At 39.1% G+C, this 72,089-nt stretch overlaps 1 protein-coding gene, 2 long non-coding RNA genes and 1 pseudogene across 6 annotated transcripts; 2 read left to right on the top strand and 2 right to left on the bottom strand.

The window, feature by feature from the left end:
- Positions 1-29,932: 29,932 nt before the first annotated feature.
- LOC309621794 (cyclin-Y-like protein 1) lies at positions 29,933-47,940 on the top strand. Of its 3 annotated transcripts, XM_082409128.1 has the most exons (4): positions 29,933-30,401; positions 39,500-39,574; positions 41,461-41,495; positions 42,859-43,802. In XM_082409128.1, the coding sequence occupies exons 1-4, from the start codon at positions 30,176-30,178 to the stop codon at positions 42,904-42,906; spliced, it is 384 nt and encodes a 127-aa protein (XP_082265254.1). In that variant the 5' UTR covers positions 29,933-30,175; the 3' UTR covers positions 42,907-43,802. The 3 variants fall into 3 exon arrangements, 1 of the variants encoding a protein (XP_082265254.1); XR_014240278.1 differs by lacking the exons at positions 29,933-30,401; positions 41,461-41,495; positions 42,859-43,802 and adding an exon at positions 31,046-31,363 and having other exon boundaries at positions 39,500-40,111; XR_014240277.1 differs by lacking the exons at positions 29,933-30,401; positions 39,500-39,574; positions 42,859-43,802 and adding an exon at positions 47,546-47,940 and having other exon boundaries at positions 40,911-41,495.
- Positions 44,283-44,950, bottom strand: LOC309621795 (10 kDa heat shock protein, mitochondrial pseudogene; annotated as a pseudogene). Its single transcript has one exon. The product of its transcript is annotated as a 10 kDa heat shock protein, mitochondrial pseudogene (transcript).
- Positions 47,941-57,210: 9,270 nt separating the features above from the next.
- LOC309621797 lies at positions 57,211-60,425 on the bottom strand. Its single transcript, XR_014240280.1, has 3 exons — positions 59,176-60,425; positions 58,240-58,292; positions 57,211-57,927 (listed from the first exon to the last, which is right to left on the bottom strand). It is a non-coding gene; the product is annotated as an uncharacterized lncRNA (long non-coding RNA).
- A 366-nt stretch (positions 60,426-60,791) lies between these two features.
- Positions 60,792-67,419, top strand: LOC309621796. Its single transcript, XR_014240279.1, has 2 exons — positions 60,792-62,007; positions 63,564-67,419. It is a non-coding gene; the product is annotated as an uncharacterized lncRNA (long non-coding RNA).
- The last annotated feature ends 4,670 nt before the right edge of the window (positions 67,420-72,089 follow it).

Here is a 72,089-nt window from a genome sequence, read left to right as displayed (position 1 = left end):
CATTCCTCCCTCCAAATATAACTGTCATTCCTGTAGAGCAAGTTTCAGAAATGTTTATATATTATCAAAATTAAGTTTCAAAATGAGCTACAGCATCTGAAAAAAGGGGATAATAATATTTCACAGAAACTAATTGGAAACTTGTTTTGAAATAAAGTAGTTATTATTTCCATCATGGAGAGATGAAAGTACAGAGATTTCCTTTTATCTCACCAGCCTAGTATCTTACATTATTTATTCAAACTAAAATTAAAACCTGGCCAAATCCTACTGAGGCGCTGCATATCAGTTAGAGATTATTCTTCTGGAAATGAACTTTTGTTCGCAAATTTCATTATGCAGTTACAAGTGACTATTATTAAAATGTAACGTATAAAACTAAATTGTGTTTTTTTCCTGGCCATGCACAAGGTTCAATTTCCTATGCAGTATTATTCTTTTCTTCTGGACTGAGTGGCATGCTGTCCCTCTGCCCACTGCCTCAGCATCCAGAGAATCTCACAACACCCACTCCACTCGCCTGGAGCTCCCATCAATGCCACTTTTTATTCCTCTATCCTTTGCATCCCAACGAACAGACACCAAAGGACATTCTCCACCTGGAGACCTTGCCAAGGCCCATTTTTATTTTTTCTGCAGACTCAAACCTCAGGCAAAGTGACTACCTACAAAAAGTACCTGGAGCATGATGTTGACCCACTTGCAGCTTTCTGAGTGCCTAACTCTGAAGCTCTTTCTCACCCAACCCCCAGGCCTTGCCACTTCCTACTCATTTGGCCTGGAATGCTCTTCCCTGATCACCTAATTCTGACTTGTCTTTTGGTCTCAGCTTAGAAGGAACTTTCTCCAGAAAGATTTTCCTGACCTACCTCCCAGCTACTGGATCAGGTACAGCCTCTGTGTTGCCATGGCACCCTGCACCACATGGCACTTGCAACTTCTTCATTGACCCTACCTCTCACCAGATTGTAAGCTCCAAGACAGCAAGACTTACGTCATGTTGCCTCACCATTTTTTTTACCAGTTTCCAGCACGGTGATGGGCATATAGCAATTGATCAATAAATAGTTCATGAATTTTGGATTTAGATTCAACTCTGGTATCTGGCCTCTAGGAAAACCAATCTCCCATTTGAATTCCAAAGAATGCTCACTATCTTTGGGCTTTCCTGGAATTAACTCTGTGGTTCACTGGAGTTCTCCTTGGTTCTCCACCTTAAGAACTCTAATTTTTCCTCTGCTCATTTCCTTCCACTCCTGGAAGGTCCTGTATAGCACTTCTAGGGTTTGCTCTTCTGGTCAATCTGTTTGAATCGTGCTCATCAACTAGTTTTCAAAACTGGTCCTACTTCTTGGGTTCTTCACATCCATCCCATTTCCTGTACATCCAGGCCATCTTTTGCCCTATTTCCACTCTCTAGTCTACTCTTTAACTCTCTCTAGCTCAATAAGGATGAAGCTTGGTATGAACTTGTTAAGAGAGATTAAAAATGCATCTAGGCACCGCATGGATCTTTGTACAGACAACAATTTTAAGAAACTTCCAATCTTAGTTTTTGTGCATCTACATGACCTCTGCCCTTCATGCTGCTCAAACTTTACCTTTTCCCTGGGACACTGACACTCCACTACCTTCTATTCTAAAAAAATAGCCTCCCACCCCAGTTCTGAAAGTCATTTTCCAATCAGCTCAAAATAGCTTTTCCCTCTGCCTAGGTGCCGCCAATAGCTCCTTTTTCATCACAGGTTTCTAGGTTTATTTGTTTGTCTGTTTGACCCTGATGAAAGGTAGAAATAAGGGCAGGCTTTCCCAGGGAAAAGTCAACCAGGTTATTTTTGCACAGGCTGCTTAAAGACAGTCTTGGTTCATATCTTGGTTACATTTGAAGAAAGGAGATACTGAATATTGCTTATCTTCAGCCTTATTGTTTGCATCATTGGAGGTAGGAGAGGATCAATAAATAATATCAAGTTCTCAAGTTAAGAATATATTGAGAAACAAGACAAGGAAGACAGACAAATAGAGATCAAAACATCAGCTTTATTATTATTACTGATAAAACTGATTTGAGAATTTGGCTTGATGTTTGGGCACAAATGGACTTGCTAACACTACTTCTTGACTAGGCAGATTTACCCACCAATCACAGGCATCACTACACTACTGTAGAACCCTACCCACCCAGGCAGGAGCTGCTTCTGTAAGTTTCTAATATGTGTCAGTACCCTGTAGAATGGAGACCTCCAAGAAAAAAGGCCTGAGTTAAGTAAGTTTAGTTCTTCCTCCTATCAGAAAATGCCAGGAATGTTATGATTGTTATGACAAAGGAAATCCGTCATGAAAACATAAAGGCAGGGGAATGGAGAGTCCCTTGCATACAGCAACCACTCAAATCTATCAAAGCTTCCACCAAAGTCCCTACTATTGTCCCAAGATCTGATAACTCCGGATTCCCTTGGTGATTGCAAGTTTACCTTTTCATATTGTTATGAAACAATATTTTAGGATTCCCATGAGGTGTTACGGAGCGGTTTGGCTTCATCTGGGACTAAGATAAGCTTTCCTTTAGCATTCAAACTAAGCCAGAAGGCTTGGAAATGGGTGTACTGGTTACTTGAATTCCCTGATGAGGAAGAAAGTCCTTTTTTTAAAATTTCAAATGACAGTCTTTAAAAAAATTCATCCATTTATTTTGCTGCTACCATAAGCACACTAAATGTAATTTAATCTTTCTTTGATGATTCATGATCTGTGAGAGCCTCACATCATCACTATTCCTATGAATTCTCACTGTTTGGTACTGGATACACAGAAACACAAGATACAAAAATTGGATTGAATGGGCAAACTGTGGCTGACCAGGAAGCTCTCGGATGAGGTCAGACTCTTTAAATATATTTGAAAGATCACAGGAATGCATTACAAATGATTATGGTGGTGTTGGTTGTGATAAGCACTTACTATGTACCAAACACTATTCTAAGCACTTTATGTGTATTAAATCATTGACTCTGAAGTCCTAGGAGGTAGGCATTATTACCTCCCTTTTACAGGTGAGGTAAATCAGGTTCGGAGAGGTTAACTAACCTGCCCATGGTCTCACTGCTACAGGAAGTAGAACAGCCAGGATCTGCCCTTGGACTGTGTGGTTCCAGAGCTTTCGCTCATAACTAAATGCTAAAACAAGAGAAAATGTGCATAGGAGTATTGAACTGAAAGAACATGATAGGAGAGTTAATCCCTCAATGCATTGTAGGGATATGCTTATGTGAAATATGCTTAAGCCTTTCATCCACAAACTCGGAAACACACACACATCCCTTATCAGCTACAATCAAAGTAAAAAGGATGAACCTAAAAAACACACTCACTGCTTGGGGCACATGATACAACATTAACAATCAACAAAGAGAAAGTCATATATCTCAACTTCTGTTGTATTTCCATCTTCTTTATCAAGGAGAATGATCTTTAAACTCAGGAGGGTTGAATAAATGTAGTTTAGAAGGAATTGAAATATGAGATAAGTAAGGTGATAGCAAGAGACCATCTTGCTGTTTTAAATGAGTTCAAGCCTCCAGGCCTAAACAAATTACATCCCAGAGTATGGAGAGACTTTGCAGATGTAATCTAAGCGTCACTGTCAGTAATCTTTAAGGGATCATAGAGACTAGAAAAGGTACCAGGGCAATGGAGCTAGAAATACAGTATACCAATTTTTGAACATGAGAAAAACGGTGTATTCCGTGATGTACAGATCCACAAGCTTGACTTCGAAACTTGGTAATACTCTAAAATGATTATATAGACAATTTGTGAGCCCTTAGAAAGGGAAGTGGCAATCACTAGGATTCAGGACGAATTCACTGGGGAAAAGTAATAAAGATCCTGCATTCCTCTTCTTCGTAGGTTTAAGGACTGGTGAAAGTGGGGATGCCATCTACACCATGAGAGATGTGAGAGCAACCTGGCTGAGGCTCCTATAACTCTTTGGGTTACCAGGGTTGACTCAGATGATCTGGCTGGCTGATGGGGTCCCCTTTGCTTTACATTCCATGAAGTCGTACATCTTCTCAGAGAGAAACACCAGAGAGAGAAAAACCTTCATATGAACAAGGGAATACAAATCCTGTGCCTTCCCAAAACCCCCAAACAAGCTCAGATCCATCTGTGGTTTATATCAATTAGGGCAAGCATATTTACAAAGTCTCTTAATACTCTTGACATCTGATGGGTAAGTAAGACATTGTTTTTAAGAAAATAAATGTCTGGTTGACCATTCATACCAAAAATGCTTGAATTTATAAATCAGTGTCCTTCTGACTAGAGCCTTTCCCTGCAGAGAGTTGCATAGCTCTCATCCTCCCTCCAACAGGACTCTCCCCAATGTCTCCTCCTTAGAGAGGTCTTCTCTAATCATCTAAGATAGCATTTGCCCCCTATCATACTCTGAGTACCTTGTTTTATTTGTCTACATAGTTCTTGCAATTAGCTAATGTCACATTATACATTCTAGCTCTTACTACCATCTGACATTGTATTATATACACTATGAGATGTATGTGTGTGTCTGTATGTATGTATGTATATATTTATATATGTATGTATGTCTGTCTCCTCCTTTTGCAGAGCCAACAAATTCTATGTGAATGATGTCCCTACGTTATATGGTAGCCCTGCCCTTTTGAACATCAGCTCCATGAGGGCTGGGATTTTGCTGTCTTTTTTTTTTTTACCACTATACCCCTAATCACTAGAACAGTACTGAAGTATAGCTGTGCTCAATAAATATTTATTTCTCAATAATATTTGCCTAATTAATGGATGTCAACCTAGAGAATGGTCTCTAGAGGCTCTATGGCTCTGTTCTTAGCCCTATCCAACATATTAAATTTGACTCAAATAAGGAGAAAGAAAATAAGAGAATTGATTCTGAGCCCATGTCACAAAAACATTTCTTCTTCTTCTTCTTCTTATTATTACCAAAACCATCACCTACTCAGCAACAGGTACTTATATTATTGTGAATGCTCACAACAAACCTAAAAGGTAGAAATTGTTATCACCTTCATTTTGATATGAGGAAACTGGGCTTGGGGAGTTTCAATAACATGGCAACATTAGACAGCAGGTACAGGAAGCTGGGATTAAAAACCAAGATTGTCCCACTGCAAAGTGCATGCCTTTTTTACAATACTATGATAACACTTACAAAAACATGGAAAAACCTACTTAAATGTGCAGCTGACAGGAAAGCCAGTACATTAGATGAAGGATCAAGATTTTACAAGAAAAAAAAAAAAAAAAAAAGATTTTACAAGAGTTTGACAGATTTAAATGGCAGGTCAGAATTCCAAAAACATATATATTAGGTATAAAGGTAAAGACCCATATGCCAATTTTAAGAGTCAAATGCAGGTACATGGTGCGGGAAGGAAGAGATGGGGGAAATACTCATTTATTTGAAACAGGCCAAGAGGCATCAATCGACCACAAGCTTAATATAAAACATCATTAAGATGTGGCTGTCAAATGAACTAAAATGATATTAAACTGTATTATTCAAGACTTTTTAAAGGGAGGGGGGATGCAGTTCTGCAGAAACTAGACTAGGAAAACCACAGCCAAAGTAGAGTGCTACGGCCACTAGAATGGTGAAAATATTGTTATGAACATAAGGCTTGGTGAAGCTTGGCCTGGGAGAGAAAAGACTCACAGGGATAAAATAACCATCTGCCTATCTGAAAAGGATCATCACGACAAACAAAAGGACATTCTCTGTTGATCCAGATGAAACAGGTTTGACTAAAGATACAAAGCTTACTAATAATTAGATGCCTTCTCCCCAGTCTATCAGGGAAGATATTCAAGCAGAGGCTACACGACAACTGGCCCAGATACTTTAGTATCTCCCCAACGAGGTATGAAATTTAGTTGATTTTGTGTATTTTTGTTCAATCTCCTCCTTCTACATACAGTGACATTATTTTCTGAACCCCAAACCAAGACCTGTGGTTCTAAACAGGCTGTTGTGTTGCTTCTGGGTTCGAAAGACAGTCCAGCAGATATAGTGCTATTAGCTACCAGAATACTGAGTTTCTGGGAGATGTCAATGATTGAAATAATGGGGAAAATGTTTGAAATTAGGACTTTCCTGGAAAAGGGAATTTGTAAAATCACTCTAGGGCAGGCATTTTTCTCTCCTTGAGTACTCATCTTTTACCCAAATAGGCAGAAGCTCTTGGTTAGCGTTCACTCGTTTCTTTCCTAGTACAGCAAGTTTTCTTGAACTATGGCCCCTTCTTCCAAAAGCTGAGAATGAAAATATAACTACTTCAATTCATTCATATTTAGAAAATCAAGCAGCCCTCAGAAAAGCTTCTTGGAGCATAGTAAAACTCCAAGGCCCTCCTACAGAAGCTATGCCAACACTTCCCTCATGATATCACTTCCACCTTTGTGGGGATACTCTAGTCTGTGCAGCTAATCAAGCTCCCAAACTATCCTGGTTCCTCCAGCCTCCAGACCAGAGTGCCTCCCAACCAACTCCCCACCTTGGGATTCTTGCTTCAGAGGTGGGTGGGGCCAAAGAACCCCCACCCCCAGCCTTGGCCAAATCTGGGCTCTCTCTCCTTCTGGAATTACAGTTCAAGATATCACTCATCGGGCTGGTATCAGCTGTTCCCTACTAGACACAATGTTCTTTTCAATAGACTACTTTGTTTCACACTGACAGTCATTTTTCACCCTGCATGGCAGAATTTCAAAGCCAAGAATCCTGTATTACACAGTAAACAATCAAAATTAGACTCAAAATTGCCTTTTTTTTTTTAACCTCTTTATTGGAGTATAATTGCTTCACCATGTTGTGTTGGTTTCTGCTTTATAACAAAGTGAATCAACTATACGTATACATATATCCCCATATCTCCTCCCTCTTGCGTCTCCCTCCCACCCTCCCTATCCCACCCCTCTAGGTGGTCACAAAGCACCGAGCTGATCTCCCTGTGCTATGTGGCTGCTTCCCACTAGCTATCTGTTTTACATTTGGTAGTGTATGTATGTCCATGCCACTCTCTCATTTCGTCCCAGCTTACTCTTCCCCCTCCCCGTGTCCTCAAGTCCATTCTCTACATCTGTGTCTTTAGTCCTGTCCTGTCCCTAGGTTCTTCAGAACCATTTCCTTTTTTAAGATTCTATATATATGGATTTTTTAAATACGATTCCATACAGTATTTGTTTTTCTCTTTCTGACTTACTTCACTCTGTATGACAGACTCTAGGTCCATCCACCTCACTACAAATAACTCAACTCCGTTTCTTTTCATGGCTGAGTAATATTCCATTGTATATATGTGCCACATCTTTATTCATTCATCTGTCGATGGACACTTAGGTTGCTTCCATGTCCTGGCTATTGTAAATAGAGCTGCAAGGAACACTGTGGTACATGACTCTTTTTGAATTACGGTTTTCTCAGGGTATATACCCAGTAGTGGGATTGCTGGGTCGTATGGTAGTTCTATTTTTAGTTTTATAAGGAAACTCCATACTGTTCTCCATAGTGGCTGTATCAATTTACATTCCCACCAACAGTGAAAATTGCCTTTTTTGATTTTGATATATTAATCAACTCTTCATGAAAGCTTCTAAACATTTTCAGTTACATCAAAAACAGGCTGGCAACATTTTCCAACTTCAAAAAAAAAGAGGCTTAGTTAAAGGTTTGTTTTCTATTCCACGGATACTCTATATTACATATTTGCAACTGTTTCTGTTTGGGGACAGATTGATTGATAGCATCAGTTCTAAAATCCCAGAATGTCCGCAGGGGGAAAAAACGTATTTCCATCTGTGATCTTTATTAACCAAGGCAGATACATCTATTTTGGTGTGTTTGTTTCTTCCTTCAGCTGTAGCCTTGGGTACCTGCATCTCTCTGAGACTATAGGCTTCATTGTCACCATTAAATGCCAATTGTTGGTCAGTTGTGCACTCTAGCAGATAGAAGGCAAATAATGAGTCAAATGAGCCCAGGGGAAAGAGCAGTCTTGATACCCCAAAGACCCAGCCTCCCTCCTGTACTTTACGTCTTACTTGACTAGGCAAGAAAACTGGCATTTGAACTAACAACGGAAAGATCCTGAAAAACAAAACAGGAAGTAAGGTATAGTCAACAGGGATGTAAAAAAGAAAATCTATATCGGACAATTATATACTGAATAGATTAGATGATGACAGTAGCTAATGTGCTTAAATTATATAAGTCTATTACTTAAGAAGAGGAAATCACAGGCAGAATGCTACTAAGACAACTGAAATGTTTACACATCCTTCCCTGAATGTATTCCTTAAAAAAAGAGCTTAAGGCTGCTCCTGCTGCTAATTGCTAAAGTTTTTTTGTAACCTTTAAAGGACTATCTTATCTACTAGTTAAAACTGACAAGTTATAAGGATTTACTGAATCCCTGCAGTTTGCAGTGTGTCATGTGCAAGATACAAAAGAATTAGAATACAGATTTGTTTACAAAAAGGCTTACAGGCATTATAGGATAGAAACTGGACAAAAACACTTGCAAAACATGTAAGAATACTCTGAAATGTGGAAATGGATGTGATCTATTATATAATTAGATGGGGCTTTATGTGACCCTACAATGGAATTTCACCTCCCTTATTGAAATGAAACACAGAATTTGAAAGCTTTTAGCATTTGAAAAAGTTTCTCCCAGAGGACAGAGGGGCTAACAAGTGATCACTGCTCTGCCCTGTGATTTTTCACAGACACACACACACACACACACACACACAGTTTTCTTGGCACTCCTTAATACAAATGAGACACACTAAAATTTTCAAAAAGACTTTACTATTTCACTTTGTGTAAGAAACATAAAAAGCAGTCAAGCTTATGGAGTCCAGCATAATAGCTACATCAACCCCTTGGTCCCAACAAATATTCACATTCTTATTCCCCAAAGGAGCTAGTGATTCAACACTAATCTGAGACTGTGGGCCTCATGGATGCCATTAAAGACAGAATTTTTAGGGCCTGTCCTAATATTCTCCCAGATTACGGAAACCTCTCATCTCCAGCATAAACTGTACTTTAATTCTTTATATCAAGATGGGGTGGAAATTTCAGGATGCCAGAAGATTGAGACTCACATGTTTTTTATTTCCTATCAAATGAAATGCCAAACAATATCTCAATATTACTCATACTACTTCCAGAAGTCTGCCTGAAAGTGAAAGAATTTTAATCATCCAAAGCTGGTATTGCTCAATTAGGGAGTGAAGCGGAAAATGAAAAGACATTTCACCCCTACAGGTGAGTTTCTGTAGGGACTGAATTGGAGGAAGTTTTCCCAGAAAGTAGACAGAATCCTGAAAAAGGTTTTGACTTGTCTATGGACAGAAATCAAAAACCCACAGTGACATCCTTCACACCTTTGTTTTGCCTTATATGGAACAGGAAAGAACAGTTTCTTCCCAGTCTCTCTCTACAGACATACCTACTAAAAGTGCTGGCAAGCAGGTGTTCTCAATTAACAGGCTTTAAGCAGGTATTTCTTAAGCTTTATGCAGCTATTTCTTTTCTTCCTCCTCATTCTAAATATACAGCAGCCTATCTACCAGAAAGGGGAATAGGGGTGTTGGTCTTTGATTAAGAACAGTGATCATAATCTATTAGTCTACTGAACACCAAGAAAAGAAGAAATCACTATACTGCAATGCCAAGGGCCCGGGTCCCACGTGAGTACTTTCCTAAGGGTCTCTCTGAACAGGCCCCATCTGTGCAGCTCACTCACAGTTTACTTTGCCTAGATGACTGATAAAATACCTAAGGGTACCCTGTCACCCTTAACTGAGACCCCCATCCTCTAAATTCGTGGTCTGGTAGCTAATGACAAATCTCTTCATGGAACCTCCTTAAAAGAAAGGTTACTCCCCCTTTACTATGAAAGGGGGATACTACTCGGTCAGTAACTATACACAGTAAGAGAGTGTAAAGAGATAGTAGCCAAAACGGAGTGTCTTATTCAGGAGTGAAATTAATTAAGGAAGATTTCCTAAAGGTGGTAAGGCCTCCGTATAGACTTGATCATTATCCAACAGTATTTATTTTATAAGGCTCCTATAAATTGTAACCCTGGTGATTTACACGAATGAATTAACACCTATGTCTAGTAATCATCCAGCAGAAAAATTAAATATATCTGAAATATATGTCAAGTTAATTTTTTGTTTCATTTATCACAACACGTATCCCAATTCACATATGTTCAGTCTTCTTAATCTACAGCTGCTAGTGCATGATCCTGTCCTCATGACTTTTAAAAAAAAGGAGGAAAGTTAATTTTAAGACACCTAATTTTAAGACCTAAGACACATTTTAAGTCGCATTTCCGTTAGGAAAACACTATGTCAATTCAAAGGCGATGGCTGTGCTAACGTAACAAAAGATCTATAGCATTCCTTATACTGTCGGAAGTAATCACCCATTCAGGTTGGCCCCAGAATGATGGTATCCAACGAACTTAAGAGAGGAAATGAAATTGCAGCAAAATGGGACCCTATAAGATTCATAATTTTATAATTCAATATTTACATAATTGTACCTAAAACATTAACTCAAGGTACGAAGAAATATAACTGGTTAATATAAGTTTAAATACTTACAATTATCAAGATAGTGGTCATTGGCAAGTGAAACCACAAGAGAAGAGGCCCATGCTATGCCTGGTCCTGCTGAGCAATTTTCAGACGTCAGCTCATTCTGGCAACTACGATTAAAGAAGACACAGAAACCAGAATTATAATTACATGACATTACACTGTATCAATTAGCATGTTTCCATTGAAAATAGTAAAAGGCTGAGTAAAATTGGCTTAAACAATGACTTTTACTATATTCACAAAACAGGACGTCCAGAGGTAGAATAGCTCCAGTGAGTTCACTGAGTAATTCAACAACATCAAGAAGGAGCCGGGGGGCAGAGCTTCAAGATGGCAGAAGAGTAAGACGCGGAGATCACCTTCCTCCCCACAGATACATCAGAAATACATCTACACGTGGAACAACTCCTACAGAACACCTACTGAACGCTGGCAGAAGACCTCAGACCTCCCAAAAGGCAAGAAACTCCCCATGTACCTGGGTATGGCAAAAGAAAAAAGAAAAAACAGAGACAAAAGAATAGGGATGGGACCTGCACCAGTGTGAGGGAGCTGTGAAGGAGGAAAGGTTTCCACACACTAGGAAGCCCCTTCGCGGGCAGAGACTGCGGGTGGCGGAGGGGGTAAGCTTCAGAGCCATGGAGGAGAGCGCAGCAACAGGGGTGCGGAGGGCAAAGCGGAGAGATCCCCACACAGAGGATCGGTGCCGACCAGCACTCACCAGCCCGAGAGGCTTGTTGTCTCACCCGCCGGGACGGGTGCGGGCTGGGAGCTGAGGCTCGGGCTTCAGTCGGATCCCAGGGAGAGGACGGGGGTTGGCTGCGTGAACACAGCCTGGAGGGGCTAGAGCGCCACAGCTAGCGGGGAGGGAGTCCGGGAAAAGGTCTGGAGCTGACGAAGAGGCAGGAGACATTTTCTTGCCTCTTTGTTTCCTGGTGCGCGAGGAGAGGGGATTAAGAGCGCCGCTTAAAGGAGCTCCAGAGACGGGTGCGTGGCGCGGCTATCAGCGCACACCCCAGAGACGGGCATGAGACGCTAAGGCTGCTGCTGCAGCCACCAAGAAGCCTGTGTGGTGCAAGCACAGGTCACTATCCACACTGCCCCTCCCGGGACCCTGTGCAGCCCGCCACTGCCAGGGTTCCGTGATGCAGGGACAACTTCCCCGGGAGAACACACGGCGTGCCTCAGTCTGGTGCAACGTCACGCCGGCCTCTGCGGCCACAGGCTCGCCTCGCATTCCCTGCCCCTCCCTCCCCCCGGCCTGAGTGAGTCAGAGCCCCCTCATCAGCTGCTCCTTTAACCCCGTCCTGTCTGAGCAAAGAACAGATGCCCTTAGGCGACCTACACGCAGAGGCAGGTCCAAATCCAAAGCTGAACCCCGGGAGCTGTGCAAACAAAGAAGAGAAAGGGAAATCTCTCCCAGCAGCCTCAGGAACAGCGGGTTAAATCGCCACAATCAACATGATGTACCTGCATCTGTGGAATACCTGAAGAGACAACGAATCATCCCAAATTGAGGAGATGGACTTTGGGGGAAACGATATTTTTTTTTTCCTTTTTCTCTTTTTGTGAGTGTGTATGTGTATGCTTCTGTGTGTCATTTTCTCTGTATAGCTTTGCTTTTACCATTTGTCCTAGGGTTCTCTCTGTTGGTTTGTTTTTTCTTTTTTTTTTTTAGTATGGTTTTTAGCACTTGTTATCATGGGTGGATTTGTTTTTTGGTTTGGTGGCTCTCTTCTTTCTCTCCTTTTTTTTTTTTTTACTTTAAAAAATTTTTTTAATAATTATTTTTTACTTTAATTATTTTATTTTATTTTACTTTATTTTATTTTATCTTCTTCTTTCTTTCTTTCTTTTCTCCCTTTTATTCTGAGCCATGTGGATGACAGGCTCTTGGTGCTCCAGCCAGGCGTCAGGGCTGTGCCTCTGAGGTGGGAGAGCCAAGTTCAGGACACTGGTTCACAAGAGACCTCCCAGCTCCATGTAATATCAAACGGCAAAAATCTCCCAGAGATCTCCATCTCAACGCCAAGACCCAGCTCCATTCAACAACAGCAAGATACAGTGCTGGACACCCTATGACAAACAACTAGCAAGACAGGAACACAACCCCATCCATTAGCAGAGAGGCTGCCCAAAATCATACTAAGGACACAAACACTGCAAAACACACCACCAGACGTGGAACTGCCCCCCAGAAAGACAACATCCTGCCTCATCCACCAGAACACAGGCACTAGTCCCCTCCACCAGGAAGCCTACACAAACCACTGAACCCACCTTAGCCACTGGGGACAGACACCAAAAACAACAGGAACTACGAACATGCACCTGCGAAAAGGAGACCCCAAACACAGTAAGTTAAGCAAAATGAGAAGACAGAGAAACACACAGCAGATGAAGGAGCAAGGCAAAAACCCACCAGACCTAACAAATGAAGAGGAAATAGGCAGTCTACCTGAAAAAGAATTCAGAATAATGATAGTAAAGATGATCCAAAATCTTGGAAGTAGAATGGAGAAACTACAAGAAAGGTTTAACAAGGACCTAGAAGAACTAAAGAGCAAACAAAAAGTGATGAACAACACAATAAATGAAACTAAAAATTCTCTAGAAGGGATCAATAGCAGAATAACTGAGGCAGAAGAACAGATAAGTGACCTGGAAGATAAAATAGTGGAAATAACTACTGCAGAGCAGAATAAAGAAAAAAGAATGAAAAGAATTGAGGGCAGTCTCAGAGACCTCTGGGACAACATTAAATGCACCAACATTCGAATTATAGGGGAACAGAAGAAGAAGAGAAAAAGAAAGGGACTGAGAAAATATTTGAACAGATTATAGTTGAAAATTTCCCTAATATGGGAAAGGAAATAGTTAATCAAGTCTAGGAAGCACAGAGAGTGCCATACAGGATAAATCCAAGGAGAAACAAGCCAACACACATATTAATCAAACTATCAAAAATTAAATACAAAGAAAAAATATTAAAAGCAGCAAGGGAAAAACAACAAATAACACACAAGGGAATCCCCATAAGGTTAACAGCTGATCATTCAACAGAAACTCTGCAAGCCAGAAGGGAGTGGCAGAATATATTCAAAGTGATGAAACGGAAAAAGCTACAACCAAGATTACTCTACCCAGCAAGGATCTCATTCAGATTCGACAGAGAAATTAAAACCCTTACAGACAAACTAAGAGAATTCAGCACGACCAAACCAGCTTTACAACAAAGGCTAAAGGAACGTCTCTAGGCAGGAAACACATGAGAAGAAAAAGATCTAAAATAAACAACCCAAAACAATTAAGAAAATGGTAATAGAAACATACATATCGATAATTACCTTAAATGTAAATGGATTAAATGCTCCAACCAAAAGACATAGACTGCCTGAATGGATACAAAAACAAGACCCGTACATATGCTGTCTACAAGAGACCCACTTCAGACCTAGGGACACATACAGACTGAAAGTGAGGGGATGGAAAAAGATATTCCATGTGAATGGAAATCAAAAGAAAGCTGGAGTAGCAATTCTCATATCAGACAAAATAGACTTTAAAATAAAGACTATGACAAGAGACAAAGAAGGACACTACATAATGATCAAGGGATCGATCCAAGAAGAAGATATAACAATTGTAAATATTTATGCACCCAACATAGGAGCACCTCAATACATAAGGCAAAGGCTAACAGCCATAAAAGTGGAAATCAACAGTAACACAATCGTAGTAGGGGACTTTAACACCCCACTTTCACCAGTGGACAAATCATCCAAAATGAAAATAAATAAGGAAACTCAAGATTTAAATGATACATTAAACAAGATGGACTTAATTGATATATATAGGACATTCCATCCAAAAACAACAGAATACACATCCTTCTCAAGTGCTCATGGAACATTCTCCAGGATAGATCACACCTTGGGTCACAAATCAAGCCTTCGTAAATTTAAGAAAATTGAAATCATATCAAGTATCTTTTCCAACCACAACACTATAAGACTAGATATCAATTACAGGAAAAAATCTGTAAAAAATACAAACACATGGAGGCTAAACAATACACTACTTAATAACCAAGAGATCACTGAAGAAATCAAAGAGGAAATCAAAAAATACCTAGAAACAAACGATAATGAAAACACGACGACCCAAAACCTATGGGATGCAGCAAAAGCAGTTCTAAGAGGGAAGTTTATAGCAATAAAATCCTACCTTAAGAAACAAGAAACATCTCAAAAAAACAACCTAACCTTACACCTAAAGCAATTAGAGAAAGAAGAACAAAAAACCCCCAAAGTTAGCAGAAGGAAAAAAATCATAAAGATCAGATCAGAAATAAATGAAAAAGAAATGAAGGAAAGGATAGCAAAGATCAATAAAACTAAAAGCTGGTTCTTTGAGAAGATAAGCAAAATTGATAAACCATTAGCCAGACTCATCAAGAAAAAAAGGGAGAAGACTCAAATCAACAGAATTAGAAATGAAAACGGAGAAGTAACAACTGACACTGCAGAAATACAAAGGATCATGAGAGATTACTACAAGCAACTCTATGCCAATAAAACGGACAACCTGGAAGAAATGGAAATTCTTAGAAATGCACAACTCTCTGAGACTGAACCAGGAAGAAATAGAAAATATGAACAGTCCAATCACAAGCACTGAAATTGAAACTGTGATTAAAAATCTTCCAACAAACAAAAGCCCAGGACCAGATGGATTCACAGGGGATTTCTATCAAACATTTAGAGAAGAGCTAACACCTATCCTTCTCAAACTCTTCCAAAATATAGCAGAGGGAGGAGCACTCCCAAACTCATTCTACGAGGCCACCATCACCCTGATACCCGGATACCAAAACCAGACAAAGATGTCACAAAGAAAGAAAACTACAGGCCAATATCGCTGATGAACATAGATGCAAAAATCCTCAACAAAATACTAGCAAACAGAATCCAACAGCACATTAAAAGGATCATCCACCATGATCAAGTGGGGTTTATCCCAGGAATGCAAGGATTCTTCAATATACGCAAGTCAATCAATGTGATACACCATATTAACAAATTGAAGGAGAAAAACCATATGATCATCTCAGTAGATGCAGAGAAAGCTCTTGACAAAATTCAACAACCATTTATGATAAAAACCCTCCAGAAAGCAGGCATAGAGGGAACTTTCCTCAACATAATAAAGGCCATATATGAAAAACCTACAGCCAACATCTTCCTCAATGGTGAAAAACTGAAACCATTTCCACTAAGATCAGGAACAAGACAAGGTTGCCCACTCTCACCACTATTATTCAACATAGTTTTGGAAGTTTTAGCCACAGCAATCAGAGAAGAAAAAGAAATAAAAGGAATCCAAATTGGAAAAGAAGAAGTAAAGCTGTCACTGTTTGCAGATGACATGATACTATACATAGAGAATCCTAAAGATGCCACCAGAAAACTACTAGAGCTAATCAATGAATTTGGTAAAGTTGCAGGATACAAAATGAATGCACAGAAATCTCTTGCATTCCTATACACTAATGATGAAAAATCTGAAAGAGAAATTAAGGAAACAATCCCATTTACCACTGCAACAAAAATAATAAAATACCTAGGAATAAACCTACCTAGGGAGACAAAAGACCCATATGCAGAAAACTATAAGACACTGATGAAAGAAATGAAAGATGATACCAACAGATGGAGAGATATACCATGTTCTTGGATTGGAAGAATCAATATTGTGAAAATGACTTTACTACCCAAAGCAATCTACAGATTCAATGCAATTCCTATCAAATTACCAATGGCATTTTTTACAGAACTAGAACAAAAAAATCTTAAAATTTGTATGGAGACACAAAAGACCCCGAATAGCCAAAGCAGTCTTGAGGGAAAAAAACGGAGCTGGAGGACTCAGACTCCCTGACTTCAGACTATACTACAAAGCTACAGTCATCAAGACGATATGGTACTGGTACAAAAAGAGAAATATAGATCAATGGAAAAGGATAGAAAGCCCAGAGATAAACCCACGCACCTATGGTCAACTAATCTATGACAAAGGAGGCAAGGATATACAATGGAGAAAAGACAGTCTCTTCAATAAGTGGTGCTGGGAAAACTGGACAGCTACATGTAAAAGAATGAAACTAGAATAATCCCTAACACCATACACAAAAATAAACTCAAAATGGGTTAGAAACCTAAGTGTAAGACCGGACACGATAAAACTCTTAGAGGAAAACATAGGAAGAACACTCTGACATAAATGACAGCAAGATCTTTTTTGATCCACCTCCTAGAGTAATGGAAATAAAAACAAAAATAAACAAATGGGACCTAATGAAACTTCAAAGCTTTTGCAAAGCAAAGGAAACTACAAACAAGACGAAAAGACAACCCTCAGAATGGGAGAAAACATTTGCAAACGAATCAACGGACAAAGGATTAATCTCCAAAATATATAAACAGCTCATGCAGCTCAATATTAAAAAAACAACCCAATCAAAAAATGGGCAGAAACTTAAGTCGACATTTCTCCAAAGAAGACATACAGATGGCCAAGAAGCACATGAAAAGCTGCTCAACATCACTAATTATTAGAGAAATGCAAATCAAAACTACAATGAGGTATCACCTCACACCAGTTCAAATGGGCATCATCAGAAAATCTACAAACAACAAATGCTGGAGAGGGTGTGGAGCAAAGGGAACGCTCTTGCACTGTTGGTGGGAATGTAAATTGATACAGCCACTATGGAGAACAGTATGGAGGTTCCTTAAAAAATTAAAAATAGAATTACCATATGACCCAGCAATCCCACTACTGTGCGTATACCCAGAGAAAACCATAAGTCAAAAAGACACATGCACCCCAATGTTCATTGCAGCACTATTTACAATAGCCAGGTTATGGAAGCAACCTAAATGCCCATCGACAGATGAATGGATAAAGAAGATGTGGTACATATATACAATGGAATATTACTCAGCTAGAAAAAGGAACAAAATTGGGTCATTTGTAGAGACGTGGATGAATCTAGAGACTGTCATACAGAGTGAAGTAAGTCAGAAAGAGAAAAACAAATATCGTATATTAACGCATATATGTGGAACCTAGAAAAGTGGTACAGATGAACCGGTTTTCAGGGCAGAAATTGAGACACAGATATAGAAAACAAACGTATGGACACCAAGGCGTGAAAGCAGCGGGGGTGTTGGGGGGGTGATGATGAATTGGGAGATTGGGATTGACGTATATATACTAATATGTATAAAATGGATAAATAATAAGAACCTGCTGTATAAAAAAAAATAATAAAATTCAAAAAAAAAGAATAATAAAGTGCTATCCGAATATACTCAGACATACATCATTTAATTTTTTCATTTCATTCCAAATTCCTCATTTATTACATGGCCATCTCTTACACAGAAAAAAAAATAGTCATGATACTTGTTAAATATGTGTTCTTTTCTAAAATATTTTATCAATTCTAATGAGAAATAACACTAATGAAACATTTTTAATGCTATATCAAATATATTTAAGGGATGTCAGGAGAGACAATGTGGCACAACTATAAAGCAATCAACTGAGAGGTAAGAAACATGAATTCTAATTCTAACAGCATTTATTCAGTACTCAATGTATACCACGCACTGTGCTAAATGTTTAACTCATATTCATTTATTTAATCCTTATAATATCCCTGCAAACTATGTACTATGACTATCCTATTTTCAGATGTGGAAACTGAAGCACAGAGAGGTGATATGACTTGCACAAGGTCACACAGCTAATAAGTGGCAGGGGCAGACTGTGGGACTTCAGAGCCAAAACACCTAACCATGGTTCAATATGATCTCTCTAGTCCTGGAATTGCCACTAGCTGCTTAACTTTGTTGGAGCCACAGTTTCCTAATGAGTTAAAGAGTTGATTAGAGATCTTTAAGAAAATTTCCAGCCCTAACACTTAAAATATCATGAAAACCATGACCTTACAGAATCTTCCTCTGCCAAATGCTTTATATTAAAGTTACATTTATCACACAACCAAACACCCATATCTGGACACTTACTTTCTAGCAACAACTGCAAGATAATCCAGAGGAAGAATTAACTTCAAAACCAATCATGGTATGTAAGTCACAGGAAAAATACATCTCCTTGGAGGAATAAGGTTGCAGTTTATCAGTCCTAAACTCACGAATTTCCCCAGACACTGATGTGAGACCTACCTAGAGGGCAGGTTACAGAACTGGGTTTCCTACAATATGGTTTCTGAACTAACTAAAGAGCTTCCAAAGCATGTACATTTCCTGACATTAGGCGGCGGAAAATTCTTCCCCCTTCAGAGCAAAAAGTCCCCCAGGACCTCCTAAAGGAGTTATAATTGATTTTAAAACATCTCACCAAACATAATTATAAGTACTTGTGTGCTCGCTTCGGCAGCACATACACTAAAATTGGAATGATACGGAGAAGATTAGCATGGTCCCTGTGCAAGGATGACATGCAAATTCGTGAAGCATTCCATATTTTTATGTATATGTATAGCGGATTCACGTTGCTATAAAGCAGAAACTAACATGCCATTATAAAGCAACTATACTCCAATAAAGATGTTAAAAAAAAAGTACTTGTAAGATTCCTCAAAATACCTCTTTGGAGTATCCATACAGAGACACAGAGTAGAGCTATACATTTGGAGAAGAATTCATATTAAATTTATTTCACCAAACACTGTGAACTACCCACTAGTGACCTACCATTCAGCTTACCTGAAGAGCAAAAATTTAAATTTAAACGATTGAAGTCTCAAATCTTATCTTAATAATACAAGCAGGATTGGACAGTATCTTCCTGCAGTGTGTGAAGTAGTTCATACTCGCTGTACTTTTTCACTGTGTGTAAAGAGGGACATCAAGTGGTTTAAGTTCTGGAAGATGGGCATTTTCTCAAAAATCTTTTAAGCTCTTATGGCCCCCTGGCAGGATAGATAGAAAAAAGGAGTGCAAAGGATAGAAAATTTCAAAACACTCATCTTTTTAAAAAATTACTTGAATAATTTCAGCCAATTTTTGTAAGGATCAATTTTCCTTAGTTAGAGACAGTTTTCTTTGGGATATTCAGTCATATCTCAATTATCCCTAGTAGGTAAGGGATATAATAATGTTTAGAATACATAAATAATTTATGTATCATAGTATGTGTGTATGTAGGTATTTTGTGATATAAGCTATTTTGCTTTCCTATTGCATTTTTTATGTTACATAATAAAGTTAATTTGTTATTCCTGAACAACAACAAGAAGACCTGAAAAAGCCCAAAGCATTGCAAATGCTAAGGTCAAGTTGTGAAAAATAAATTTGCTACAGTATGCAAGGACTAAACCATACAACTTTTTTTAAAAGATAGTTATAGCTTGTCTACATCTATGATTTGAAATGTATCCCAAATAAAAGTCCTGGGCACGTCTATTCCCATACATTTGTAATCCCTTTGTCCTGTTTATGGAACAGATAAGTGAAGAAGAGCTTTATAACAACTTTCAGCAAGAAAGAAAAGTTAGGCTGCTGGATAACTGCACAGAAAGCCACTACTGACAAGAACCACCTGCCTATTATTTAAATATTTCTCATACCAGAAAAGCATGAAGTTCTTTTGAGGTTGTTTCTCCCCTTAGTCCTTCAGGCCAGATTCTACAGATAAGGGGGGAAATGAGAGGCATTACTACTTGGTCTTGCCTGAGCTATTGAGTTTATAGTAAAATAAAATATAGTAAAATAAAAAGCTAATATGGACACTAAGCAACAATTTTATAGTAATTTTATTTCTCCTGCCAGTCAGTAAAATGATGTTTCTTGAATTACTAGCATCTCTAAACTTAACTTAAATGTTCCAAACTCTAGCATGTGGTCTTGATAAAAATAATAATGTGGAACCCTTGGAAGCATTATGAAGGAAAAAATATAATAATAGTTTCTTTGAGAACAAATTATCATGCCTGGTGAGCAGGGAATGTTAAAAACATGGTGTTTAATTTTTCAACACTATCCACGAAGAAATTGCAATATATGGGCTCAATGAAAACAGTCATGCAAATTCTAAAGTTTTAATAGTTGATGACGACTTGTGTGAAGGCATGTCTTTAAAAATATATCACAGAGCACATTATTTGTATTATCAGTATGTTGGAAAAACCTTAGAGGTAATGGTTATCACATTTTCCGATGACAAGATTCTAGAAGGGATGCAAACACAATAATTCAAATGATATCCAGAGATAGAAATGATGAGCTGAATCTATCCATACTGCATATAAAATAAATAAATATTTTTGATAAGGAGAATTTGAACTAACTGTGGGCCAAGTTTGAAATCTAATACAGCTAACACAGTAAAAATTAAACAAAACAAAATTTAATAATATAAAAGTAGTACAGGTACAGATAGAGAGGTTAACTTACTTTGACATTGAAAGGAATTAGAAAGTCCATTTCTTGTTATATTTTAATTTTGTTTATTCCACAACTACAAGAATCTATGAATTGGAGTACTTCATAAAGGAACATCAACTGAGAAACAACTAATAAAACCTATCTTGCTTTTCCTGAATATTTCATTAAATGTAATTTTTGTAGGTAATTTTATTTTATATTTCAGATGCAATAGAGAACTGATTGTGACAAGCCATCTCTCATTGTCATTCACAGCTCAAAATAAAAGTCTACACGACATTAAGATGAGAAAATTAAATGTTCCAGAGAAATAGTTGAGGATTTAATTTTAACATTATATAAAAATTTGTTTGTTTCTTACCACTCTATAAAAGAAAAATTCAGTTACAATTTATGGAAGATTTGTATCCTTCTTGAAATGATTGCACAACTATACCTTTTAAGCAGCAAGATCAAAGGGGAAGAGAGGAGTATGTGTTTTCTAGAATGGAAAATCCCAGCCTTCATATTTTTGTCAAAAATTGCAACACCTTTGACTTGAAAACTAAAGAATGATAGAAACCAGGATTTATCCATTTTTTTTGAAGACTATTCTACTATAATACCTCTGAATTATAGTTATAGTAAGAACTAATCTACTAGCCAAATGACATGCAAAACTGTACCTAAACCTTAAAAAAAAATACATGTTTCACTGAAATCAGAAATGTACATTTTAGCTGTTTCCATCACTGCTAGTTTTTGTGAAAAACATTTATGTACTGTCATTGTATTTTTCTTTCTTTTCATATTTCAATATCTAAACAGTTACTCTTTATTCTGTCAGACTCCTGCTACCATAAATTTTATGATCCCATACTAACCAAACAAAAAGAGAGTTATGAAGATAGTTTGTTTTGTATATTAATATATGGTAAAACTTTATAAATTATTTATATCTATTAATTTTAAATTATATTTTCTATGTAAAATATAATTTGAAATAATTTTATTTTACTGATTCTTTAGTGGAAAAACAGAAGTTTTAGAGTCTTTGCCCCTTACTTCATTTTTGAGCCTTCTAACTCAGTTATTTTGCACTTGATAAAATTGGAGTTCAGAGAGCTTTATATAATTTTTTTTCCCCCAGAATGTAGCATGGCAGCACTAAAAATGTGCTCACCTACAATTTAGGTAACTATGTAAAAATATTTCCTGAAGGTCCCATCAGAAGTATCAACCCCTATTCCCTGAGTCTGAGCATCCATATATGTGTTTTAGCAATATAAAGATCATATTAGTCAGGGTCCTCATGAGGAACAGAACAAATGTGATATACATTTAAATGGAGAAAGATTTATCTTATGGAATTGGCTTACATGATTGCATGGGCTGGCAGCTTCAAAATCCTCAGAACAAGCTGCTAGGCTGTAGACCCAAGGATAAGTTGATGGTGCAGTCTTGAGTCTGAAAAACAGCCTGGAGGCAGATTTCCTTCTTCCTCCAGGGACCTTAGTCTTTTCTCTTAAGGCCTTCAACTGATCTGATGAGACCCACCCACATTATGGAAGGAAATCTGCTATACTCAAAGTCTACCAATTTAAATGTTAATCATTTTTTTTTAATCAATTTTATACACATCAGTGTATACATATCAATCCCAATCGCCCAATTCAGCACACCACCATCCCCACCCCACCGCAGTTTTCCCCCCTTGGTGTCCATATGTCCATTCTCTACACCTGTGTCTCAAACTCTGCCCTGCAAAATGGCTCATCTGTACCATTTTTTAGGTCCCACATACATGCATTAATATACGATATTTGTTTTTCTCTTTCTGACTTACTTCACTCTGTATGACAGTCTCTAGATCCATCCACGTCTCAACAAATGACTCAATTTCCTTCCTTTTTATGGCTGAGTAATATTCCATTGTATATATGTACCACATCTTCTTTATCCATTCGTCTGTTGATGGGCATTTAGGTTGCTTCCATGACCTGGCTATTGTAAATAGTGCTGCAATGAACATTCGGGTGCATGTGTCTTTTTGAATTACGGTTTTCTCTGGGTATATGCCCAGTAGTGGGATTGCTGGGTCATATGGTAATTCTATTTTTAGTTTTTTAAGGAACCTCCATATTGTTCTCCATAGTGGCTGTATCAATTTACATTCCCACCAACAGTGCAAGAGGGTTCCCTTTTCTCCACACCCTCTCCAGCATTTGTTGTTTGTAGATTTTCTGATGATGCCCATTTGAACTGGTGTGAGGTGATACCTCATTGTAGTTTTGATTTGCATTTCTCTAATAATTAGTGATGTTGAGCATCTTTTCATGTGCTTCGTGGCTGTCTGTATGTCTTCTTTGGGGAAATGTCTATTTAGGTCTTCTGCCCATTTTTGGATTGGGGTGTTTGTTTCTTTAATATTGAGCTGAATGAGCTGTTTATATATTTTGGAGATTAATCCTTTGTCCGTTGATTCGTTTGCAAATGTTTTCTCCCATTCTGAGGGTTGTCTTTTCGTCTTGTTTATGGTTTCCTTTGCTGTGCAAAAGCTTTGAAGTTTCATTAGGTCCCACTTGTTTATTTTTATTTTTATTTCCGTTACTCTAGGAGGTGGATCAAAAAAGATCTTGCTGTGATTTATGTCAAAGAGAGTTCTTCCTATGTTTTCCTCTAAGAGTTTTATAGTGTCCAGTCTTATATTTAGGTCTCTAATCCATTTTGAGTTTATTTTTGTGTATGGTGTTAGGGAGTATTCTAATTTCATTCTTTTACATGTAGCTATCCAGTTTTCCCAGCACCACTTATTGAAGAGACTGTCTTTTCCCCATTGTATATCTTTGCCTCCTTTGTCATAGATTAGTTGACCATAGGTGCGTGGGTTAATCTCTGGGCTTTCTATCTTGTTCCATTGATCTATGTTTCTGTTTTTGTGCCAGTAGCATATTGTCTTGATTACTGTAGCTTTGTAGTATAGTCTGAAGTCAGGGAATCTGATTCCTCCAGCTCCATTTTTTTCCCTCAAGACTGCTTTGGCTATTCGGGGTCTTTTGTGTCTCCATACAAATTTTAAGATGATTTGTTCTAGCTCCGTAAAAAATGCCATTGGTAATTTGATAGGGATTGCATTGAATCTGTAGATTGCTTTGGGTAGTATACTCATTTTCACAATGTTGATTCTTCCAATCCAAGAACATGGTATATCTCTCCATCTGTTGGTATCATCTTTAATTTCTTTCATCAGTGTCTTATAGTTTTCTGCATACAGGTCTTTTGTCTCCCTAGGTAGGTTTATTCCTAGGTATTTTATTCTTTTTGTTGCAATGGTAAATGGGAGTGTTTCCTTAATTTCTCTTTCAGATTTTTCATCATTAGTGTATAGGAATGCAAGAGATTTCTGTGCATTCATTTTGTATCCTGCAACTTTACCAAATTCATTAATTAGCTCTAGTAGTTTTCTGGTGGCAGTTTTAGGATTCTCTATGTATAGTATCATGTCATCCGCAAACAGTGACAGTTTTACTTCTTCTTTTCCAATTTGTATTCCTTTGATTTCTTTTTCTTCTCTGATTGCCGTGGCTAGGACTTCCAGAACTATGCTGAATAATAGTGGTGAGAGTGGACATCCTTGTCTCGTTCCTGATCTTAGAGGAAATGCTTTCAGTTTTTCACCATTGAGGATGATGTTTGCTGTGGGTTTGTCATATATGGCCTTTATTATGTTGAGGTAGGTTCCCTCTATGCCCGCTTTCTGGAGAGTTTTTATCATAAATGGGTGTTGAATTTTGTCAAAAGCTTTTTCTGCATCTATTGAGATGATCATATGGTTTTTATTCTTCAATTTGTTAATATGGTGTATCACATTGATTGATTTGCATATATTGAAGAATCCTTGCATCCCTGGGATAAATCCCACTTGATCGTGGCGTATGATCCTTTTAATGTGTTGTTGGATTCTGTTTGCTAGTATTTTGTTGAGGATTGTTGCATCTATATTCATCGGTGATATTGGTCTGTAATTTTCTTTTTTTGTAGTGTCTTTGTCTGGTTTTGGTATCAGGGTGATGGTGGCCTCATAGAATGAGTTTGGGAGTGTTCCTTCCTCTGCAATTTTTTGGAAGAGTTTGAGAAGGATGGGTGTTAGCTCTTCTCTAAATGTTTGATAGAATTCACCTGTGAAGCCATCTGGTCCTGGACTTTTGTTTGTTGGAAGATTTTTAATCACAGTTTCAATTTCATTACTTGTGATTGGTCTGTTCATATTTTCTGTTTCTTCCTGGTTCAGTCTTGGAAGGTTATACCTTTCTAAGAATTTGTCCATTTCTTCCAGGTTGTCCATTTTATTGGCATAAAGTTGCTTGTAGTAGTCTCTTAGGATGCTTTGTATTTCTGCGGCGTCTGTTGTAACTTCTCCTTTTTCATTTCTGATTTTATTGATTTGAGTCCTCTCCCTCTTTTTCTTGATGAGTCTGGCTAATGGCTTATCAATTTTGTTTATCTTCTCAAAGAACCAACTTCTAGTTTTATTGATCTTTGCTATCGTTTTCTTTGTTTCTATTTCATTTATTTCTGCTCTGATCTTTATGATTTCTTTCCTTCTGCTAACTTTGGGTTTTGTTTGTTCTTCTTTCTCTAGTTTCTTTAGGTGTAAGGTTAGATTGTTTACTTGAGATTTTTCTTGTTTCTTTAGGTAGGCTTGTATAGCTATAAACTTCCCTCTTAGAACTGCTTTTGCTGCATCCCATAGGTTTTGGGTCATCGTGTTTTTATTGTCATTTGTCTCTAGGTATGTTTTTTATTTCCTCTTTGATTTCTTCAGTGATCTCTTGGTTATTTAGTAACGTATTGTTTAGCCTCCTTGTGTTTGTGTTTATTACGTTTTTTCCCCTGTAATTCATTTCTAATCTCATAGCGTTGTGATCAGAAAAGATGCTTGATATGATTTCAATTTTCTTAAATTTACTGAGGCTTGATTTGTGACCCAAGATGTGATCTATCCTGGAGAATGTTCCGTGCGCACTTGAGAAGAACGTGTACTCTGCTGTTTTTGGATGGAATGTCCTATATGTATCAATTAAATCTATCTGGTCTATTGTGTCACTTAAAGCTTCTGTTTCCTCATTTATTTTCATTTTGGATGATCTGTCCATTGGTGTAAGTGAGGTGTTAAAGTCCCCCACTATGATTGTGTTACTGTCGATTTCCTCTTTTATAGCTGTTAGCAGTTGCCTTATGTATTGAGGTGCTCCTATGTTGGGTGCATATATATTTATAATTGTTATATCTTCTTCTTGGATTGATCCCTGGATCATTATGTAGTGTCCTTCCTTGTCTCTTGTAACATTCTTTATTTTAAAGTCTATTTTATCTGATATGAGTATAGCTACTCCAGCTTTCTTTTGATTTCCATTTGCATGGAATATCTTTTTCCATCCCCTCACTTTCAGTCTGTATGTGTCCCTAGGTCTAAAGTGGGTCTCTTGTAGACAGCATATATATGGGTCTTGTTTTTGTATCCATTCAGCCAGTCTATGTCTTTTGGTTGGGGCATTTAATCCATTCACGTTTAAGGTAATTATCGATATGGATGTTCCTATGACCATTTTCTTAATTGTTTTGGGTTCGTTTTTGTAGGTCCTTTTCTTCTCTTGTGTTTCCCACTTAGAGAAGTTCCTTTAGCATTTGTTGTAGAGCTGGTTTGGTGGTGCTGAATTCTCTTAGCTTTTGCTTGTCTCTAAAGCTTTTGATTTCTCCATCAAATCTAAATGAGATCCTTGCCGGGTAGAGTAATCTTGGTTGTAGGTTCTTCCCTTTCATCACTTTAAGTATATCATGCCACTCCCTTCTGGCTTGCAGAGTTTCTGCTGAGAAATCAGCTGTTAACCTTATGGGAGTTCCCTTGTATGTTATGTGTCGTTTTTCCCTTGCTGCTTTCAATAATTTTTCTTTGTCTTTAATTTTTGCCACTTTGATTACTATGTGTCTCGGCGTGTTTCTCCTTGGGTTTATCCTGTATGGGACTCTCTGCGCTTCCTGGACTTGGGTGGCTATTTCCTTTCCCATGTTAGGGAAGTTTTCGACTATAATCTCTTCAAATATTTTCTCTGGTCCTTTCTCTCTCTCTTCTCCTTCTGGGACCCCTATAATGCGAATGTTGTTGCGTTTAATGTTGTCCCAGAGGTCTCTTAGGCTGCCTTCATTTCTTTTCATTCTTTCTTCTTTAGTCTGTTCCGCAGCAGTGAATTCCACCATTCTGTCTTCCAGGTCACTTATCCATTCTTCTGCCTCAGTTATTCTGCTATTGATTCCTTCTAGTGTAGTTTTCATTTCAGTTATTGTGTTGGTCATCTCTGTTTGTTTGTTCTTTAATTCTTCTAGGTCTTTGTTAATCATTTCTTGCATCTTCTCAATCTTTGCCTCCATTCTTATTCCGAGGTCCTGGATCATCTTCACTCTCATTATTCTGAATTCTTTCTCTGGAAGGTTGCCTATCTCCACTTCATTTAGTTGTTTTTCTGGGGTTTTTTCTTGTTCCTTCATCTGGTACATAGCCCTCTGCCTTTTCATCTTCTCTATCTTTCTGTAACTGTGGTTTTTGGTCCACAGGCTGCAGGATTGTAGTTTTTCTTGCTTCTGCTGTCTGCCCTCTGGTGGTTGAGGCTATCTAAGAGGCTTGATGGGAGGCTCTGGTGGTGGGTAGAGCTCTCATTTACCAGTTTTATTTTACATAGGATGCCTCATTTACTAAAACCATAGATTCCAAGTTGCTCCATGAAAAATGTGATATTCTTAGCTGTCAACATTAGGGAATTTCCCCAATCCCATTTTTAAATTGATTTAATGTGTTATTTTTGAAAACATAAGTTGGGATATCACAAAATGGACTTAGCCTGCAGAGGCTTACTTTCAACCAGAGAGCTCCATTTCCATGTTCCGCTTAACAGAACCCAAAATGGTCTTCCTTCCCAAACCTCTTCCTTTTCCTGCACTATCTAAGAAAAAGTAACCACACTCTACATAGTTCCCTAAGCCAGAACCCTAGCAGCCATTTTTGCTTCTCTTTTCCCCTTCCCGCTCCATATCTAGTCACTGAGCACTTCTATTCTACCTCCCAAATGACCTCAGATCCTTTCCCTCCACTCCAATCTCTGCCACTGCCTTTAGTTTGAACCCTCACTCCTCGCTTAGATGAATCGAAAGTCTCTTAATGGGTTTTGTTGCTTCCATCAGTCCTACTTATTCTCAAGCGTGACCTCACTACAAACCACCTGATAGTGACTCCTTAACTTCACAACATTCAATGGCTCTCATGTTTCTGGGAAGAAAACCAAGCTCTTTACCCCAGCATCTACTTGGGGTTAATAGATCTAGGTTTGAATTTCAGGTTTAAGGACTTTGCAGCAGTGTGACCTCAGACTATTGGGCTCTCTAAGCCTTTGTTTTCTCACCGTGCCTGAGGTCACTGAGGGCAGGACTATTTTTCACACACGGGTGCCTGGCATGTAGGAGGGACTAATCAATGTTGAATGAAGGGAAAGTATTTTAAAATCCACATCAAAAAATTGTTCCTCCTTAAAAAAGGAAAATCCTGATACACTATGCCACTTCCAACCAAATTTGACTTCTACCTTTATTTTCTGATGATCACAATAAGGTGCCTTTGGGGATCCACACAATCAGGGATCAAATCCTGGCCACACCCCTGAGCAATCATGTGACCTTGGGAACGTTACTTAGCTTCTGTAAAATCTGTAAAATGAAGGTTTCTGAGGATTTTGTTCCCGAGGGTTAAATGAGTACCTCACTTGGAACGGGGGCGGGCGCATAGTGTTTGCCAAATGTTAACTATCGTTATCATCTTCATCAAATCAAGACCGTGGTACTTCACTTTGTGACTCTCAAGTTTGTATGAGAAAATCGTACTTTATGCGTTGTTGTTGGCTAAAGTAGGGAAACCTGGAAACTCCTGCCGTGGAAGAGAGAAACAGGCGAGAAAAGCGAGTTGCTGAATCCCAGCGCCTCAGAGGTGGGAGGGAGGAGTTCGGTAATTTACTGATGAGGAATTTACTGATGAGGAAGTGGAGGGGTGACGTGTCCTCGAGTCTCATTCAAGACACAGCCACAGCTCTTTATTGAGAGGAGGACCAGGGCCCCGGGGGTTGCTATGGTTAAACTGTAGGCGGAAACTAACACTCTTTGGAAGGCAAGACAGGAGGAGCATTCAGTTATAAAAAACGGTCAAAACTTGGGGTGAAACTAAGATCGTTGAGCAATACATCAAATGAGTCAACTGTCGACCCGGTGAAACCGAGTTGCTAACTGAACTGGCATTTTATGAACAGGGGCTTTCTACAGAGCCCACTGACTCAGGACGGCTTCCATTCACAAACTCCCGCGGCGCTTCCCGCAGGACCGGAAAGCTCGGAGCGCGAGAGATGAATGGAAACCAGAGTCTGGGGCGCGCCGCTCGGGGGGCGGGGCAGCCGCGGGCGGGGGCGGGGCATTGTGAGTTCCATGCCTGCGCTCTGAGGAGGGCGCGTGGAGGGAACTCTGGTCGTGATTGGTCCGTCGTAACCAGGTTACCGAAGCACACGTTCCGGTAGGCAAGGGCCGGCCGGGCTAGCTACTTTCAGTCAGGAGGCGGCGGCGGAAGGAGGAGGAGGTCCGGCTGCGCTCTCTCCCTGCAGTGGCTGCGCGTCTCAGCGCTTGTCTGGTTGTTCCCACCCCTTTTAACTAAGCCGGTCTGGTCACCGCCCTCACAGACTAGTTGGTTCCAGGGAGGCGGCGGCGGAGGCGGCGGGGGTGCGGCCGGGGCCGGGCCCCTGCCCGGGGCCCGGCGGCTGGGCGGACAGGAGAGCGGCGGGCGAAGTCGCGTCTGCATGTGCGGCACAGCCCCGGCATAGCCCGGGGCTGCCAGTGCCCGCCGCGCCATTGTTGGGGGAGGGGGCGGCTTCTGAGCTCGGCGGAGTCGGGGGACGAGCGGAGGCGGCGGCGGCGGCGGCGGCGGCGGCGGCGAGGAGTGAAGGCGCCCCATGGGGAACTCGCTGTCTTGTTGCCTGTCCCGCAATGCCTGCCCCAAGTTGGGCCGGCGCAGGGGGTCAGCGGAGCCGGACTGCGAGTCTGAGGTCTACAAGGCGGCGGCCGGGAACGCGGTGGCAGTAGCTCCGGCGGCGGCTACCGTGGAACCCGCCGAGTTGGATTTCGCAGGTGGCGAAGGCCACCACCTGCAGCACAGCAGCGACCGGGAGATGCCCGAAGGTAAGAAGCGGCGGGCGCGCCTCGCCCCTCGCGGGGTCGGCGCCGTCTGCTCTCGGGCTTACCTCTGGCCTCCGCCGCCCCCAGGGTCCCCCGGGAGGGAGACGCCGCCTAGGGCTCCTTCTTGCCCGGAGTTGGCTCTCCCAGGGCGGGGCACCGGGGACGAAGGCTGGCTCTGCTTGGCGTCCCCACCCCTTATTCTTTACCAGTCGCGTCCGGCCAGTCTCCTTCCCTCTTCCCTACCCGAATGCCCAATTCTTTCCCCCGTTCCCATTTCCCAGCCCGGCCTGAGACCCTCCAATCCGCGGCCCTTCCTGTTCGTGGTTCTATTTAACATCTCGTGGGACTTAGCAGAGACTTTCTGGTGTATTCTCTCTTTTCTTAATGAAAACTTAAATACTCTAACTTCGGCGTATCCATCCCGTCTCCCTATCCAGATGGTACCTAAGCGAAGGAACTAGGTAAGGGCCTGATGATAGACTTCTATTCGTTAAGGTAGTTGATACTCGAGACAATTAAGACAAACATTAGAGGATTTGTCATTTAAATTCAAAATAGAGATGGACAGAGTCAGTGTGGTGTTCTTAACTAAAATTCTTTGGATTTTAATGTTTCCAGTCGCCCTGATAAAAGCTACTTTGTCCCTTCTAACTATAATTTGAACACGATAGGAAAGAAAATGGTGGGAGAGGGGCTTAAAATAACTGTGAACGGTGTGAAACGTTACTGCCACGGCTGCAGAGAATAGTTGTTGGGTTTTTTTTCTTTACCAAAGGAGACCCCATGGAGTTCTGATTACTTTTACATTCCCACTTTGACACAAGTATGTCTTCAGCTGCACGGCCTTAACCGACTTCTTTTGCACGTTGCCTGTTCTAAGGGAGGGGTGAGGTGGTTCCTGAGACTGCTGGACAGAAGTTTCAAAGGAGAAAAAACAAATTCAGATTGTAATTTGTAATATAAAGGTTTGGGAGTTAACATACCACATCCATCCTGCAGAAAAATGTCTCCATGGCTCCCTCCTCCGCCCCCCCCCCCCTCAGTAGAATACTATTTAACTTTAAGAATGTTCAGGTAAAAGTTCTGAAGACTAAGTGGCTGGGGGTGGGTGTTGTCGGGGAGGAGAGGAGAGAGAGAAGAGAGGAAATGTTTGATTTTTGCCTCTAGAATTTTGGAAAGGGATGGCTCTAGGTTAAAAAAAAAAAAATTTCTGGGTAGCATAGTGGCACTTTAATAAAGACTGTTCTTTGAAGTATAAAACATTGTATCATAAAGATGTTAAAGCCCCACTGGCCCATTTGTTTCATTGAAATGCCAGAGATTATTTCATTATTTCATAGACGAAATGTCTTACAGCTCTTCTATTTAAATTTTAGTTGGGTTTATTTAATTTCTTTAAAAGTTAGAATAATTAAGCCTGTGGATTCACCCTTATGATGGACGTGGCTTTGTAAGTGGAAAGTACTCCCTTTTCAGAATAGTTAGATATTGTGAAAGAATGAACAAATTATGTGAATTAATTGTAGCTTTAAACACAAAGCATGTAAGTACTTGTGAAAACTGCTCTGCTTGTTGCTATAAGGTAAGCCTCTAAATGATTTTTCAAAACAGTTAGTAGTTGGCTAGTGTAGGATGAGAGACGAAAATTGGACCTTTATAGAATTCTTTTAAGATTTACAATGCATTTTCTTGTGTATTTCACTTGGCCCTTCCATCTACAAATAAGGCCCGTATATGTTCTCCCTCTGTTGCCGATGAAGAAGCCAAGACTTAGAGATCTGAAATGACTGTGTAACACAGCTACTGAACAAAAGAGACAGACTTGGGAGGTGGTAGATATGCCAAATTCAGTTCTTGGGATGCTTAAGAAACTGTTTAGAGTGCACCTTATATTTGATAATTTATCCATAAGTTAGGCCTATCTCAGCATACTCCAGTTTTGATTATTGCCATTCCAGTTGATTGTACACAACTCAGAAGCAACATTTACCTCTCCATTCTCTGTCTGTACATACATTGCAATGGATATGAATAAAAGTAGAAGTCATGAAATAGCCTAAATTTATCAGTCAGGTAGACACGTTGATATAATTTAAAGAGTTTGTTCTGGTGAAATCCAATTGAAGCCGAGAATGCCCTGCACAGAGGGACACTGGGGGCAGCTGGTAAGCGGGCAGGTGAGGTACTAAGCATGTAGCACACGACTATGTATGCTAAGGAAGGAGTGCTCAATCAGGAACTGGAAAAATAGAGTTCATGAGTACAGGACTTACCTTTTTATGTTTAACAGGATTGTTAAAATTTCATTTCAATTTGTCTTTTTTGGGGGGGCATTCAATAAAGTGATAAGAGAAACCTCAATTTCAGCATTTGCCTATTAATGAAGTTTCCATAGAAACAAGGTCAGAACACCAAATATAAAGCACAGGCACATTGGAAGTTTGCTCTTTATGTCTTTATTTCAGACAATTTTGTATCAGTTTCCCTGGAAACTGAGAAATACCTACTCAGATATAAAACATTTGGGCTTTTCTACAGTGAAGAATTATTTGGTTACTTAGAGAAAATCGTACATAAATGATGCTCTGTCTTGTTCTTCAGAAACATTGGAGAAGAACATGATTTCTTCAAGCCATCTCAAAAAAGTAACTCCTAAGAACGTAGTATAGATTTCAGATAGACTCAAAAGAATTTTTTACTACTTTGTCTTTAACAGTATATCTAATATAACTGATGGTAGTGTCATAATAGAAAATAAGATGCTACGGTCCTATTATCTGATTTTATTTTTATTCATCAACTTTTCATACAGCCTTTATGTTCTGACCTTAGGAGCTTTGCTAATTTTCTGGTGAAAGGTGCTCTCTCAAGTGACCCCTACCTCCCATCCCCCTGAAGAGTGGGTAGGGAAGGAATTGGCAATATGATGTGGAAAAACCTCTGAGCAACAGATCTTTCCTTTTTTTGGTGACAGTATTAATAAACATTTGATGTAAAAGATTTAGAAAACACAGAAAAGTCCTGCACTCACACTCAGAATATCCAGAATTTTTATGAATATTTTGGTGTTGATTCTTCCTGAACCTTTTGTATGCATATAAACATAACATTGTGTTTATTTTACAAAGATGGGACTGTTCTTTATGTGCCACTTTGTCACTTTTTGTTGTAAAGAAAAGTAACGGCATGCAGCTCCGGGAACCGTGCTGGCACCTAGAGAGTGCTCCAGGGTGACGTATTCCATGCAACTGCGCATGGCTCTACAGCCTGCCTTTTACCAGCTGTTTACTGTGCCATCGAATGGTTGGAGCATAATTCATTTACCCAGCCTTTATGGTTGAGCATCTTTTATAATCCCATTATAATGCTTTATTCAGGGGACACAGGTAAAAACTGATGCATTGTATTGATACTTCCCTATAGCATTCTGATTGTACACTCTGTCTTACGACTTCATTAAATTCATAGGGTGAGTCATTTTGTAGTAAAGGTATTTTAACATTAAATGTTCTTTTCCCAAATTAAAGTTACCATTGATTTTTCACTGAACATTAGATTTCCTCTTTTAGGTTTTCGTGGTTCTTGGTAACCTGTCTTGTGTCTTTGATTCTGAGTAACTAAACTACTACTCTAAGAGATCTGAAATTAACTCTGGTCTTAGGTGACAGACACATCAAAAGACAGCATTAGAAGAAATCTTAGATGATGTGGGAAAATTGGGAGAAACTTAACTGGTTTTGGGTACACTGAAACATGATTATTAGGCACCATTCCAGAGGCAGGACAAACAGTGGTTAGACAAGACAAAACCCGTAGCCTAACTCAGGTCCTTACTTTCTAGAGGTGCCTGGGGGCTGACGACACAAGAATAACATCAGGTAGTGAGAACACTAAGAAAGAAAATGAAGGTAATGGGCTGGGGAGGAGGACAGTTTTACAAGGGGTGGTTAAAGACAGCTTCTCTCCTTTAGCGACCCATGAGCAGTCCTAAGAGAGCCATGTGAGGCTGTGGGAGAAGAGGCTTCTGTGCAGTTCCTAAGAAGGGAATGTGCTTGATGCGTGCCAAGGACAGAAAGATGGGTGGCTGCAGCTGAGTGAATGAATGCCAGGAGGAATATGGGGGATTAAGACCTTGTATGCCTAGTGGGCCTTGACCAAAAAATATGAATTTTAGTCTAATTGTAATGGGAAACCATTGAAGGATTATATGCAGGGGAATGATGTTAATTCTTAGAAAAAGGGAAGGGGGGTAGAGAGGGTGGAGGGAGATCAGACCAGCTACTGTGTGAGAATAGACTGTAAGGGTGGAAGGAAGCAGAGAGGGAGACCAGTTAGGAGGCTGGTGCGGTAGCTCAGGTGAGAGCCAACAGTGGCTTGAACAAAAAAGCGATATTAATAAGGGTCTAAAATAGGCTGTAGTATATAGATTGCTCTTGCATTTCATTTGATTCTCACCATGTTCTGAGTTAGGTAGTGTAGGAATTCTTCTCTTAGGTATAAATTGAGCTGTCCAAGGTTTTAAAAATGAGTATTGATAGAGAGTAGGACTGTAAATTCCAAATGCATGGCATATAGGAACAGAATTTATTGTTGACATTATGTGAGCTTCTTTGGAATACTACCTTTTTTCTCACCCTTTTTTGTTGTTGTTGGTTTAGTGTATTAAAGTAATAAAACTTAAGAGTTAAAACAGTAACACTGCGTAATGTGAAATGAAATGAAGGCAACTTGCAACCCACAAAGGTTCTTAAAAGTCCAAGAAACTGAGTAAAGTACTCTTTAGAAATATATAAAGCCAGGTGTACTTACCTATGTGTCACCTCTCAGTCATGATCACTGTAACACTGATTGAGGATTAAAATAAGGCAAAACTGAGAACCAGGGTAGAGGCAGGTACAGAAGCAGTTGGAAACCAGAGCTGGGAAGTTGGGAAGCCAGGATGGTCAGAAGCTAGGGAAGCAGGGTCAAGGCGTGGGTGAGCCGTAGCCTGGCAGGTGCAGGAGCCTGCTGTGTCCCCGCTGGTGAGGCAGCCCAGCTCGGGGCCGGCTGGCGGGAACTCCCTGACTGCGGTGGCAAGTGTGGACTCAGAGAGATGAAGCCATCAGTTTCCGTGGTAATTGTAAGGACTGTAATGTTTGTCTTATGAGCCATAAAACTAATACACTGTGCAGTATAGGGGTGCTAGGGCAGTTCAGTAAATGCAGTGGTTACCGTTAAGTGAACTGGTGCTCAGCAGTTGGCCCAGAAACTGCTGACATCTCCTGTTTATTTGGAATATATTGAAATCAATATGTTGATATTAATCGCTTTCTGAAATATGCTGCTTCTGTCAGATGCTTTCTTGGTCACTTCCCTCTCCCTCTAATATTTTAACAAGGAAAAATCATTTATCGACAGTTTGATAGCATAGTTTTAACACTTTTAGCCTTCAGTAATGCATTTCATTTGTTCTAAGTTGCCTATGTTTTCACACTTTTAACAACTGCAGTCGAGATGGATCTTAACAACTGGTAGAATCTTAGATTGGAGGAAAAACAGTATTCAGTGTCGGTGGTGTTTTACAGGTTTCCTCTGAGGAATGTTTACATTAAGACCGAGTTGAATTTTTTTTTAATCATACTTTTTCTACATCGACCTATCGTGCTGTCAAATAAGTTGCAATTTAAATTGATAATACAAAAATGATGGGTCTTAAAATACAGTTTTAATCATAACCCCTAATCATGAGCTCAAGAATATTTCTCCTGGGTAAAACATTCTTAGAGGTTTCTAAAGAAATAACTTTCGGAAGAATCCATGTAATTTCCTGAATGCACAGTAATTTCCTGAAGTCTCTAAATTACTGTGTGTGCATGTGGTGGGGAGAGGGATGAGAGGGATGGTGGGTGGTAAAGCTTTGCTTAATAGTTGGCAGTCTTACCTTTGTGATAGTGAAGAGTGTGGTAGGTTTTATCATAGTCTCCTTAGGCTCTTGGGAAGATAGTTAATGGGAAGTGCAGAAATATTGTGTGTATGTATGAGTTTACTGTCTAATGGCTCACATGTCCATTCTATAAGATAGTGATGTGGTATTTTTCATTAGCAAAAAGTGCAAGTTATATAGAAAATTGTTAGTTATATAGACTATAAACAAAAGATTAATATTTTCTGAAAACCTCATGCAAACTGACAGCAGTAGGGCCCTGGTGTTTACAGTACATTCAAATGATAGGCCAACTCACCAAAGTGGAAATAACACTGATAACTGTGGGAAAATGGTCAAACTGTGTAATCAAAAGAAATACAAATTAGATCTACAGTGAGGTTCCTCATTCATATCAGTAGGAATTTTTTTTTTTTTTTCAAGTATCCAAAGCAAGGGTAGGAACTCAAAATGTCATGATTGGTAGCATTATACCCTAATGTGCCCCCCACCTTCTTTAGGAAGCAATTTAGCATTGTACATGGAGCCGTGAAAGTGATCTAACCTTTTGGCTTAGTCATTCCACTTCCGAAGATCTTTGCTAAGGAGATAAGACCATTATTTTAAAAACCTATGTACATGAAGATTTTCCTCATAATATTTTAAGAATAGAACTTTGTAAGCACCAATCCCCAGCAATAGGGGATTGGCTAAGTCCAGGATAGGAATAACACTTGATGGGCCAGTGTGTATTCATTAGACAATAAATATGCAACAGTGGGGTGGAGAGCGCTTGTTAGTAACAAGAAGACATAAATTGTACACTAATTAGAGCTTTTTTTAACGTATAAGAAAAGCAACTAAAAGTAACGGTTGTGAATCATTGTGTGTTAATGATTGTGAATGGTTGTGTGTAATTTTTAAACAGAGCATCGTTTTGTCTCATGCAGATTTTTGTTCATGATATTTGTTAAAGGAATGAGCAAGTGACTTTTACCTTTCCCCACCTTTAGTGTGATCATCAGTACTGCCGATTAACCAGGTCTCCTTCAGTTGCAAGTTAAAAGAACATCACAGCGTTAAGCACTACTTGACCCAGGAGTTAAATGATCTCCTCAGTTCTGCTCTCCTCTGTTGATGTCTCCTGAAAAGCCTTTCCCCTCATGATAGCAAGGGGAGTGTCCAGCAGCTCAAGACTAGCTAAGGATCCTAGAGTACAGTTCTGCCTTTCTCTTTTCTTGGGAAGTCCCAGGACAGCTGTGATTGATTGGCCGGTCCTGGGTCCTGTGCCTACCTTTGAACCCCCTAGGATAGAGTAGGGAGAGTGCCAGCTTTTTTCTGGTCACTTGGGCTAAGTTTACTTTTTTTTTTTTGCATGTTGTCATTTCTTTTATCCCGGCCTTCTTGATTTTTGTATTTAGATCTGTAGTAGCACATCTTGGTTTGGCGGGTGTGTGTGTGTGTGTGTGTGTGTGTTAAAGCTTGCTTCTCTTTGATTCTGGCACTTAATTTTCCTGGACTTCCATTGAAAATTGTTAAGTTTTACCATGCCATAGACACTGATAAATAATACAGCTACTTTGCAAACATTTCTGCTTATTTTTTAGATTCAAATGTAGTCTATTTACTTTCTTTTTGGTATAGGTAAGTAGTCATGAATTCTTTCGGAAGCTATAGGTTAGAGGCAGCTGTGAAAGTCTCTGCCTGCCATTTTGTGTACAGCTGAAATAATTTATTTTCCCATTGTCTTAGTTTTTCAAATATGTAGGAGAAAAAAACTTTAAAATAATTATATGGGTCTTTTACATAAAAATGTTGAATAGAATATTTTCTCCAAAAGCAGCTTGATAAACTTCAAATTCAGTGAAGGAATTTTCATGAAGAACAAAGCAGTTGGTTTAGCTCTGTAAATTACTAGTGCTGGCAATGACATTAAAATGGATGGCTCAGATTCCTGTTAAAACGGGAAGTCCAAAATTACTGTTCGTGCAAAATTCTTTCTGGGTGGGAAAAGGGGATTCTAGGTAGCTACATTTGTGGAATGCTGGGTTAGACAGAATTCACTACTAGACTAATTCGTTTTTAATATATCAATGTGTGTATTCTTTGGATTCTCTAAGAGGCAGGGATATATTTGTATTTCACTTTGACCATCAAAGCCATCTTTCAAAAACAGATCAGTTATTATGTGGTTTGGGAAATAATTGCCTTAACCATTACTCTTTATCTGAATCTTGGTCCAGTTTCTTAAAAGATTGGTTAAATGGTTTGAGATGGACTTTGCTGAGGAAGTGTCATAGGGCTTTTATGTTTGTTTGTTTGTTTTAAACAACAACCTTACTATCCTGTGTGGTAGCTTGTGCTTGTTTTGTATTTCTGCCTAAATAGAAGACGCTATCCCACCTTGGTGCAAGGTGGGCTACAGGCAGACCCACCTTTTCGTGTAGGTATGGCCAAAATTTTTTTCTAGTAGCCCTATGATCTGCTCCAGAAAGTACTCTTATTGAAGCCCCCAATTAATCATGCAGCGTGGAATGAAGAAGAAGTGAGTTTAGCTTTGGAAATAGAGGGCAAAGTTAAAAATCACTATCATGGAAGTGTTCCTCTAGATTAGAACATTGAACTTTTATGTAGTCCTCTTAAATCTGCCATGATGAATAGCCCCCAGATAAACCACAGCCAATTAAATGAGTTCATTTGTTGAATGGAGTTAGAATTAGCCATTTGATTGTCTGAAGAACATTTGCCAAAAGCAACTCACTTCGTTTTGGCATATTTGATATATTGAGCTGGTATCTGACAGTAGTTGGCCACAGCATAACTTGCTTCTTGAGACTGTTCCTGGAATGTGCTAGTAATATCAGCTTTAAAAGAGGGTGACTGAATTTTTAATTGATAAATAGGAGGGGAGTCACATATATGATTCATCTAAAAATGGCATAGATTATTTAGGTGCAAGTTAAAGAAGTCTAAGACATAGCCATGGTTTTATTCCACATGTATGGAGAGTTTCTACAATTTTGCTGTTTCCCAATAGAATTTTTATATTGTGCCTTTACTAAAATTGCCTTTTTGTCATTACTAAAAGCTCTTCTCAAGACTATTAAAAGTGGTTTCAATCAATGTGTAGCTATCTTTAAAATCATGTATTTTTCTACTCAACTAAATCACCACACCTTTTTCTCTTCTTCCTATACAGACTTAGCTTTGGAACCAAACCCTTCTGACCACCCAAGGGCAAGCACAGTTTTTCTGAGCAAACCTCAAACAGATGGTAAGGCAATGCTTTTTTTTCCCTGAGAAAAAGAGTGAAAACTGTTTTTGTTTTGTGTATTATAGGAGGTATTTAGAAAAACTCTTACAGTGGTTTAAATGTTTCACTTTTTTTATGTATTCACTTGTCTTATTTTAATATGTTGATGATACAGTTTCCTTTAGTTGTCAGTGTTTTAGGGAGGAGAACACTTAGACTATCTGTTTATACATTTTGCCACCTCTTTATCAACATAGTCAACTGGCCACATGATTTAGATGTGGTCTATTTCTCCATGCTACTTTGTCCTTTTCCCCTTGCTCCGAAGAGCACATATGTTAAAGACAAATGATAGGGTTTAGGTCACAGTTAGGTTTTCATTTGATCAAATCAGAAAAATCAGTTGTTATATATGGGAATTGAGCCTTGTGATTTTGGCCCTGTTTTACACAGTGTTCAACCAGACGAGCCTATCTCACATCCAGATTTATGCTACTCAGAACTTTTAAGCTATTCAAAACTTTCTCATCCTAATGTAGTGCTGTGCCAGGGTAATAAGAGCAACATGCCATATGGGGTTTTCCAGAAGATTATCCTCAGCATGTGAAACTCATATAAATTTCCTGTGTCCTCCTTGTTTTAAGATGAGAATCAGAACCGTAGAATTTTTTGCACTCCTGCTTGCCTGCTTGTCTTCCTTAATGTTATGTTAAATCCTAGTTTATTTGCTAAAAAGCCATACGTGACCAAGTTTTTCAGTTGATTACGAGGGCAGGAATACAAGAAGTGAACATTCCATAATATTTAAAGTGAAGCAGCACAATAAAAAACGGAGGTTTGGTTTTTTGTTGTTGTTGTTTTGCTTTTTGTTTTTTTCCGTTAGATCACTGGTTTTTATAAAAGGATATAACTCAGGAACAGCCAGATGGAAGAGATGCATAGGGCCAGGCATGGGGACAGGGCACAGAGCTTTGATGCCCTCTGCAAGGGTACTACGTGTTCACCAACCTGGAAGCTCCTGGGGTTTCTAACTTGCATTTTTCTAGTGTGTGTACTTGAGCCACTCATTTCTGGTTAGGATTGCTCTATTTCTCAGTTTCTTCCAGAGCCATGAGCTGCTCACATGTAGAGGGGCGCTGGAGACAGTAAAAGAAAAGCTGTCCCATGCCTGTCTCTCTCTTCAGCCTTAAGGAATCCGTGCCTGTGATGCCTGTCTGGAGTTAAAGGAGGCAATGTGAGCAAGAGTGTGGCCTAAGACCCTCTTCAGGCTTTTATTCTTCTGGCCTTTGTTGGAGCAAAACAGTTTTGTGTGCTGTAGATATGTTCATTTAGGTCAGCACACTCATTTTACAATTTACGTTTAACGTAGGTTACTTTCCAGTTGTGTATTTTTTCAGTAAGGTATTTGAGTAGGTTACCATTAAGTGGTTCAGGATGCTTCCAGAGATACTGGTGCGTTCGGAGATGAGTGCCTGGCCAGAAACTGGTTCTTAGAGTTGTCATCTGTAGATTGTGGTAATTAAAGTAAGCTGTGTGTAAATGAAGAATTAGAAAATACTCCTGGCTAGTAGTTCAGCTATGCAGCAGGTAAATTTTTTTATTAGCTAAGTTTCTCACCTGGCCTAATTTGCTTTGTCCTTTTCTTTTGTAAATGGGGAGTCTTTCATTTGTACCTAATCCAGAATATCTATTAGGTCAAAAAAGTGAAACTAAGTTTTTAGATTTTATTTATAGGACTCATCTTGCTGGGTGATTTAAATTATATATTTTGTTGGAAATTATTTTAAAAAATAGAATGGAATTTTATCTCATTGTGTTATTGGTAATCCATCAAATAATTAGTGACTACTTTTATTTTTCTATGGCATTTGTATCAGAATTCATCAGTTAATTTTTTTTATTCTTAGTGCGGGAAAAGAGGAAGAGCAACCATTTAAACCATGTAAGTAAACAGTTGAAAAGTTAAGAAATTAATAGTTTGAATTAAAAATATGTCTGCCATGATTCCTAAAAATATGATGGATCCAATACTGTTAGCATGGACCTCTTTTTGGTAGATTTTCTAAATCTCTGTTTTCCTAATTATCAAATGTATTCAGGAAAGTCTTTGACTTAGTAGTGCCCATTTTTTAAGGGTTCTGACATTTAAGTTAAATTTCACTAATATGGTTGTAGTATAAAGATCTGCCTTAAATTCTTTTGCCTTATTTTTTTGATCTCATTTTTTAACCAAAGTAATAAAAGTATAACAGGTAAGTTAATTTTTAGCACTGTCCATTGACTTCTTGTCATAGCAGGTGACAGCTTAGCTTCTTCGGTCCACCATGACGTTATTTCCCTCCCTGTGTTCCCTCAACATGTATCAGTTTTTATTAAATCAGAATCAATGTTTACATTACTACGACTCTGCAAATATTGTGCATTGCTGAGCCATATAGTTCTCTGACTGTGCCTCCTCCTTGTACACCCTTCATTCTTCTTCTTAAATATTAATGAAATTGGAGCACTTCTGCACTTCTCTAGGATAACCCAACCCCCCTTTTCCTAGCCAACGTGATCTCACACAGCCAAATGCAGTAAGTAGCTCCCTGCCCGGTCTCCCTGCTTTCACATTCTTCATTTTTTCTGTGGAATTAATTTCCTGACTCTATTCACTTGCCTGTTTTCTAACAGCTATTTTTTTCCCCAAATGTTTTAACATTTGTCACATGCCTATCAAAAATATTTTCCGTCTACTAAGCCACATCTGTTCCATTTTTTTCTTGGAGACACTTTTCCCCAATCTTTTGTCTTCCTACTCCCATATAGACTAGTGTTCCCCTAGGCCTGCTCTATGCCTCTTTTCCTGGGATATCTGTGTGAAGTCATCTGGGATCTCACATAACTCTGCTCTCTTATGTTGGATCCCCTATGTCCTAGATTCTGTTTCCCTCTTGTCTTGTTATACTTCCTTGTTTTACTGGAGCACATTTTCCTGGGAAAAGGGCACATGGGCAGAAAGTTTATAGAGATCTAGCCTCTCTGAAACTCCTTCTATTTGATAAAGTATAGAATTCTCAGCTGAAACTAATTTTTGCCATTCTAAAGACACTTCCCTCTCATCTTCTCATTTACACTGTTGCTCTTAAACCTGTTGACATTGTATGGTACATTGTACATTACCGATTTTAGTCATTTCCCCCCATCCCTTCCTTCTCGGGAACCTTTTAGTACCTTCCCTCTCCCTGGGATTTTGAAATTTCATAATTTGGTTTGGTATAGACCTTTTTTGTGTGTTTCTTTGATATTCTGTTTTTTTCTTCCAGGTTCCTATTATTCGGATGTTGGAAGTCTTAGACTTACCAGATGGCTAACTTTTTTCCCCTCCTGCTTTGCATTTTGTCGTTTTGTCCTGCTTCCTGGAGGTTTCCTTGACTGTGCTCTAATCCTTCTATTGAATATATTGTTTTGTCTACCTTATTTTCAGTTTATAGAGTTCTCTTATATCCTGTCATTCTTTTTTTCACTGATGCAATTTCAAGTTTTCATTTGCTCCTGAGTTTTTATCACTCCCATCAATTCCTTCTTCCTGTTTGGTTTTGTTTTTTTTTAAAGCATCCTTATATTTTATTTTATTTATTTATTCTTTGGCTGCATTGGGTCTTGGTTTCTGCACGTGGGCTTTCTCTGGTTGCGGTGAGCTGGGCCTACTCTTTGTTGGGTGCGTGGGCTTCTCATTGCAGTGGCTTCTCTTGTTGCGGAGCACAGGCTCTAGGGCGTGTGGGCTTCAGTAGTTGTGGCTCATGGGCTCTAGAGCGCAGGCTCAGTAGTTGTGGCGCATGGGCTCAGTTGCTCTGTGGTATGTGGGATCTTTCTGGGCCAGGGCTCGAACCCGTGTCCCCTGCATTGGCAGGCGGATTCTTAACCACTGCGCCACCAGGGAAGTCCCATTCCTTCTTCCTGTTTTGATCTCTTACTTGTTGGGGGCTTCCCTCAAACGTGTGATGGTCCTTGGCTGTCTGTTAAGATCTAATTGGAAGCATCACTTGGACAACTCGTTAACTGATGGGCCTCACTGCAAGGATTTGGGGACCACGCCTCTGAACTCTGAGCCTGCCTTGGGTTCTGTAAGACAAACTGGTTTTCTTGTTCCTGTCCTAGTCACTCTCTGTAGGTACCAAGGTTGTGCTTCCTCTGTTCTGCCATGTCAGTTACCACTCCTTTATCTAGTCTTTTCACCTTTCAAACATTAAAAATCATCTGCTGTTTATCCTGTCTTATGTATAGCTTTTTTAAAAAATGCCTTTAATTCGAATGAGATGATATCTGAAAGAAGGGGGAGAGGAAATAGGTTTGTGGTCAGTCTACTCAAACTTAGATTTATTCTTTGAATATAGGTTCTGAGTTTGAAGTTTAATTCAATATAATTAACGATATTAATTCAGACAATATTTTTGATTATACCTATAATTAGAATATTATACTTTTCTACTAAGGCCTGGAGTATGAATTCTATTCAAACCACTCACCCTACCATATTGTCCATTAGTGTGCAACATAGATGGAGTATTACAGACTTTTCAGTTAAAGTCATTGATTCTTAATAAACGTATCCAAAACTTGTGAAAAGGGGGAAGAAAAAAGTGAACTTCAGCTTTATTCTCTTTTTTTTTTTTTTTTCATTTATATACTTTTATTTGGGAATGTTTAAATCAATACAGAGAAAACTAAATTTCAGAGACACTGAATATCATTAGTTTGGATATCATTACTTTATTATAAAAGAAACACGGAAATTATTTACAGGATGAAAGATTTCAGAACTTCAGTGGCAGCTTCACGTGATGCCATTGGGGGAACGGGCAGCTTCACGTGATGCCATTTCAATAGTGACTTATTTTAGTCGACATATTTTCCAAGAATGTCACCATCTCTAAATAAGAAATAATCCTTGTCATCTAGAACTACTTTGGTGCCTCCATATTCTGGGAGAAGAACTTTATCTCCAACTTTCACACTAACTGGTTGAATCTCTCCACCCTTTCCTTTAGAGCCTGATCCAACAGCTACTACCATTGCTTGCAATACTTTTCCTTGTGATTTTTCTGGAAGCATAATGCCTCCTTTGGTTACAACTTCGGGTGCACTTCTTTCAACTAATACTCGGTCAAAGAGGGGAAGAAACTTTCTAAATGCCTGTCCTGCCATGACTCGGGTTGCCGCACTTCGTACTCTCGCTCTCTCCAGCTTTATTCTTTTAATGGGTTAAAATCAGAGGCAGTAGGCACAATGGGAAGAGTCATTGGGTGGGGGCAGGATTTCAACAGGTACTTGACCTTTAATGATAAGCTTTGAGGGTTGTTACTTACTAGCCTCCTAGGTATGATTATTTTCTAGTCTTCACCATTAAACCTGAAGTCTACTTTAAGCAACCTTTCCCCTTATAAAGATTGTAAAAGTCCATGTATTTTGTCCTTAGTGCTGAATGAAGATAAATACTCTTCTTCAGTGACCAATTGAAATAATACCTATGAACATTAAACTGTCAGTAGTGTTTTTTGCTACTTGTTTTTTTTTTTTTTGTATTTGCATTTTATACCCTTATGTGTGTCAGTGCAGTTTATTGAGGTTGTGAGCCAGCAATGGTAAGGCTTTAATCATAAAGGACAGTTATCTTAAATTTTCAAGCAAGATGAGAGGAAAGTAATCTGCTGGCAGCTAACATATCTAGGCTTTGCTCAGAGGCTTCAATTCTGCCATCCTTTAGTGAACCCTAGATGCTGGAAAGTTTGAATAGTTTCAGGAGTAGGCCTGTGGAAGTGTTTCTTTTGTAGGATCGAGCCAGTAGACTGTAAGTTGCTGATACATTAAATGAGCCCCCATAGGACTATAGACCACATCTAATTAAAAATTTTAAATGTTTTAGCAGTAATATTTCCAAAGACAAATCAATATACATTCATAATAGAAAAAAAAGTTTTTAATAGAGGAAAACAGGATAAATAGCACCCAAAGCTCTACCAACTAGTCTATATTTTGGTACATTTCCTTACTATTTTTATTCCCCTCATATATATAGATTTTTGGTCAGAATTGACTTTTATTACGTGTAGTGTATGTCATATTATACCCTAATAGTAGTGACCTTAAAAGATAACCTGCTTCGTTTAGAATCAAAGTATTTGAATGAGTGAATTTTCATTTCTCATGCTGTATCTGTTTTTTGAGATTCTAAAATTACACATTAACCAAATAGCTTAAGGACCATATCAGAGTTTTAGTTTAAAACATTTCTAGCTTGAAGGAGAAATTAGTCTTCCAAATAGTGATACTTTTCAAATATGTTACATCTAGAACTTTTTGTTAATAAGGAATAAGTGGCTTTGCATAAAGCATCTGAAACAAGCAAAATGGTGTTTTATATATGCCATTTGGATATTTCTGATTATTGGATACTGGCAATTTTTATTTAAATGCTCTGTATTTTAAAAAGCATCAACTAGATTTTCTCCCTGCCTCACCTTTCATGTATTTGTGGAGGACATTGATGGGAGAGTGTGACAGCATGGTGAAAACTATTTTATATTAATAGGAGGAAGGAAGGCTCATCTGAATTAGTAAACAAACAAAAACCAAAAACAAAACCCAGCTTTAAAATTGTTTGTATTCTGTGGTATTAAAGAATGCTACTCTTCCTTCCAGTGGCTTTCAGTGATTGGGATTTGGTTATTGGCCTTACTTTAAGGAAGAGAGTTGTCCTAACATAGTTTAGGCCATTTTAGTATTTGACTATTGCCATGTTCATGGGCTCTTCACAAATAAATGGATACTTCTAAAGTGTTTTAAAGATAGTTCATTCTCTAGAGGGTCTCAAAAAGTTCTTTGTCACCTATCCAACACCACTGTAGATAAAGTCTCACGAATTTGTATCTTTAGTAAGATTTACCTCCAGTTGTAACTGATCTTAAATAATTTCTCAAACACTTGTTGAATCCTAATTTGTCCCAGATTCTGTGCTCAGTAGCTGGAGGTAGGAGAAGAATCTTCCTAACCTGGAGAAGCTTGTTTACTTAAGAGGGTGGTACTATGCAAGCAGCTGAGACCATGGAACAGTTGGTAAATTAGATGTGTGAGTGTGCAGGAAGTGAGAAGTTTTGTGGTGTGCCTGCTGGCAAAGGGATCCTAGAGGAAGATGGGGTCAAGCTTGCTGGGACAGGAGGAAGAAAAAGGCACTGCAGGCAGAGAGCAGCATGGGTGAGGCAGGAGTGTCAAATAACACGTAGAACAGAAGTAGTACAATTTTGAAATGAATGGCAAGTATTCTCTGAGGTTCTCACTTGAGTAATGTAATGGCAGTCTTACTTAAACATGAAGTGAGAAGTTAAATTCTCAGAGTTGTTTTATCCGTTTTTTTTGGATGCGAGAGAATCTTTAAGCAGTACCTATTTGTCCTCCAGATAAGGAAGTTGAGGCCCAGAGAGACTTACGGCCCCCAGCTTTTTAGTGATAGAGCAGCCCTGGCATGCCCAGCCTCTGATTCGAAAACGCTTGTCTCGTCACACTGTCTCCTGAACGAGTACATTTGTTATCGGCGTGCATTGACTGCAGTGAAATGCTCCGACATCGGTATTACAGAAAGCATGACGTTTTATTGTAGTAAATGAATAGAAATGGGAAATCTCAGCTGCATTTCATTGCTTAAGGAAAAAACCCTGAAATCTTATTCTAAACTTTTTACATTATTATAAAGGTAATTTATAATAGGCGCTTGCCAGGTTTGATTATAGGTACTATATCAAGGCAGCATTTTATAACCCATTTCTCAAAGCTCGTCTGTGGAAGTCAGAGTATAGAGGTTTCCCATAGAGCTGCACATGATATCACACTCAGGCAGTTCATGGAGTGTAAGAAAAATCTTAATGCTTTATCGTTTGACATTTTAACCAAGGAAAAAAACACACTTTATAGGTTTAACTTACTGTGACATTTTCTTCTATTTCCCTTCCCCTTCAGGTATCTCCAGGGCAGCTTACTAAAAAGTATAGCTCATGCTCAACGATATTTCTAGATGACAGCACAATCAGCCGTCCTAATCTTAGAACCACAGTAAAATGGTGAGTACAAGTAGGTTGCCAAGGGCTGAGTGACAGACCCCCTTATCGCTAAAAGCATCCTAGCCATACATAATTTCATTCATTTGAATTGTCCTTTTCAGTGATCAGGTTAAAAAACTGGTGTCAACTATACATTGATTTCAAGGACCTAAATATGAATTTTCAGTTTCCATTTTAATCTTAGAGCGCATGATAGAAGGGAAAGCCAGTTAGCAAATAAGAAATCCCAGAAAAAGTATAAATCTTTATTTGACGCATTTCTGTTGTTAAGCCATTGTTGAACATAATGAGAAAGAGAGGTACTTTTTATTGGCTATTTCTAGAAAAAATTATTTCTTTATGAGTTGTAGTCCTCAAACAATGTATACTACTTTGGAAGCTACTCTTAGAAGAAGGAACAGCTTGTCCCCTACTGGCACCAAAGCGAATCTGCATTTAAATTTAATTGGATTTTGTCAGATTTATCCCACTGTGCATTTTTTTTTTTCCTGCACTATTTCTGTATGAAATTTTACTTCTCCTTCCTGTCCCCCAAAGAGGGGGAGAATATATCAAACCAGTCTTAAGAAATACACACTCAAGCTTAATTTCTGTGTAGACGAAATTTGTTCAACTGAGGTTTTAACTTAATAGACACATTTAATTTTTGTTTACATATATAAATATATCTCCAACACACTGTATCAATCACAGCAGAGAACAATAAAAGAGGTGAGGTTTCGGAAACATGGCTGTCGTCAGGCTTATACTTAAGGAGACACGAACAGTGTCATGATGATGGAAACTATTCTTTAATTTCTGGGAGCACCTCATAGTCCACAATTGGAGATGCACTTTCAAAACACCCTAATGATGAACCTTTCAAGCTTATTTAAGAGAGAAAAACCAAACGGGATGCAGAGCTTCTTGCCTCCTCCCTCGCGGTTGTCCACGAAACATTAACATCTCCTTAGGATATGAATGTTGATTTTCCAGAACACAGTTTGGGAAATGCTATTTGAAAATATTAATGTCCTTATCCTTAATTTTATTTGTTGTCTTAATTTTAAAAGCTAATTATATTTTTAATTGGTTTTTAATGTGCCAGCTTTTTTTTTAGCTATTTAAATTATCAGTAACTTCTACTTTAATTAAAGACAGCAAGTTCACAGTCATAATAATGTAACTTTCCTCTCTTGCTTACAATAATAGTTGAAGTCAAATCATGTTTCAGCAAAAACTGAGCCCCATCTCTAAAGTCCTGAGTTTGGGCACTTATCACATCATCACTGAATGTTTTTATTCAGCCAAGACACTGAATCTGTGGGTACAAAAACCACTCTACTTTGGCTAGAGTCGCAGCTTCTTTTGAATTCAAAAGAGTCTGATGTCCAGTATATAATTCAAAAGTACCTTTGAAGGTTAACCTTGCTCAGGGACTTCCCTGGTGGTGTAGTGGTTAAGAATCTGCCTGCCAACGCAGGGGACACAGGTTCGAGCCCTGGTCTGGGAAGATCCCACATGCCGCAGAGCAATTAAACCCGTGCGCCACAACTACTGAGCCTGTGCCGTAGAGCCCGCGAGCCACAGCTCCTGAGCCCGTGTGCCACAACTACTGAAGCCCACGCACCTAGAGCCCGTGCTGTGCAACAAGAGAAGCCACCACAGTGAGAAGGCCGCGCACCACGACAAAGAGCAGCCCCCGCTCTTGGCAACTAGAGAAAGCCCGCGCGCAGTAACAAAGACCCCATGCAGCCAAAAATAAGTAAAATTAAATAAAATTAAAAAAAAAAAAAAAAGATTAACCTTGCTCAGACAAGTAGGTGTCATCCTTTTTTTTTCCCGACCTAGTCTAATTTTTGGAAGTACAGTAAATTTTAATTTGCTCTCATGAAGTTTTAAAAATGATCATTCATCACATTCATTATTGGTGAAATAAAGGTTTACTGAGAAAATTAATAGGGCCAATTGGCTTTTAGGAATGATTTTGAAAATGTTTATCATGGGGTTAGTTTTCAGTGGGGTAGTTGTTCTCAGTGGGGTAGGTGAGCCTTATTAGAATCACTTATGCAACTTTTCAAGATATATGTTTCTGGATGCACAAAGTCCACCCGCCTGCCCCCGCCTCCAAGACACAGTGTCTGTGTGTCTGTCTGTCTGTCTGTCTGTCTCTCTCTCACCCACGCACACACACCTTTTGACAAGATGGGGAATGATGTGAAGCATGATTATATGGACAAAAGCATCCCGAGTGATTCTCCGATCTTAACCCTAACTCATTCATCCCTAAACTTTGCTGCACGCTGCAGTCATCTGGGAATCTTTAAAAACAGTCCTGATGCCCAAGTCATACCCAGTGCCGGTTAAATCAGAACATCTTGAAGCAGAAGCCAGGCAGTTTTTAAAGCTTCTCAGATGATCCCAGTGTGCAGCTGAGCTTGGGAGCCACTATTTGGTTAGAGGGCAGGAGAAAGAGAACTGCTTCTGATAATTAGTGGGACCTTAGGTAAGTCAGTTTTAAGCCTTGGTTCCCTTCTCTGTAAAATGGGTTGTTTAATTAAATGTCATCTACGGTTCAGTGGTCCTTTCCATCGTAAAACTTCTAATGCTGTGATTTTAAAATCAATTTGAAGATGAAACTTTGAAGCACTATAGAAGTGTCCATCTTTGATGCTAACGCTGTTACAGGCCTTTATACAAGTGCTAAGATTCTATAGACCTATTATAAAATTCAGATTTGCCTTCCCTCAATTATTTTGAGTTTCATTTTAGACACTGAGAACAAAGGGGAGCATATAACTTAACCAGAGAACCCCTTTGTTGCCTAATATACAACAGCTGTGAATAACTTAGGAATATAGTAACTTAAAAAAGACTACCTAAGGACTTGTATCTATCTGTTCGTTAATACTTTATTTGAAATAATTTGGAAATACCTGTCATTAATAGTATACTGTGTAGTATTATGCTGTATTATTAGCACTGCTTATTTCAGGATAGCTAGACCTATCATCAGTTTTGTGGCTATAAAATTTTGCTATTAAATTTTCTAATAATTATGTAAAAGTGATTTTAAATCATTTTGGTATAGAGCACTTTTATTATTTACTTTTAGGGAAATAATGGAAAACGGATGGGTAGGTGGATAGCGAACTAAATCAACTGAAATTCAGGGGCTAACAGAAAAACCACACACACACACACACCCCCACACACACAAACTACTATATGGCTTAAATTTAAGCATGTGTATAGATAGATAGAACTTGTACAGGACAGAAGGTTTTGTGGGTAGAAGGACAAATGACAGGGGAAATATGTAATAATTTATATATTATAATAATCAACCAAAACATGCCTTCTAACAGCATATCTAGCATTTTGGGTCTCCTAATTTTGCTAAAAGCTGAAGAACCTAAAACAAGGGGGAAAGCACCCATGTGGTACTGTTCTGAATTCGAGGATTTCGGGGCCACTGGGCCTCTGGAAGGTCTTCCCTCCTTGCTAACCCCTTTTTAAAAATGTCTTCAGGCCTGATATGATAAAAATCAGTTATTACAATGTATTTTTTTTTCCTCCACAGTATGACCTTAGCAATATATAACCACATAAAGAACAGGTGAGCTCTTTTAAAACCTATCTTGTTATTCCAGCTAATTAATTTACAAGGTATCAAGTTTAGTGTTAGGTAATAACTATAGGTGTTACTGGCATAAGCTTTTATTATTCGAGTGCTTTTATTACAATATAGAAGTGAATCATTTATTTTTATCTTAGGACCCTTAATTCTTAGGTTACTGAGCATCCCAAAGAGTATTTGTTTATATGGGTTATATTGATAATTTACTGTATTAGAAATTGAAATTGAGAATTTAAAAAATTAAATCCATTGTATGTTCAAACAGGGTTTGCCTTAGCACTATTGAAATTTTGAGCTAGATAATGCTTTGTTGTGGGGTGTCGTCCTGTGTGTTATAGGATATATAGCAGCACCCTTGGCCTCTACTCACTAGATGCCAGTAGCACCTTCTTCCCTCCACATTACGACAACCAAAACTGTCTCCAGCCATGGCCAGAAGTCCCCTGGGGGACGAAATCACCCCTGATTGGGAACCCCAGTGTTTAACATAAGTCATTTTTTTTTTAATGAAAAATAACTATTTTCCACAACAAAAAATATTGAGAGAAAAGTATCTCCTTAATAGAAGACAGCTGATTCTCATATCTATTCTGTCTTCAGTCATTTGTTTTGAAGAAACAATATGAAGAAGATCCAGCTGCTTGCAGATATATAGTTGGAAAAAGATGTATTTTTAAAGCCTTCAGATAATTTGGTATATTCTTTGATACTCTACCAAAAGTCTGCATGTGCTAGTTTCTTAAATTAGTTAAAATGGAATTCTAAGTCATATCAATGAACTTGTAATAAATACTATGTTAAATTAATACCCATTGATCTGTCATGCATACTGAGTAGATCTTTTTACCTGTACCTGACTTTATAATATTATACATTGGTCATTTGGAAAGTATTGGTTCACATTTCTTTAGACAGTGTCAAAAACTCACTTTTGTTAGTATCACCACCAGTCTTACCAGAAAAGTCTTTTAAGTGTTGAGAAGTTGTCAAGTTCACAATAGAAGGTAGAAGTTTTCCAAAAATCCTGATATTTTTAGCTTGATGGCTTGAATTTTGTCATTGGCAACAAATAACTTTAGAGTTATTTTCCTTGAAGTGACAGGCTCACTTTGTTCATTTGTGAAAGAATGACTGTGTCAGTTGTACATTCAAATAACGATGGTGTTCGATGAAAAAAGTGTTTCAAATAAAGATGGTGTTCTATGAAAAAAATGACTTACCGCCAAGTCACAAGTGCTTTTCCTTAACACAGCCATATTTCAGTATGTAAAAGTGCTTAATGCATACTTTCCACTTATTCAGAATATTAAAAAGAAGGACCAAGGTTTAAGAACACTATTAATTTTTACTCTTTTATCAAGGATGTTCTTAAAGCAGATTTTTAACTGCAAGTGGCAGTGAATAATTGAATGACTTCTAATTCAGTTTGGTACCACTGCCTTGATTCATGCTCAGAAACCAGCAGTTTTACCCACTTTTGCTTTTATACATCCATAGCAAATGTCACACAATGTGAAGGGCAGGTAGTGTCTTAGTATTCTTATAAAAGCAGTTTTGACCTCTTGGGCCTCCTGAAGGAGGGGATAGGGGAGAATCCCAGAGGCCTGCAGACCACATTTAGAGAACCGCTGTTCAAATGAGCGCAGTGTATTAGTGTGGTGAAATTTTAAATTAAAAAGCCTGGTTTCTTTTAAAATAAAAAGACAATTACATTTTTAACTCAAACTATTTAAAAGAGACAAGAAGAAATACACAATCAGAATATAAAGAACTAAAGAGAAAAAAACGGGAAAAAACCATGAATCTCATATTCACATTGATTGAAGTTAGAAGAATTTATTGCCCACCACCACTGCTTTATAAAATGTTCTTGCATATTCCAGTGTGAGGTTAGAGGAGTGAAAATATATTGGTTTACTAGCATTGCCTGTTAGGGAGGGTCAGTGCTTATAGAGGCAACTCTGGCTGGTTGTTGTAGAAAAGATTTCACGGAACTTGATGTGCTGAGTAAAAATAGGTCAGGAAACCTTTCTAAGGGTGGAATCCAGGAGAAGAATTTATAAAACTGTTTGCTTTGTTGAAGGTTAAGCTTCCTCTACCCCTCTCTCTACTCCTAGCAGATATTTTACTAAGATAGTAACTCCTGAATTAATTTTTTAAATGCACATTCTTATTTTATAGAGATGCAGATAGATCCTTGGATATTTTTGATGAGAGATTACATCCACTCACGGTGAGTGTCAGTTTTATTGAAGTGGTATTTTTCTCTTATACAGTTGTGTTTATTTCATGCTGATTTGCTTTGAAATTAATTACTAGAAGAAAATTACTTCCTCCAGCTCGAAGTCAAATTCATCTTCCTTTAAGTCTTCTTCCCCACGCCATGTTGTGTCTAGTCATTTTCCCGAAGGCGTGTTGTATAAGGGGTTGATGGATATGAACCGAGTTGCACTTTGTATGAATAGTGAGCAGGTAAGTAAACATACCCAAGTAACAGAAAATGTATCTTTTTAAAGGATGATTTTCCATAGCATCAAACAATATAAATATTTGTAAATAAACCTAATATGATAAGGCCTCTAAGAAGAAAATTAGAAAACTGTTTAAATTTTAAACGAATTAAAATGACAAAGTTTTAAAATTCACTTCTTCGGGTGCTCTGTAGCCACACGTGGCTGGCGACTGCTGTACAGGACAGCACATTCTTAGAGCCTTATGGTTACAGGACACTGGGAATGTGTTTTCAAAGTTGATTACAGAAAAGTATGACATATGGTGATCAGCAAGACTTTTGAGCCTAAAAATATTGGGTTGGCCAAAAAGTTTGTTTGGTTAGTGAATATATTGTTCAATAAAATGCTTGGTGAAAATGAAAACTGTGTCGTTTATTTTTACTTAAAACCAAATGAACTTTTTGGCCAACCCAATAGTTTACATTTGGTTAGAATTCTGTGGGGAGGAACGTGGAAATACATAAATTTTCTGCGGTTGTGCCTGTATTTTTCTTTAATGAATGGTGGTGAGTACTGGATCACTGTGGTATTTTAGGATCCCATTGTTTATATTTAAAAGACTACAAGACATGTCACCCAACCAAAATTATTTTAAGGGGCACGTGGGCCCAAGTGTGAAGACTGCTATCTTAAGGGTACTTTTAAGTATTTTTCTTCCATGGATACTTAAATTGCATTTTTTCTCCTTTCAGCGAGAAAAGCTTCCAGAGGAATACTTCGAGCACGATCCTGAACACGAAGTCATTTACAGATTTGTTCATACTCTTTGTAGTGCCGCACTGCTAACTGCTGACTGTGCAATAGTAACTTGGGTAAGATATTTTTTCTTTCATAAAGCATCTGTAGAAATTTCTGTCTTGTACACATGGTATGGTCCTGTTTTTCCCAAATGAAAGTAGGTTCCTGAAATGATCATTAGAACTTTATTAAGAGAAACCTATCAAAAGAAAGTAAAGTATACACATTTGAGCTTTAATAATCATTATGATTTACAATGTTGCCATTGCTTTTCTCATCACAAAACAATTGCTATTAAAGGCAGCAGGAGAGATTTCTGGTTTCTCCTTCCACACCTGAGGGGACACATGCACGCACAGTGCACACACGCACACACAGACGGCGCATGTTGTGGCGCTAGGGCGGGGCCATAACTGAACGCTCTGGTCCACAGGCAGAAACAGGTGCCGGGTAGTTTGAAGCTGAGTCCCAGACTGTACTGCCTAGGCAGTTCTGATGTGTGTCCTGATTGAGAACTACTGCCCTCAGTTCTCTGTTCCTTGGGTAATGGATAATGGTGTTAACCATCCCTGCTGTCCTCTTATTGCCTGCATGTGAAGTTGCCCAGGACTAGGGTGCCAGTAGGACTTCAGAAGGCTTTCCTCTAGTTAGCCTGCTAAGCTACAGCTGTGTAAGGACCTTTTTGTCATCCATTCCTAATTCCTATGGTAAGATTTTATCATTTGAATACTAAATCATATTCAAGTGAGAGGTAGCTGGGATTGTTTTACTCCTCCCTATAGCAAACCTGTAGGGGGGAAGTCAGCTGCGTGGTCTGCAGGGAAGGAATACTTAGGCCCCTCACTGCCGGCGCCTGTCAAGGCAGAACTGAGGACGGGAGGCTTGTCCTTTTGAAGAGAGACCCCTCAGCGGGTACTGGATCAGACACAGGCCTTTTCTTGGAGCTACAGGCCACTTGGAGTGCTTAGCACATGCTTGAGAGAGGCAGGAATGGTGCTTGCATATGGAGAGCTAGGAACTGCAGGAAGGAGAGTATTTGGGTTGGAAGAGGGGCATTTCTTTGTAGACAAGTTAAGCTTGATGTACCTGCGAGACAGCAGAATGGCAGTGTCTAGTAATCATTTGAATATATGGGATTGGAGCATGAATCTGAGCTAGAGGGAGGGAATTAAGTGTAGCTGTTCAAATGCAGAGAAAGTATGTAAAATACAAAGTGGGTAGAAGATAGATCTGTAGGGACTGTCAGCACTTAAGGGACAGACCCCCAGAGGAGTGGCTACAGTGGTAGGAAACCCAGCAGAGAACCCTAAGAGACACCAGGAGAGGTTCAAGAAGGAGAGTACGCTAAATGCTACCAAGAAGTTGCTCATGTCATAAATACCATGTCACTGAATACCTACTCTGTGTCACTTTTCTACATGTGGGGGGTGGAGGAGAGAACAAGTTGGATAAATAAAGTTCTTGCCTTTATGGAGCAAGTGTGGAAGACGTAAATTTTTTTTTTTTTTTTTTTTTTTTAATCGGAGTACAGTTGATTTACAGTGTCGTGTTAGTTTCAGGTGTATAGCAAAGTATAAGTGTTTTTTTTTAATGAGTGTTTTTTAAAAGATGACTATTTCAAGTAGTGGTAAAAACCATGAAGAGAAAGCAAGGTAAAGGGATAAAGTGATTAGAGGGGCTTACTAGAAAGCTCAGGAAGAGCCTCTTTAAAGAGGTAATGTTTGAACCCAGGACCTGGCTGAACTGAGGAAGATCAGGTACGCTGGCATTACGGGCAGAGGGGACAAGTGCAAGGCTCTGAGACAGGAACTTGTTCTGTGTGTTCAAGGGAAAGCAAGGTGGCCATTGTGATCCGAGCGGGGAATGAGGGAAAGAGCATAGGTGATGAGGTCACGGAAGGACAAGGCCGTACCGCACAGGGCCTCGTAACTTGCAGGCCACGGGAAGAAGGTATTTGTTTGATGGGAAACCTCTGGCAGATCTGGAGCAGGCGCATAAAGTACTCTTAATTTAAGAGGCTCTCCTGGCTGCTTTGGGGAGAACAGACTGTAGTCTGTTGGGAGGCAGAGAAGTTAGGCAGTGGCAGCGATACAAGTCAGAAGTGACAGACAGAAAAGCGGTCAGGGTACCAGTGAAGGTAGAGATAACAAGAAGTTCTAACAGATTGGAGCAGGATACACTCAAGTGCAGGTGTTTGGTCTCAGCGACTGGGCGTGTGGCAGTGCTCTTTCATTTATGAGGGAAGGCCTGGGGAGTGGAGCTCTGGGACGAAGAGCTCTGGGTGGTTTGTGTGAAGGCACCGGTGACCACGGCAAGGGTAGTCTCTGTAGAGTGGTAGCAGCAGGAGGCTGACTGAAGTGGGTTAAGGAGAGGATGGGAGATGAGGAGCTGGCCTCAGCCCTGAGGACGCCGTCGAGGGGCAGTGGGGGACAGGCTGGGGACATGGAAGCATTCACACTGGAGGAAGCCTCTGACAGAGAGGGAGAAGCTGTTCCAAAAGAGACTAACTGTGGGCACAGTGCTCTGCAGAAGCGAGGTGGGATCAACGTCACTCGCAGGAGAGTGAGCTTCAGTGAAAAGAAAGACGTCTCGCTTCCTCCGAGACAGGAGGGCAAGTGGGGTAAATGAATGTCGGCACGTGTACCAAGTTTGCCAGTACAAAGGTGAGAGGAAGTTGAGAGATTGCCCGTGTCGTTTCAGTGCCTCTGATTAGTCCCATAAAGTAGAGAGTTGAACCTTGCGGGGAGAGTCGTTCTTAGGGTACTAGAGAGTGCTGAGTTCTTTGGGGAATGGGAGCCGAATTTCACTAAGGACATATAATCTCAATACCCGTGTTTGAAAACACAGTAGAGTTTGGAGGGCATGGGCGAATCTGAGCTGTCAATCTGATAACCCTTCAGAGAGTAAACAGACTCTTTAAAACTGGACATTTTTCTTTTTGTCAAATGGCATATACACTCTTCTACAGAGGTAACAACAAATCACAGCTTACCTCTCAAATCTTTGCTCAGCTGTTAACTCCATCCAGTTCTTTGTAGGGTAGACATTTGATACATGTAAAAGAAACCATGAAATCATCTCACAAACCGGCAGGTTTAGAGGAGCCCCAGGGATACAGACACAGGCAGGTCTTCCCACCTTAAAACCAAAAGAATTGACTAAGCTGCAGATTATGTAAGACAGAAATGAATAATGAAATGATAATGGAGATGTGAAAAATTGGGGATATGAAAAGGACTACCCTTTGTATGCATGTGTGTCCCTGAAAAAGGCACTCAAATATGGGAATACTTGACAGCTGCAAAGCCCCTCTGTACTGCCTGTCCTGCTGTGCCACGCAGCAGCCACTGGGAGGCTCTCTTGACCACCAGTTTTTATCTTCAAGTTCATGCCACAAAAGGACTGGTGACTCTGAAGAGAAGGTAAAGATGTGCTCAGTCTTACCAGAATTTTACACACTCAAGCGTTATGTAAAATCGCCATGCAACCACCACCAGTCTTGTAGTTAACATTGCACGTGATAGGCACTCAAGCATTTACTGAACAGTTGAAGTCGACACTGGGCTGTGTGTGCTGCCCTTGACAAGTGGGAAGGTAATAATACAATGCGTGTCTTTAGAATGCCCTTTGCTGAGAGGTCCTTTCATTCCTGTGACCAAAATTGGGTTGGAAATTCACACGGGCAGAGTAGAAATATCAGACTAACAGAAATATCTGACTTACAACTGTGACCTGGCCTCTGGCCTTGGCTTGGCTGAGCAAAGTCTTTGTAGAACCTAGGAATAAAAGGGGTGTCAAAAAGAGGTGAAATCTGTCATTCCTAACAATTCTTATCACAGCACTTAAACTGAACTAAAATCAAAGATCAGTGCTCTACTTTTGCAGATTTACTTAGAAAGGCTTTTAACTTATGCTGAGATCGACATTTGCCCCACTAACTGGAAAAGAATTGTTTTGGGAGCCATTCTTCTTGCCTCGGAGCTTTGGGGCGATGACACTGTACAGAATGTGGACTACAGACAGATCCTCAAGGACGTTACAGTTGAGGACATGTGAGTTTGTAAGGTTACCGTGAACTTTCTAACCATTTTCCGATACCTCATTTGCTCTCATAAAGTTTGCATTTTTAAGAAATGTTACATTTTAAGAAAGGTTACCTTGTGCAGAGAGCTGAAATAGACATAAAATGACAGACTTCTTTCTATCTAGCTGTAGTATAACAATTTGTATTTCCCCTCATTAATTGGTAGGTCTTGATGTGTTATTGTTGTAATATTCTGCTTGATAAATTGAAATTATTTTTCTGGTGGTTTTTGCCAAACATTTTACAAGCTCACTACCAGAACAACATGGTACAGTCAGTAACTTGACAGCTTTCTTAAAGCTGTCTACCAGGTCCAGTCCATTTTTAAGGGGCACATGCCTGGTCTTTGAAGCAAGTGGCCACTGTTAAGGTCTTAGGGCCTCTAGACTACTGACAGGTTATAATTTCAACCTGAGTCACACATTGTGTATTTGCTTTTGCTGGTCTTTTTCTCCTTTTTATCTGAGGTTCTGTTGTTACAGAAACTATGATGTACAGGTAGCCACATATAAAGGTTTCAGATCCCTGTGTTCCTGTCTCCTCCCCTAAAGTCTGCTGAGTTAGGAAACACCTACCTCTCAGGTAGTCCGGGAAGCAACCCTGGGGCCTCCCCCAGGGCACTCAGCAAACACAGCGGCACTTTGTGGGGCCTTGAGTTAACTAGGCAGGTTCTCCTCACAGATGGCACGCTCACATTGGCATGAAACGCCAGGCTTCCAGTCTGGCTCTGGTGAAGGGCCCCAAGGGTGGGAAGCAGGATGAGCCAGAGAGGTAATTCCAGCAGACTCTCGAAGTGCCCGCTTGACAGTGAACCTGTCTTTGTGGGTGGCATTCAGGAAAATGGGAAAGGACACCTCTTGATTATATTGGACAGCAGAGGCCGATCAAGATGGCAGGCAGGGGCAAGAGTTGGTTTTTGTTACCTTTGCCCCTTACTCTAGATAATTCACAATTACCAAAGTGCATATTTACAGCTGAAGCGAGGAAAGTTGTGACTAAGAGAAGGGACCAGTGACTGTCAGTAGCTGTCAAAGTGGCTTTTGGTGAAAATGCCCAGTTTGGTGATCATGTAAACCAGGTGGTCATGGTGATATTGCTGGTAGCAATCTTAGCAAACAGTGTAACAGCAGATAAGGAATTTGAAATGAATAGAAGTACTTTTGGAAGTTGCAGAAACTAAAGTGACGTTGACCAACACTATCATCAGTCTTTAAACTGGTCCCTTGAAGGAAGGAAAATTTGTAATCGTGAACACCATCCCTGCCATGATGGCAGCTGAAATTTTCTCAGAATCTGCAACTGAGCTGACTGGGGCTCTGGTTCCAGGTACAACATCCGAGAACATGCAGGGAAACGTGTGGGTGTTCATAGACATTGAGCCCAGGAGCATTGGCGGCACTGTCCAGCTATGAAGAAACTAATTCTAAACGCTTTTCTGTGTAGAACGGAGAATCACCAGGAGTTATGTTTATAATAGGCTGCTTTTGTTTATGATCTTTGGGAGTTGGAAAGCATTACAACAAAGTGTTTAATACACATTTGTTTCATCCCTCTGCTGTTGACTACTATTTGTAATGGTCTCATTTTGAGTCTGAATTGAAAACTTGCTGTCTATCAGCTTTTCCTTAAAACTTTCTAACATCTCTGTGTCTTGTTAAATATATATTTCCCTTCAAAAGAGTAAGTTAAACTGAGCAGCTGCTGTTCAGACAGTTTGCTGCGCCTGTAAGTGGTAGGCTCTTCAGCCACCTAGCCATTTAAAAACAGCAAAAAACACAGAAGATGCATATTCTGTAGGCATAATGCTTTTCTTCAGTGATTAAAGCTCTATGAATAGACATGTTAATCCTATGAAGTACTGTATTTCCACACAATTAAAATGTATTAGTGGAGAAAATATAAAAGGGATAGTGAAGTGCATTTATTCCTGTAGTAAATTAAGTCCTGATTAGCTGATTATCAAAACATTATCTGGTTTACATTTCTATAGACTTCTGGCCGTATGAACAGGAAATGAATTTTGGAAGTAGGTTCAGTTAGGTTTAAAGTTCAACAAATGAGAAACCTCATTTCTGCTCATACTCTGCTCTCCATACAGGAGAACATGGAGCATTTGTTGATTTATCCAATGGATAAAATGTTAACACTTTAAAACCAGGAAACCAAATGTATTGTCAAATAAGCCACTTGCATGTTTGTTTGGGTATTTATCATTATTATATAATCAACTCTCTAAAGTGATTGCTGTGGAAAGTGGTAAGATTTACTCTAATTTTATATTTATTTACTTAAACATTTGGCAAGCAAATGGCTGGATGTGGTCATAGAGCAGAAGCCTGCTCCCAGCACTCTACTTTCCCACTTCATTGAATTCGCCCTCTGTGGGCGTGTGCAGTCTGTCCTGGCAAGGGGCGGTAGGTCTGAACATTCTGGGCTGCTCTCCTAACACCGGGGGAAACAACTGCTCTATCAGAGGTCGTATCGTAAAGTGGGTTTAGTCTAGCTGAGACATAATCTTACTGCCTTCCTAAGCTTAAAAAGTGCATCCTGTCCTGTCATGGTGACGACAACTCACCCTAGTAAGGTTTTAAGGTGAACAAAAACTTGCATTATGCCCTTTGACACAGCCCCATGCACGGGGTGGGGGTGGGGGGATTCCCTTTCCCATCGAATGTAGCTTATTTATTTATTTACTTGAGATGAATCCTTGTTGCCTCAAGAGTTTTCCCCCCTCAGAGATAATAGCAGTGGCTCTCGATGGATCCATTTTGTTGCCGTGGTGATGTGCCCACTCCTTTTGTTGGCTCGTCTCTACTTCAGTAAGCCCCTTCCTGTCATCAGCCCGGTGAAAATGTCTGCAAGTTCTTCAGAGCTAATAAACAGCATACATCATTCCTTTCATCTGATCACTATAGCGGGGCCTTGTGAGTGAGTGTGGAGCATGAATCGTACAGCTGCACTAATGGAACTCTGAAGAATGAGCCCCTGAGTCAGCAGCATGAGTGCATAAGAGGGCCATAACCTCTTCCCCCTTGTCCCAGACTCAAAGTGCTGGGACGCAGAAAGGACCACAAATAGCTGTACCTTGTTTGAACATTAGGGTATTAATCCAGCTGGGTAGCCATTATTTGTTTCAAAACAGTATTTAGAGCCATCCTAGTAGCTCAGAATGGTATTTTTGAAGATAGCCCAGTTGACTAAAATTGTCCTGTGTTGGTTTTGTCTTCTCCTCCTCCCCCAGGAATGAGATGGAAAGGCACTTCCTGGAGCTACTTCAGTTGAATAATATTCATGTTCCTTTCAGAGTGTATGCCAAATACTACTTTGACCTTCGCTCCTTAGCAGATGACAACAACCTGAATGTTCTATTCACTCCTCTTAGCAAAGAAAGAGCACAGAACTTACAGGTAAGGCTGTGAAATCACTAACTGGGGTTTTCTGTCAGCCACGGAAGCCACATCTGTAGCTAAATTATATTAAGCAGTGATTAGGAAAATGGAAAGCTGTTAACAGTTTGAAGAGCTTATTGACCCGTTGGCATCATATTTCCTGTGTCTTTTATGGTTTATACAGGGATCCCACATTATAAAAAAAAAAATTGTCTCTTCTGTAACCATAATTCAGAATACTTTAAATCATATTTAATCTGTTCTTAATGGTTTTCCATTTGAACCTCTACACTTACATATAACCATACATGAATAATTTCTTAAAATTGTATCCCTAATCATATGTACCTACATAATCTACTTACCACTCTTAACTGTCTTTTTTTTTTTTTAATAATTGATGTTTTGGACTATTTCTACTGTCTTGATATTTTTAATAAATAAATAAATGTATTTATTTATTTATGGCTGCATTGGGTCTTCGCTGCTGCACGCGGGCTTTCTCTAGCTGCGGCGGGCGGGGGCTGCTCTTCATTGCGGTGCGCAGGCTTCTCATTGCAGTGGCTGCCCTTGTTGCAGAGCACGGGCTCTAGAGCGCAGGGTCAGTAGTTGTGGCGCACGGGCTTAGTTGCTCCTCGGCATGTGGGATCTTCCCGGACCAGGGCTCAAACCCGTGTCCCCTGCATTGGCAGGCGGATTCTTAACCACTGCGCCACCAGGGAATTCCCTCTTAACTGTTTTTTACTCAGCTTGCAGTTCATGTGTGTGTGTGTGTGTGTGTGTGTGTGTGTGTGTGTGTGTATGTGTATCACAGTTCAGTCCCATGAGTTTATTAGACAAAGCATCCGTGGCTAACCTGAGAGACCTATACTTGGAAGGTATAATGTGGATTCAGATACTGGCTGTAGAAAGTACATGAGTTTTTAATATAAATGGTAACGTACATGGAACAAAGTAATACTTATGGCTTATGATTTTTGGTGGGTATACAGCAAAATTCACAACTGAAATGAACACATTTAAAATTGATACTTTCTGTGGTACCTTGGTGGTACTTTAGAATAAGATGTTTTTCTACCATAATTTATGTGCAAGTGAAATAGCACCTTTCAGAGCTTGTCATTAGACCTCTCCTACCTTCAGCACATACCTACCTGATTAAAATTTTCTTAGAGTATGTAATAACTAATGAAAACTGAATAGAAGTTGAATAGCTGAGTAAACACTGATTTTGCCCAAGTGTATGTCCATTACGTTTAAGGATCACGCGTGTAGGTAACAGATGATATTGCTATTAGGAGCCTATCATTAGGAACCCAATTTTTAAGTAACTCTAAGTTATTAGGGCAAGTTACCCCTTGCCCCAGCAATCTAATCATAGCCCTTAAAGGTTATTACCTTAGGGAATTGTCAGTTAGTGTAGATATCAGCTATCCAAAGTAGCAGTAACTATGAACTATCTAAACGAATGTAGATGTGTGGCTTATCAGTGATGCTTTTTTTGTTTTTTTAAGGTCCGAACATTTTTTTTTCCCCCTAATTATACCTATGTTCTACCTGATTGACTCTCCTAGGCCATTTCCAGATTGTGTGACGACGAATACAAAGACGTGTGTAGAGCTGCTATGAGAAGGTCTTTCAGCGCTGATCATTTCATTGGTATTCGGCGCTCCAATGCCATCCTCTCTTAAGGGAGAAGTGAGGGGTTGTAACATCATAAACCCCTCGAAACAAGGACTGGAGAAGTATCACCTCTCCTGCTCAGAAACCAGCAAAGTTAGTATTTTCACCTTAAAGAAAGACATTGAATTCAAGAGACTCATGGACAAGCGAAGATTATGCTCATAGGAAAGAACGGGACCTCGTCAATGTAACACGCTCTTCTGTCCTTTTTATTGTAAACAGAGTTACAAAAACCACTCCAAAGCTAAAAGCTCCCAATCCATGCACAGATATCTGCTCCCAATCCACACACAGATATCTGATAGCTGTAAACTATGTGAGGTTTTTTAATTAATAGCTTAAATTTTTAGACTTTAAAGACACTAACTATATAACTTCTATGTTTTTCTTGACTCACTGTCCCATAATGCTGCATATTCCTTTAGAATCAGTGCAGTATTACCATCAAAAAATGGGACTCCAAAAAAAAAAGAAAAAAACAAAAAAAAAACAAAAAAACAAAAAAAAACAAAAAAAGAAAAAAAAACAAAAAAAAAACAAAAAAACCAAAAAAAACAAAAAAAGAAAAAAAAACAAAAAAAACAAAAAAAAAGAAAAAAAAACAAAAAAAAAAGAAAAAAAAAAAACAAAAAAAAAGAAAAAAAAAAAAAAACATAGGACTCCTAACAACTCATAAAGCCAAACTTCGGAACAGACTGTTGTAGCATCGTTAGGTTTTGCAGGGTTCTTCCTCCCTACTATATCATTGAAGCTGCTAGTCATTATTGGCAATCAATTTAAACCAAAAAGCTGCTGAATAACACGTCATCCAAATTCTTTGCAGGCAGTACTTATTAGCATATTAGCATGTTTGCGATCATAAACAGAGAAAGAAAAAAAAAACAAAAAAAAACAAAAAAAAAAAAACAAAAAAAAAAAAACAAAAAAAAACAAAAAACAAAAAAAAAGAAAAAAAAACAAAAAAAAAACATGGGACTCCTAACAACTCATAAAGCCAAACTTCGGAACAGACTGTCGCAGCATCGTTAGGTTTTGCAGGGTTCTTCCTCCCTACTATATCATTGAAGCTGCTAGTCATTATTGGCAATCAATTTAAACCAAAAAGCTGCTGAATAACACATGTCATCCAAATTCTTTGCAGGCAGTACTTATTAGCGTATTAGCATGTTTGCGATCATAAACAGAGAAAGAAAAAAAAAACAAAAAAAAAACATGGGACTCCTAACAACTCATAAAGCCAAACTTCGGAACAGACTGTCGTAGCATCGTTAGGTTTTGCAGGGTTCTTCCTCCCTACTATATCATTGAAGCTGCTAGTCATTATTGGCAATCAATTTAAACCAAAAAGCTGCTGAATAACACATGTCATCCAAATTCTTTGCAGGCAGTACTTATTAGCGTATTAGCATGTTTGCGATCATAAACAGAGAAAGAAAAAAAAAACAAAAAAAAAACATGGGACTCCTAACAACTCATAAAGCCAAACTTCGGAACAGACTGTCGTAGCATCGTTAGGTTTTGCAGGGTTCTTCCTCCCTACTATATCATTGAAGCTGCTAGTCATTATTGGCAATCAATTTAAACCAAAAAGCTGCTGAATAACACATGTCATCCAAATTCTTTGCAGGCAGTACTTATTAGCATATTAGCATGTTTGCGATCATAAACAGAGAAAGAAAAAAAAAACAAAAAAAAAACATGGGACTCCTAACAACTCATAAAGCCAAACTTCGGAACAGACTGTCGTAGCATCGTTAGGTTTTGCAGGGTTCTTCCTCCCTACTATATCATTGAAGCTGCTAGTCATTATTGGCAATCAATTTAAACCAAAAAGCTGCTGAATAACACATGTCATCCAAATTCTTTGCAGGCAGTACTTATTAGCGTATTAGCATGTTTGCGATCATAAACAGAGAAAGAAAAAAAAAACAAAAAAAAAACATGGGACTCCTAACAACTCATAAAGCCAAACTTCGGAACAGACTGTCGTAGCATCGTTAGGTTTTGCAGGGTTCTTCCTCCCTACTTTATCATTGAAGCTGCTAGTCATTATTGGCAATCAATTTAAACCAAAAAGCTGCTGAATAACACATGTCATCCAAATTCTTTGCAGGCAGTACTTATTAGCGTATTAGCATGTTTGCGATCATAAACAGAGAAAGTAGGTTATTTCCTTCTGTTGGGTCTGTGCTGCATTTCTTGTTAACTATAATGGTGCTTCTGATTTTGTGATGATTTTCCTCTTTGTTATATACTTGTATTAAAGGATATTTTCATAATTCCAGCCAACATGGTGGTCCAGTAATTAACAAGCCGGTGATGAAATAGAAGGTGTCCGAAAAGTCTTACAACAATTTTAAGCTTTAATATAGTGTGCTTAGATACTCCAGAACACTGTCGCAGAAGTATAAATGCTAGACTGGCAAAACATCACTTGAAACTTTAATCGAATTTCTTCTAAACTCATTTACTTTTGTACATTTTAAACATTAAGCTTTTATTTTTTTATTTTTTATTTTTTTAAATTAATTAATTTATTTAATGGCGTGTTGGGTCGTTTCTGTGTGAGGGCTTTCTCTAGTTGTGGCAAGCGGGGGCCACTCTTCATCGCGGTGCGCGGGCCTCTCACTGTCGCAGGCTCTCTTGTTGGGGACACAGGTTCGAGCCCTGGCTTGGGAAGGCCCGTGAGCCACAATTACTGAGCCTGCGCGTCTGGAGCCTGTGCTCCGCAACAAGAGAGGCCGCGATAATGAGAGGCCCGCACACCGCGATGAAGAGTGGCCCCCACTTGCCACAACTAGAGAAAGCCCTCGCACAGAAACGAAGACCCAACACAGCCATAAATAAATAAATACATAAATTTTAAAAAATAAAAAGTAAAACAATAAACGCTTAACGTTTAAAATTTACAAAACTAAATGAGTTTAGAAGAAATTCGATTAAACTTTCAAATGATGTTTTGTAAGTTTGTGGCATTTATACTTCTACAAGTATCAAAGCTTAAAATTGCACTAAGACTTGAGGGGATACCTCCCCTCCTCTTTTTAAAATAGTCCTTTGCAAGGCTGGGCTGCTTACCTGCTTGATCACTTAAGTTTCTTTTTTCTAGATTTGGTAAAGGAATTATGAACAACAGTGTTAATTCACATGTAATAAATTGAAAGGAACTGGACCCTAATAGTAGGGACAGGAGAGCAAGTGATATGAAACAGCTTTTCTATCCTGTGTGTTAACCTGGCTGTAGGTGTCTCACTTCAAGTTCTATTTAAGAGGAAGCATATAAACCTTAGGAACCCTTACCTCAGGCTTTAAAAGGCAGGGAGGTCCAGTAATCAGTCTTTTTGGAGATTGGTAACGATGTCACCTAAACTCGAAATATTAAAAAAAAAAAAAAAAAAGTGTTCTCAACTATGTGAAATCTTTCTCCTCCTACCTTCTCAAATGTAATCCTAGGAATTTTGCCTGTAAACAAAGCATTTCTGGGCCAGAAGTACTTTCTCTCTTTATAGCAAGGCTTCACATTATACTGAGTGCTGCAGGTTCCATCATTTTTAAGGGACAGAGACATAAATGATAAATTATGGTATATAAAATACTACAATCTACCACCTCAAAAAATATTGTTTATGGAGTTTGGAGCTTGGAAATTCAAGTACTGATTGCAGTTTTATTTTGAAAAGAATGCTACAACTTATGTGGTTTTTCTTCCTCATGTTTATATTAAAAGAAAAGCTAATAAACTCTGTTTTAATTAAAATATATGGCTACTGTGTTTGTAACACTTCTCACTATTCACATAACATTACAACTCTGCCTAACTCAAATGTTTTCAGTCAGCTCTGATAGTCGGGCCTTAAAGCATTTTCAAACTAACCATTCATAAGTTGTTTTGCCTTTAGTTAAGATGTAGACATTTATTTCTTCAGCTTACGCTCTTTTCAACCTGAAGATAATCTAGTACACTTAAAATCACTGGCTACAGTGCTCAGTGGCATAATGCATTAGATGGCATTTTTGAATTGTTTGTTATGGTGCCAAGATGGAAATGCACATTGAAAGATAAAAGTAGGTAAATACACAGAGAAAGGAATTACAGGAATACTGTAGAATCAGAACTTGTTGTTTGAGGGTTTCAAGCAATTGAACAGGAAAGAAAATGGAAGAACAGGAAGCAGTAGAATTGTGGTTGCTGTTAAGAGGGTGACTTTTAAACAAGCCACGTAATTTGACTTTAACATGCTATTTCACTTAACATTCAGTTGGAAATATACCAGATCTCTAAAGTTTCTTTTAGACCCTAGCCACTGCACTTGAGCAATATTCCATCAGTCCTGATAGTATTGCCGTAGTATTTCATCCACCTTAGTTACCTTCCTGAGGTCACATCTTTAACTTTGTTCTTGTTAAGTTGCTGATGAGGAGAAATGATCTGATTTAGTACAGAAGGGAAAAAAAATCTATCACAAGTCACTGTTTATATCAATAGTTTGCACCGCGTAGTAATATGCCAGTTACTAAGCAGAAATGCTGACATATCTCGAGTGGTCGAAGGTTTAAAAAAAAAAAATTGGGGGTAGGAACACTGGGCATGACTGTAGCTTCAAGAACAAGTTGGTAGAATAAGGGGAATCGCTAAAAATTGCTTTTCCCCTTCAGCTTTAATTCTAGAGGCAATACAGCCATTTTAATAAATGGGAAATTGAGGCAACTTAAGGTAAAAATTTAAACATCACAAAGTAGGTTCTCCAACAAATATGGGGCATGGAAACTAGTTATTAAGAGGGTGGCAACTATGGCATTTTTTTCCAGATTTTTATACCGAGGAAGGGTTGGTTCCCTAAAGTAGTAAGACTATAAAAGAATATCTGACTACCTGAACTCAAATTTTACTTTTTCGCTTTTTAAAAAAAATGATTTTTCTCTATTGGAATACTGACATCTGTGCAATTTTAACTCTGGTATACCGTGAACTGAACTTTATTCTTTACAAGGAAAAGACAAAAGTTTGAAATGTATGTTTGAACCAAATTAAATTGCCATTTTTGTATGTTAAATTCATGTGGTTGACCCTAAGACAACTTCTTAGGGCCCAGTGTTTCTGGTTAAGAGAAATGTTTTCCACCCTGTATCAGATTCCATCATGACCCTATTCTTTCACATTTACTCCTAATGTACCCTGTATGCCCATTATTGAAATTCAACAGCACTAAATCCTAGTTTTACAACAGGTCAAATTTCATTTCTTAGTTTTCCCATTCTAGAAAATATACCATTCCTTGATTTTTGAAAAATGCTGAAGCCAGTATTTACTGGAAAACAATTCACTCTGTATTCAAGTTATGCAATGTTTTTGGAAATGTTTACCTATAGCGTGTAGGTTAGCTAAAATCTTTCATCACCCAAGACTTCTCTCTAACCACATGTAAAATGACTACGACTGTTCCCTCACCCAGAAGCCGCATTCTTGAGTATAGAGCTATTTGGTAAAGCACTTGACAGCTGGTAGGGGCTCTCCCAGGGGTAAGTGCTAATTTCTATGCAGAATCTGTAGATTACACCCAGCATCTATCAAGTTAAGGATTAGATCACCTAAAATCTTAACTGTTAGCCACTCACCAGCCTGGCCAGCCTGACACCGTGCCAGCAAGAATACAAAAGATCTAGGAGCCCTTCAGAGACACCTGGTCCCTTGTACACAGGTGCAATCTGTTTGGCTTCTGAGGCAATTTCCACTAGTCCATTTTAAATGGGTTTGGCAGATGAGATAACATGTACTTCATGTGAAAGAAATGTTATGAATACCGGTTTATGGTTTAGGATCTCTAACATGCAGAAAGAACCAGGAAAGTGAAGTAGTATAGAAATTAAGAGAAATCCAGAGTCAAATGAAGAGGTTAATGTTCTTTAAAAAAAAAAAAAAAAAAGGAACAGGTTAGGTGATTACTTAACTGCTGTGAGGGCAGCTAAATAATTTGAATGTGATTAGAGAAAGTCAGTGACAGCCTCAGGACCTAAGGTCCTCAAGAATATGTCGATCTCTACTTCAAGACCTCAAATTACTCTGCTAGCTTTTTCTTACAACATCTATTCCTTCATCTTACCGTTCTCAATTCTACTGACCTTTACTTCTAGCTCCCCAGATGGTGGCCCTTTATCTCCTCACTGTGGGAACCGACTCTTCCAAACGCAGGGCATCAGTGTTTTGTCCACCTCCCACTGCCCTCTCTCAACAAGGTCATCTCAGCTTCACCCTTTGACTCTCTGCTCGTGTCCAATGTGGCAGTGCTTGATGTTGGTTACTACTATGAGCCATTTCTAAAACACTATCACCAGGTTCCAGGAAATACAGGATTTATATGGCTCACGGGCTAACTGGCCCCTTGTAATCCCCTTTAATCAACTACTTGAGCCCTCCTGTGTTCCCACAAAGTAGTTGTTCCCAATTTGCTGCACTCACTCCCCTGATCTGCCCACAACCCTAGATGTATCTCCTCAGGCTAGGCAGCAACCCCACCTTCCAAACTCCAAAACTCATTTCATCTGGCATTAGGAATAGATGCCTCACTTCTTAAGGTAACCCCTCTCATCTAAGGGAGAGGATTCCATCCCAACTCTTCAAATCAAATTTCTATATCCAACACCCCCACCACCAGGATGGTGGTGAGGATGGGGCAATTTGACCTTCCTCAGCCCTTGACATGTCCTAGTGTTTCTCAAGATGTGGTCTCCAGACCACCTGCCTCTCATGGGCTGAAAGTCCCTGTAAGAAATGAAGCTTCTCTAAATGCAATGTGGAATCCTAGAACAGATAAAGAACATCAGTGGAAAATCTGGTGAAATCCAAATGAAGTCTGGAGTTAACAGTAGTGCGTTAATGTTGACTTCTTAGTTTAACAAATGTGCTATGATAATATGTTAGTATTAGGGCAAAATGGATATATCTTTGCAACTTTTCTGTAAACCTAAAATAATTCTAAAAGTTTACTAAAACAGAACAAAAAGACCTAATTCTTGGATCCCAAATTAATCTCAATTCCTGGAGCTGAAGCCTGGGAATCTACATTTCTAATAGGAACCCCAAATGATTCTTATGCAGACACAAATTTGAAAACTAGTCTTTCAATTCCCTTTCCATTCCATGCCTGAATGGCTGCTTCCTCCTTGTTTTACTTACCTTAACCTGATTGAATCTTTTAGATCCTCTCAACCCTAAAATATAAGTACTATCATTATCCCCCTTTCACAGATGAGAAAGTACTCAGATGCAGGACACAAGTGAAGTACTAAGAGCTTAAGTAATTTGTTCAGGATCAACAGCCCATGAATGATGGAGCTGGGAGTTGAATCCCTAATCAGTCTAGCTCCCAAATCTATGCACAGAACCATTCTACTTCCTCTCATTCTGTTGCACGTAAGAGCTCTGTAACTAAATCACTAAAAGAAGCATTATTACCTATTTCTCCAACTTCCTAAGTCCAACAGTGCCCCCCTTTTCCACTGGGGGGAATGAACAATGAGAAAGCATTGGGAAGATGTGCCAACTAGAGACCTGTACGGGTAAGGCACAGTGGCTCTTGCACCAGGATCCAGCTCAACTGCTGTATTTTCTCTTCTCCCAAATGCCCTAACATGTACCAATCTAATAATGCTCATAGTACTCACTTCGATGCTAAATTAATTATCTCAGGTTTACTAAGCATCTGTCCAGATTGTCAGGGAAGTGCCAACTCTAAATCAATTTACAGTTGGCCCTCCGTATCCACAGGTTCTGCATCAGTGGATTCAACCAACCATGGACTGAAAATATTTAGGGAAAAAAATTTCAGAAAGTTACAGAAAGCAAAACTTGAATTTGCTGCACACCACCAACCATTTGCATTATATTTACAACTACTTACTTAGGATTTGTACTTGGTGTTATAAGTAATCTAGACATGACTTAAAGTATAAAGGAGGGTGCGGGGGAAGATGGGAGGATTGTGCGTAGGTTATATGTAAATACTGCACCGTTTTCTATAAGGGACTTGAGCATCCATGGATTTTGGTATGGGGTGGCACGGGGGGGAGGGAGACGACTGGAACCAATTACCCACAAATACAGAGGGAGAACCATATATCCTCTTATCTTATCTGGGTTCCCTGACTTGTATTTAGACCTTAATACAAAGTTGTGGATCTAACTGCTGAATGATGAAGTTTTGGGAGTTTCTGACTGCAAACCAGACACACACAACAACAGCAGCACTTCTAGCCAAATTGCTTCAGTACAGAGTATAGATGGAGGGTTGATAAAATAGAACACAATCTCAGGTAATGTCTCTGTTCTTATGTGTGTTTTCCTTCATTTCTTCAAGTGAATCATGAAACAATCACAGGATCAGCAGGAGAAACCTAGGAAGTATATTCAGGTAAAACAT

Source organism: Balaenoptera borealis (genome assembly GCF_965194805.1).
Source record: "Balaenoptera borealis genome assembly, contig: HAP1_SCAFFOLD_1013, whole genome shotgun sequence".
Lineage (NCBI taxonomy): Eukaryota > Metazoa > Chordata > Mammalia > Artiodactyla > Balaenopteridae > Balaenoptera > Balaenoptera borealis.
Note: the sequence above shows the minus strand (reverse complement) of the source record. Positions and strands in the feature narration are given on the sequence as shown.

Coding starts and splice junctions, on each gene's coding strand:
- LOC309621794 (XM_082409128.1), top strand. CDS start 30,176: ATGGGGAACTCGCTGTCTTGTTGCCTGTCCCGCAATGCCTGCCCCAAG. Junction 30,402..39,499: donor CGACCGGGAGATGCCCGAAG/GTAAGAAGCGGC, acceptor CTTCCTATACAG/ACTTAGCTTTGGAACCAAAC. Junction 39,575..41,460: donor GAGCAAACCTCAAACAGATG/GTAAGGCAATGC, acceptor TTTTATTCTTAG/TGCGGGAAAAGAGGAAGAGC.